Consider the following 72,089-nt stretch of genomic DNA (forward strand, 5'->3'; position numbering starts at 1 on the left):
TCAGCAAGGAAACTTCATTACTTCTAAAAATAACTGAACTCATTCTCTACCTTCTGGTAGTTTATGGCTGTCAATAACTCAAAGGCACAAATACTCCAGAAACACAGAATTCCCTGGCAAAAATAATAATCATTCTTACCTACCTAACATAATCTTTAGTCACAAAGAATTATATGTATATTCTCTTTCTTATTTATCACATTGTTAGGATTTTTAGAAATGCATACTTGAAAATTCACTTGTCTCTGGAACAAGAATAGCAGATTTATGGCACAAGTAGGGCCACTTACCACTCCAGACCCATGGCAGACATAAATAAAAGCTCATGCAACTTCTTCCTACTCACTACAACTCTCTCCAGGCAGTTATCATGGTCAGTTGGTTAGGGTTGGTGCAATAGTTCATTCATTTGACAAATATTTATTAAGCATGTGCTATGTGCCATGTCGTGCTTTATGAGAAAAAAATCAATTTGTTCTTTTGGCCATTGTTTAAATTTATTCTGTGGTTGCCAGGCACCCTGAACCTTTTCTAGTTGATAAATAATTCCATTCCATTTGCAGCCCACAGCTTAAACAATTTCAGGTTTCCATGACGTCTACTATAGTGGAAGATCCTACCTTATGCTGGGGCCTAGGATATGAAGTAAAAGCCAAAGGAATAAAGAATATGGGGCGCCTGGGTGGCTCAGTCGGTTAAGCATCCGACTTTGGCTGAGGGCATGATCTCTCAGTCTGTGAGTTCGAGCCCCCGTTGGGCTCTGTGCTGACAGCTCAGAGCCTGGAGCCTGTTTCAGATTCTGTGTCTCCCTCTCTCTGACTCTCCCCCCCGTTCATGTTCTGTCTCTCTCTGTCTCAAAAATAAATAAACGTTAAAAAAAATTAAAAAAAAAGAATAGATAGACTTAGCAGCACCCAGAACACATTTTTTCTTGACCTGTATGACTTTTATGCCTTCAACTAAGTGCATGGGAATGGTTGACATGAATCAAAGGTATGCATTTCATGAGTAATTTAGCAGTAATGACTCCTATCCTTGAAGATTGGGTGACATCTTTAATCATTAGAAAATTGGTTTGCCCACTATGTTCAATCTTCTTCTTTTAGGCATCCTTGGTTTTCAGCCTCATGCCAGACTGGATATTGGCTTTAGACTTACTAGTGACAGCTCAAATAAAGTGTCAGTATACACATTTCTTTAAAAAACACAGTTGATGCAAAGAGTGGCCTTTTGTCAGAGGGTGTCAGGCAATCAATCTAATTGTTCCACATGGTTGTGCAGGGCTGTGGTTGTGGTGCTAGATGTTTAATATCTGGCCAAAAGCTCTTTGAGGCATGTTGAGAAGAGTCCGGCAAAATTGTTACAGATCCCTGATGAAACTGTCTCCCATTCTACCTCTAATGAAATGGTAGTGCTGGGGGAAATTTCACAGAGCAATTTGATCATCGAGGATAACTTGCAGCTGATATTTTGGAGTGGGGGACCTCCAGATGAGTTTTGTACTAAGATGGCAGCCCAGTCTCCACAGAAAAGAGGAACTAAGTAAATTTGATGCTTTGTAAAAAGCTAGAGTTCCTTGAGTAGTTTCTTTACTCTGTGTTTTCTCTGAATCAAGTGTAAGACATCAGCAAATCTTGATTTTTCCTCATCTATTGTGCAATTTAATCAAGCTGTAAAAACACAACAGGGAAGATTTTTTAAAAAACTTTTTAAAGTGAAGCTTCCAAGCAGAGACAGTTCAAATAAACTTAGATTTCCAATAGGAAGTTGTTTAGGACATCAACTTTGATGCTACACTTCAAGTTTTGAGGATGAATATTTAAAGATGGTGGATGAACAAGGATGGCATTAACAACAGTGTAAGTTTTCATTATAACATGGTTCTTACCTTATAAATAGCTTGGGTACTGTCTATTTACCTTCAATGGATGGGGCACAAAAGTATTATTAATTTTTCTGTCTTTTGATATCATTCCAATCAATGTATAAATATACTCATTTTCCATAAGAAAAACAAATAGACATAGTTTTTCTTTACCTCATCCCTATCAACTTATTTCTCCATTTCTGCATTAGTAGCCAAATTTCTCTGATGAGTTGACTATTTGTACTATATATCTACATCCTCCCTACCATTTATTTAGGATTTTTATGATTTGAAAAAATTATTCATGTGCATAATTTTACAATAACTTAAAATAGGATTATGCTAATGCAAATCATCTTTATTTTGTCTTCCCGCTCTTCTCCTCCTCCACTCTTTTTAACTTATCCTACTTTGAATTATTTTGATGCTTATATTTATATCTGTAAATACTGACTTCCTGGAAGTATAGTTGATGATTTAGCTCATTTATATTATCACCCATCTTGTCTTCTCCCAATATAGTTGTTATTACTACTTTTAGTTACTTTATTACTTCCTTTTGTAACTTTGCATAATAAACATACACATTATATCTTGTTTCAGCAATTTTAAATAATTATAGACTGTCTTTTGACTTTACTTCCTAATAAGGGGTGTGTGGGAGTTAACTTTCTGTATCTTTGCATGTCTGGATATATCATTATTGTGTCTTCATATTTGATTATGCCTTTATTTTATTTCCACATTTGATTGATTTATAATTCTGCTGGAAATCAACTTTCAGGTTTCAAATCCTTTCTCTCAGACCCTTGAAGATATTGGTCTGTTGTCCTCTCTTTTTAAATGCTTATTTATTTTGAGAGACAGGGAGAGAGAGAGAGTGTGTGTATGTGAGAGGGGGAGAGGCAGAAAGAGAGAGGGAGAGAAAGAATCCTAAGCAGGCTCCATACTCTTAGTGCAGAGCTCAACATGGGGCTCAATGCCAGGCTTAAACCCATGAACTTTGAGATCATGACCTAAGCTGAAATCGAGTGGGACACTCAACCAACTGAGCCACCCAGGCGCTCCTAGTCTCTATTTTTAGTTAGAATTATATATTTAGAACTTCTAAATTATTAAATAACTTCACAAATTATAATTTTAATAGTTGCATAATATTCCATTATATCGATATATGATTTGACTCATCCCGTATTATGGGAAATTAGGAAATATCTAGTTTTTTTACTATTAAGATAGTCTTCCAACAAAATTAAATATATATTGGTATTTGAGTACATCCTGATTATATTTTTTAGGATAATTTTTAAGAACTTAATTTAGTTGGCCACGGGCTATGAACCTACATCAGGCCTTTAATGTGTACTGACAAGTTTTTCCAGAAACATTTCACAAAATTATGAGGATTCCTGACTTATTACACTCTTCCCAACTCTAATATTAATTTTTAAAACATTAATAATTTTTGAAACATAAACAGTTTTACATTCCACTTATAAGTATCCTCAATATTATAATGTCTCATAAGTAATTTAAAGTTGGATATTATATTTTTATTTTTAGTGAAGGAGCTAAATCTATTTTTTTAAATTGTAACACAAAAAAATAATAAAAATTGTCATACATTTAGTATTTCCTCATTGTTTTCTTCTGGTTTTTTTTGTTATGTTTTCTTTCTTGGAGATTTGAAAGGTCATCTACTTTTAACTCTATGACCAATTACCTTGAAAGTGTTTAAAATATATTTATCTACATTTTTAGTACTGTAAAAATGAAGGATAAATGTTTGAACTCCTCTGTCACCCTTGGAGGATGAGGAAATTATTGTTTTTTTTTTTTCTTATCCCAACTGGTCCTTATCCTCCACATTCCAGCTTCTGTTAACGTCGTAGAATTTTTTCTTTTCATGTTTATGTATTTTTGAGACAGAGACAGAGTGTGAGTTGGGAGGGCCAGAGAAAGAGGGAGACACAATCCAAGGCAGGCTCCAGGCCCTGAGCTGGACGCAGGGCTTGAACCCACAAAACGTGAGATTATGACCTGAGCTGAAGTCGGTCACCTAACCAACTGAGCCACCCAGACACCCCTAGAATTTTTCTTTAAAATGATAATTCAAAAATTACTGTTTTTATATTATTTATATGCTGTTTCAGGAATTATTTTAAGCTTTGAATTTAGTTTTTGTTGCAACTAACAAAACTAGTTAATTTTGTTAAACTAACAAATGTTATAATAAAATTATTATTTTATTATAGATTTAACTTTATGGTTTCAGTGTTCATTAGAAGGCTTATTAAAAGCATAATTTCATATTGAATTATCATTAAATTAAATGATATCGAATTATATTGTAATTTTCATTCAAGTCTTAGCTGGAGAATAACTTCAATTTTTAAGAACTAAAAACCTATGAGTGGATTATACTCTTATATGTGACCATGCACATATAAGAATGACTTTTTTTTTAATTTCTTTACACATATGAATAACAAATTAATTGTGATTCAGGGCCCCTGGGTGGCTCAGTTGGATAAACTTCCGACTTCAGCCCAGGTCATGATCTCACGGTTTGTGGGTCGGAGCCTGGCGTGGGGCTCTGTGCTGACAGCTCAGAGCCTGGAGCTTGCTTTTTATTCTGTCTCCCTCTCTCTCTGCCCCTTCCACGGTCTCTCTCTCTCAAAAATAAATAAACATTAAAAAGAAAAAGCACAAAGTAGTTGTGATTCAAATTCTTTAGTCAAGAAAACTTTTCTTCCTGAAGCCTCTGTTGATGTTACTTCACAGTTTTCAGATATTTCACAAAAAAGAGGACACTTTCATAGGATTTTTTCATAGGATTTTTTTTTACCAAGTCTTTATAATTCAACAGTACAGGAGATATCTTGTGTAGGTGTTTTATCATTACTTTGCCTGGTACTTTAAATACAAGTCTTTGCATATTATTTTTGTAGTGATTTCTTCTTTAGATATACCTATAATTCTCATGAGCGATTTATCTTCTCTTTTACTTCTTTATTCCCATTATTTGAATATCTTTGTCCTTTTCCTAATATTCTTGGAAAGCTTCTTAGGTTTGTCCTTCATAATCAAAGATTGTGTTTTTAATCACAGTGCTAACCCTCTCTTTTTACTTTCAATGAAGATTTCAATTCTGCTATTGCCATTTGCTTCCTTGCAATCTTTATCTCACATAACGAGTTTCCATCTCATGATACTTTTTAATCTCATTATTTCATTTTTCTCTTTTCATAGAGGCATGTCTGCGCTCATTCATGGTTTCTGATCTCTGATGGATACGGAAGGGGCCCCGGCACCAATGTAATTTCCAGGGACACCTTATTCTCAGGGGGCTAGCAGGGGCTTTCACAGGTGAGTCTTGGTTGCATGTTGTAACACCAAAGGTTTGAATATTTGATAACTTTGAATAGATATTATCTATTTCTCAACCTTGACACTATTGACATTTGGGCCTCATAATTCTTTGTTGGAGGGGTTATACTGTGCATTGTGTGATGTTTAGCAGCACCCCTGACCCAACCCCCAAGATGCCAGTAGCAGGCAGGCTGCATGCCCCACCCCACTCTTTAACCCCCATGTCTCCAGACATTGCCACTCGTTTCTTGGGAGCAAAACTGTACCTGGTTGAGAACTACTGCTCTAAAGGAACTTTGCAAAATTAACTCAATTTAAGAAAGAAAAAAGATTGTTAAATAGGATGGAGATCAAAGGAAGTAAAGAAATCATGAAAAGACATCCTTAAAAAGATTTTAAAGCAGAACTTCTGTTCACAGAAATAGTTTGGTGTTTCTAAGAATGGCAGTAAGCCATAAATGCTCAAAGTGGTAGATAATTTTGTGAATAATGCAATTAGTCACATAATTACATGACAGCTGAGACAGCAAAAGCTGAGAAGTAACAGCCAGGTCGCTGTTCCTATCTTCGGTGTGGAACTGACATGGACCTAAAAACCAAAAGGACAACAGTCCTATAGCTATATCAATATTCTGTCCCACGACATGAGTTCTAAGACCAAGACAGTACAGTACATTTCATTGTTTCCAGATAGTCTGAAATTTAGGGACTGAAAGAAAGAGGTGGGTGGAGGTGATTTTTAATGAGCAATGCAACATAATATGAGTCATTTATATCATTTGATGCAAGTTGGTGTTTTTTCTAATAAGAAGTTTTATGTCTTCATAGCAATGTAATCTGAAGCTCACCCTATTTGAAATAGCTTTCACCATCTAGAAAAATGTTTATTATTTAAATTCAACCAAACAATGTGACAAAACTCCTATAATTACATAATTTTTGGCAAGTATTTTGCATTTTCTTCTTTTAAATTTAAAGGCAGTATTTGGCACAGAATTAATTATACTGTCATTTAAATAAATGTATATCTATATTGGAATAAGTTCAATATGCCACTATGAAATGCATTTTGCCATTGTCTTCTTTACTGTCCTTGTTCAGAAAGAAAATAACTAATGTCTTCTGGTAATAGCAATTTCAGGAAAAGATGGTTCATGTAGCAACAGAATCCTTCATGCACAGCCACTCAACTTTGTCTGGACAACCTTTTTTCCTTCCAAAGTCTGTTTTGCTTGAGTAGCTAATTGTGTGTAAAACGTCCAAATTTTAGATTTGGGACAAATTAATCAAAATACCGCATACTGGTTGTTATGCCCATAATGAGTGCCTACGTATTTGTCATCAGCCAGAATGTACCTGGGAATGCAAAGAAACTATGAATCTTAAAACACTAAAAGGGAATTCAGACAAAATGTTATTTCCTATTTGAAACTGTGTTTTGAATAATGTAAATTGTCAATATTCTTACCATGAACAAAAGCCTTTGAATTTTTGGCAGGCTGTAAGAGTATAAGACAATGAACCTGAGGAAAAATTCTATGGCCTCCTTTATTCCCTCTTTCTCCCATCAAGAAGCAAAGCCAGGTGGTGCAGGAGTCTGGGGCATCAACTGTGGAGGTGCTACTGGCTTCTGCTTGCCTGCGAAGTATTTTGGTCTTTGACCAAAGTGTATATTAAATAGGCCTATTCTCCCCACCCCCATTCCCACCCCATATAGTATAGTTTCTCTTATAGCACCCCTTCCCCATTCCTCTGGGAGAAGTTTGCCAGAAAAAATACACTCTAAGTTTTGGAGTCAGTTTCTAGCCAAGTCCTTATTGAAGAGCCACATAGTCCACTGTGCACCTGCAGAGAGGTGAGGGTTAGAGACCTCTCTATTAATAGCAAATGCAGTCTGTGATGTGTCTTTGGCTTTTCGAAGGCACTGTGATGACTGGACAGAGCCTGCATGATTGAAAAGGCATCTTTTTACCTTAAAATTGAGAGCTTCTTTTCTCAGAATTACTAGATTCTCATTGTAATGAAAGACTTTTCTTCCATCTTGGTTTTGACAATCGCCAAACATAAGAGTTATTCATGAATGAAATACAGTAATTCATGAAACCTCAAGAAGATTCTAGGAGAGAACAGTCCCTGGGAGGAGTGAACTTACATTCTTCCTGAGAGATTCCCACAGGCAGAAGTAAAACCCCAGATTAAAGGGTTTGGCTGAATCATGATGTTTAAGACTTTTCTGATAGTATTACTTATGAAAACACTATACTTATGAAAACTATACTTATGAAAACACTTTTTATTGACTTTAGTCTTTAAATTAAAAAAAATTTAGTGTTTTTATTTATTTATCATGAAAGAGAGACACAGAGAACATGAGTGGAGGAGGGACAGAGAGAGAGACACACAGAATCTGAAGCAGGCTTCAGGCTCTGAGCTGTCAATACAGAGTCCAATGCGGGGCTCGAACTCACCAACTGTGAGGTCATGACCTGAGCCAAAGTCAGACACTTAACCTACTGAGCTACCCAGGAGCCCTGAGTCTTTAAATTTTTTTTTAAATCAAAGAATATACTTTTTACTTTGTCAATCCTTATTATACCTTTTCTCTCTTTTTCATTCATTTCTACTTATCTTTATTAGTTCTTTCTATTTATCTAGGTTTAAATGTCTTTTTATCTCTATGAATAAGCTACACTAATTTTCTAGGGAAAATGTGTAAACTATATGAAGGTCTTATGAAAGGGGTTCTACTAAGTAGAAATGTTCCTATGTTTGGCTCTTCTCTTATACATTTGAGACTCAACATAAAAAGGGATGTTCCAAGAATTAATTATGACTTATGTACTTAATAAGGAAGTTAGAATTAAGGATTATTATTAAACTATTATACATTAACATTTTCAGAAAGAAATATAATTAAATAAGCAGCATTAAAAAACTTTTTTTTTTCCTAAAGAAGAAAAATATGACCTAAGAATCTGTTAGAAGCTGAGAAATGCCTTCAGATGCTTTCAGTTAAGTACAGTTTCATACACATGCACATACTTCTGACTCCTCCATCCAGTTTCTCGTGTGTTAATTTCTAGGTGTGTTCAAAGAAATATATCCAAGTGGATGCATATCTAAACATCTATCTATTATACTTGCTTGTTCTCTTTGGTTTATAACTCAACATTACCCCAGTCTTTAGCTTTCTGACTCTCCCTAGAGTTGTTCTTTGTGCCTCATTTTATTTTTTTTTATTTTTTTTTTATATATGAAATTTATTGACAAATTGGTTTCCATTCAACACCCAGTGCTCATCCCAAAAGGTGCCCTCCTCAATACCCATCACCCACCCTCCCCTCCCTCCCACCCCCCATCAACCCTCAGTTTGTTCTCAGTTTTTAACAGTCTCTTATGCTTTGTCTCTCTCCCACTCTAACGTCCTTTTTTTTTTTTTCCTTCCCCTCCCCCATGGGTTCCTGTTAAGTTTCTCAGGATCCACATAAGAGTGAAACCATATGGTATCTGTCTTTCTCTGTATGGCTTATTTCACTTAGCATCACACTCTCCAGTTCCATCCACGTTGCTACAAAAGGCCATATTTCATTTTTTCTCATTGCCACGTAGTATTCCATTGTGTATATAAACCACAATTTCTTTATCCATTCATCAGTTGATGGACATTTAGGCTCTTTCCATAATTTGGCTATTGTTGAGAGTGCTGCTATGAACATTGGGGTACAAGTGCCCCTATGCATCAGTACTCCTGTATCCCTTGGGTAAATTCCTAGCAGTGCTATTGCTGGGTCATAGGGTAGGTCTATTTTTAATTTTCTGAGGAACCTCCACACTGCTTTCCAGAGCGGCTGCACCAATTTGCATTCCCACCAACAGTGCAAGAGGGTTCCCGTTTCTCCACATCCTCTCCAGCATCTATAGTCTCCTGATTTGTTCATTTTGGCCACTCTGACTGGCGTGAGGTGATACCTGAGTGTGGTTTTAATTTGTATTTCCCTGATAAGGAGCGACGCTGAACATCTTTTCATGTGCCTGTTGGCCATCTGGATGTCTTCTTTAGAGAAGTGTCTATTCATGTTTTCTGCCCATTTCTTCACTGGGTTATTTGTTTTTTGGGTGTGGAGTTTGGTGAGCTCTTTATAGATTTTAGATACTAGCCCTTTGTCCGATATGTCATTTGCAAATATCTTTTCCCATTCCGTTGGTTGCCTTTTAGTTTTGTTGGTTGTTTCCTTTGCTGTGCAGAAGCTTTTTATCTTCATAAGGTCCCAGTAATTCACTTTTGCTTTTAATTCCCTTGCCTTTGGGGATGTGTCGAGGAAGAGATTGCTACGGCTGAGGTCAGAGAGGTCTTTTCCTGCTTTCTCCTCTAAGGTTTTGATGGTTTCCTGTCTCACATTTAGGTCCTTTATCCATTTTGAGTTTATTTTTGTAAATGGTGTGAGAAAGTGGTCTAGTTTCAACCTTCTGCATGTTGCTGTCCAGTTCTCTCAGCACCATTTGTTAAAGAGGCTGTCTTTTTTCCATTGGATGTTCTTTCCTGCTTTGTCAAAGATGAGTTGGCCATACGTTTGTGGGTCTAGTTCTGGGGTTTCTATTCTATTCCATTGGTCTGTGTGTCTGTTTTTGTGCCAATACCATGCTGTCTTGATGATGACAGCTTTGTAGTAGAGGCTAAAGTCTGGGATTGTGATGCCTCCTGCTTTGGTCTTCTTCTTCAAAATTCCTTTGGCTATTCGGGGCCTTTTGTGGTTCCATATGAATTTTAGGATTGCTTGCTCTAGTTTCGAGAAGAATGCTGGTGCAATTTTGATTGGGATTGCATTGAATGTGTAGATAGCTTTGGGTAGTATTGACATTTTGACAATATTTATTCTTCCAATCCATGAGCAGGGAATGTCTTTCCATTTCTTTAAATCTTCTTCAATTACCTTCATAAGCTTTCTATAGTTTTCAGCATACAGATCCTTTACATCTTTGGTTAGATTTATTCCTAGGTATTTTATGCTTCTTGGTGCAATTGTGAATGGGATCAGTTTCTTTATTTGTCTTTCTGTTGCTTCGTTGTTAGTGTATAAGAATGCAACTGATTTCTGTACATTGATTTTGTATCCTGCAACTTTGCTGAATTCATGTATCAGTTCTAGCAGACTTTTGGTGGAGTCTATCGGATTTTCCATGTATAATATCATGTCATCTGCAAAAAGCGAAAGCTTGACTTCATCTTTGCCAATTTGGATGCCTTTGATTTCCTTTTGTTGTCTGATTGCTGATGCTAGAACTTCCAGCACTATGTTAAACAACAGCGGTGAGAGTGGGCATCCCTGTCGTGTTCCTGATCTCAGGGAAAAAGCTCTCAGTTTTTCCCCGTTGAGGATGATGTTAGCTGTGGGCTTTTCATAAATGGCTTTTATGATCTTTAAGTATGTTCCTTCTATCCCGACTTTCTCAAGGGTTTTTATTAAGAAAGGGTGCTGGATTTTGTCAAAGGCCTTTTCTGCATCGATTGACAGGATCATATGGTTCTTCTCTTTTTTTTTGTTAATGTGATGTATCACGTTGATTGATTTGCGAATGTTGAACCAGCCCTGCATCCCAGGAATGAATCCCACTTGATCATGGTGAATAATTCTTTTTATATGCTGTTGAATTCGATTTGCTAGTATCTTCTTGAGAATTTTTGCATCCATATTCATCAGGGATATTGGCCTGTAGTTCTCTTTTTTTACTGGGTCTCTGTCTGGTTTAGGAATCAAAGTAATACTGGCTTCATAGAATGAGTCTGGAAGTTTTCCTTCCCTTTCTATTTCTTGGAATAGCTTGAGAAGGATAGGTATTATCTCTGCTTTAAACGTCTGGTAGAACTCCCCTGGGAAGCCATCTGGTCCTGGACTCTTATTTGTTGGGAGATTTTTGATAACCGATTCAATTTCTTCGCTGGTTATGGGTCTGTTCAAGCTTTCTATTTCCTCCTGATTGAGTTTTGGAAGAGTGTGGGTGTTCAGGAATTTGTCCATTTCTTCCAGGTTGTCCAATTTGTTGGCGTATAATTTTTCATAGTATTCCCTGATAATTGTTTGTATCTCTAAGGGATTGGTTGTAATAATTCCATTTTCATTCATGATTTTATCTATTTGGGTCATCTCCCTTTTCTTTTTGAGAAGCCTGGCTAGCGGTTTGTCAATTTTGTTTATTTTTTCAAAAAACCAACTCTTGGTTTCGTTGATCTGCTCTACAGTTTTTTTAGATTCTATATTGTTTATTTCTGCTCTGATCTTTATTATTTCTCTTCTTCTGCTGGGTTTGGGGTGTCTTTGCTGTTCTGCTTCTATTTCCTTTAGGTGTGCTGTTAGATTTTGTGTTTGGGATTTTTCTTGTTTCTTGAGATAGGCCTGGATTGCAATGTATTTTCCTCTCAGGACTGCCTTCGCTGCATCCCAAAGCGTTTGGATTGTTGTATTTTCATTTTCGTTTGTTTCCATATATTTTTTGATTTCTTCTCTAATTGCCTGGTTGACCCACTCATTCGTTAGTAGGGTGTTCTTTAACCTCCATGCTTTTGGAAGTTTTCCAGACTTTTTCCTGTGGTTGATTTCAAGCTTCATAGCATTGTGGTCTGAAAGTATGCATGGTATGATTTCAATTCTTGTAAACTTATGAAGGGCTGTTTTGTGACCCAGTATATGATCTATCTTGGAGAATGTTCCATGTGCACTTGAGAAGAAAGTATATTCTGTTGCTTTGGGATGCAGAGTTCTAAATATATCTGTCAAGTCCATCTGATCCAGTGTCTCATTCAGGGCCCTTGTTTCTTTATTGACCGTGTGTCTAGATGATCTATCCATTTCTGTAAGTGGGGTGTTAAAGTCCCCAGCAATTACCACATTCTTATCAATAAGGTTGCTTCTGTTTATAAGTAATTGTTTTATATATTTGGGGGCTCCGGTATTCGGTGCATAGACATTTATAATTGTTAGCTCTTCCTGATGGATAGACCCTGTAACTATTATATAATGTCCTTCTTCATCTCTTGTTACAGCCTTTAATTTAAAGTCTAGTTTGTCTGATATAAGTATGGCTACTCCAGCTTTCTTTTGACTTCCAGTAGCATGATAAATAGTTCTCCATCCCCTCACTCTGAATCTAAAGGTGTCCTCAGGTCTAAAATGAGTCTCTTGTAGACAGCAAATAGATGGGTCTTGTTTTTTTATCCATTCTGATACCCTATGTCTTTTGGTTGGCGCATTTAATCCATTTACATTCAGTGTTATTATAGAAAGATACGGGTTTAGAGTCATTGTGATGTCTGTATGTTTTATGCTTGTAGTGATGTCTCTGGTACTTTGTCTCACAGGGTCCCCCTTCGGATCTCTTGTAGGGCTGGTTTAGTGGTGACAAATTCCTTCAGTTTTTGTTTGTTTGGGAAGACCTTTATCTCTCCTTCTATTCTAAATGACAGACTTGCTGGATAAAGGATTCTCGGCTGCATATTTTTGCTGTCTAGCACCTTGAAAATCTCGTGCCAATTCTTTCTGGCCTGCCAAGTTTCAAAAGAGAGATCAGTCACGAGTCTTATAGGTCTCCCTTTATATGTGAGGGCACGTTTACCCCTTGCTGCTTTCAGAATTTTCTCTTTATCCTTGTATTTTGCCAGTTTCACTATGATATGGCGTGCAGAAGATCGATTCAAGTTACGTCTGAAGGGAGTTCTCTGTGCCTCTTGGATTTCAATGCCTTTTTCCTTCCCCAGTTCAGGGAAGTTCTCAGCTATTATTTCTTCAAGTACCCCTTCAGCACCTTTCCCTCTCTCTTCCTCCTCTGGGATACCAATTATGCGTATATTATTTCTTTTTAGTGTATCACTTAGTTCTCTAATTTTCCCCTCATACTCCTGGATTTTTTTATCTCTCTTTTTCTCAGCTTCCTCTTTTTCCATAACTTTATCTTCTAGTTCACCTATTCTCTCCTCTGCCTCTTCCATCCGAGCCGTGGTGGTTTGCATTTTGTTTTGCATTTCCTTTAAAGCGTTTTTCAGCTCCTCGTGACTGTTCCTTAGTCCCTTGATCTCTGTAGCAAGAGATTCTCTGCTGTCCTGTATGCTGTTTTCCAGCCCAGCGATTAATTTTATGACTATTATTCTAAATTCACTTTCTGTTATATTATTTAAATCCTTTTTGATCAGCTCATTAGCTGTTGTTATTTCCTGTAGATTCTTCTGAGGGGAATTCTTCCGCTTGGTCATTTTGGATAGTCCCTGGTGTGGTGAGGGCCTGCAGGGCACTTCCCCTGTGCTGTGGTGTATAACTGGAGTTGGTGGGCGGGACATCAGTCCTGATGTCTGCCCCCAGCCCACCGCTGGGGCCACAGTCAGACTGGTGTGTGCCTTCTCTTCCCCTCTCCTAGGGGGGGGATTCACTATGGGGTGGCGTGGCCCGTCTGGGCTACTTGCACACTGCCAGGCTTGTGATGCTGGGGATCTGGCGTATTAGCTGGGGTGGGTAGGCAAGGTGCACGGCGGGCGGCAGGGGGGGAAGTCTTAGCTCGCTTCTCCTTAGGTGATCCACTTCAGGAGGGGCCCTGTGGCAGCCGGAGGGAGTCAGATCTGCTGCCGGAGGTTTGGCTCCGCAGAAGCACAGAGTTGGGTGTTTGCGCGGAGCGAGCAATTTCCCTGGCCGGAACCGGTTCCCTTTGGGATTTTGGCTGGGGGATGGGCGGGGGAGATGGCGCTGGCGAACGCCTTTGTTTCCCGCCAAACTGAGCTTTGTCGTCCGGGGGCTCCGCAGCTCACCCTCCCTTTGTCCTCCGGCCTTCCCGCTTTCCGAGCAGAGCTGTTAACTTATGACCTCCCAGACGCTAAGTCGCGCTTGCTGTGGGAACACAGTCCGTCAGGCCCCTCCGCTTTTGCCAGCCAGACTCGGGGGCTCTGCTTGGCTGACGAGCCGCCCCTCCGCCCCGGCTCCCTCCCGCCAGTCCGTGGAGCACACACCGCCTCGCCGCCCTTCCTACCCTCTTCCGTGGGCCTCTCGTCTGCACTTGGGTCCGGTGACTCCGTTCTGCTAATCCTCTGGCGGTTTTCTGGGTTATTTAGGCAGGTGTAAGTGGAATCTAAGTGATCAGCAGGACGCGCGGTGAGCCCAGCGTCCTCCTACGCCGCCATCTTCTCAGAATCCTGTGCCTCATTTTAAAGATTAGTAACTTGTCTATCACCTTTTTAAAATGCCACCTTATAGATTCTGAAGGTCATTAGTGATCATGTGGAAGTCTAGTTTTAGTCAAATGTCCAGTATCTATTCTCATTCCTTCCTTTGGTTGTCTCAGTGCAAAAGGATGGGGAGACCAGAGTAGAAGCAGAATACTCCTGCCATTATTGTAATTCCCATCCCTCTTTCACTGGTGATTAAGTTTTCTTGCTTTTCAACCAAAGTCCTTTCCAGAAAACAATGCCAATGTGTAAAAATGAAAAAAAAAATCAAACATTGTACGTCCACAAACATGAAGATATTTTCTCAGACCATTACCACAATAGGGAAAAATGAATACAAGATATGTATTCAATACTTGATATGCAGGCCCAGTTTAACACCTTTAACCACATAATTCAAGTTCTTAATTTACTACTTTATCAATTACTGACTGTTTGAACTCTTCACCTTATGCTCCAAAGACCTCCTGTTAAGGGAGAGCTAGCTATTCTATGAACTACTTTGCCCCTAACTACTGTTTATTTACATGCCATTTCTCTCAGTATGTTGTTATTAACATTAAAAGGGGACACAATTCTGAGGTAACCTAGAGTGTGAATGGTCAGTTTAATCTCAGTGGTACCTTCTGCTGCATTTCGTTAAATTCTAAATGTGTTTTATTTTCATCTCACACCATTCTATGGACACTAATAAGGACATATATACTAGTTGAACTTTATGCTTTTCCTTAAAATTATTATAACCTCATTTTATTTCTATTAACTAGCCAATATATTTTCTCTTACAATAAATATAATACCATACCATACCATACCATACCATACCATACCATACCATACCATACCATACAAATGTCTTTTAATCGATATTGCCCACTTAACAAATTGGGGAAGGTAAAGTTCTAGAAGAAGAAGGTTAAGGAAAAATAGTAATAAGAATAGAGGTATAAGGGTTAATCTTGAAAAGGAAGATGTTTGTCTTTCTCTGAGGCTGGAAGAAAGCTTTCTGTGTTATTTTTGATGCTCTTGTTTGAGATAGCCTCATTAGACTACAACTGAATTGTGACTGTAGGCTCCATTCATTTTAACTGCTACCCAACACAGAGTGGAATCTGACCTGGTTAATTTTAGTAAAAATCTTTCTTTTCATGTTGTATTTCACCCAAATGACCCCACAGAATGCCCTTTGGGATACGTTGTGACTGTTGTCATGCCTTGAGCACAGACTCGCTATGTGATTAATTTAGCAACAACCCCTGACATCTTTGAAGACATCTAAGCTTGTTAATATAAAAGAATCTGCATTTTAGGACTCTTTGGGGGGACTACACCATAAAACAAAGCACTCTTTGGATGTTCAATGGATGTTCAATGACAGTGGTAAAATAATGAGTTTAAAAGCAATAATTCATCAGGAAGGTAATGAAGTTATTAAGCAAGTCAGAAGCATATCCTTTTCAATTGGAACATGATTGCTGTATCATTTTTAATCAGTAAAGAAGTTTTGGGCCACCTCCAAGTACAGTCATTGATTTCTTTCCTTGTGGAATTGTGTAAAGATTCTGTCCTTTTATTTTTTCCAGTTGGGGTAACAGCTACCATTCTTTTAATACTCTCTTTCTTTTCTTTCCTGAAATCTGACACAACCAACTTTTCTAGATTCCTTACTAAAAGGGATTCCATTTACTCAATTTGTCCAACATGAAATTAGCATCAAGAGCTGTCTTAGCAATTACAAGGGTGTGATTTACTTATCAAAGGGTTTTTTCCATTTGGGTTCCTTGAACCAGAAAAAAGGGATAAAACGTTTGCTGATTGGATTGAGATGCAGTGCCTTCTTCGGCATCTGACTGGAATCCTCAAGAGGAAAGGCTGGGAGTTGCAAAACCAGGAAGGTTATAGTGATGCATGAAGGGAGCATGAAAGGCTGTGACATGGCTGACATTCTGAAAAATTTTAGCAACTATTTCATAGACAAAGACAAACTCATCTTTATTCTCTCAAAATCTGCTCATGTTTCCATGACCTCATCTCCCTGTATGACTTCATTTTGCTCCCCATCACTCAGGCGCAATGATGATGCTTACTAAGAGCTGTGGATTCCTCCTCTCTAATTCCTTCACTTCTCCTTTATTTCCATTAGTACTGCTCTAGAATTTCAAGGTTGCATAACCTCATCCTTGAACTATAGCTTCTAACTCTATGTCTCTCCATATTAATCACTCCCAACTGGTGTGTCTTTGGCCTGTCCTCATGCCAATATATCTTCCACACTGTCACCCTATAATTTTTCTTATTGCTTTTGTGCTCTTCTTGAAAACTCCCAGTGTCTCTCTGTTGCCAACAGAATAAAGTATAAATCCCTTAGCAAGTACTCAAAGCCCTTTGTGATCTGACTTCAGTTTAACGGTGTTTTAATTTTTTATCTATCAAACAAACAGTCCACTTTCTTGCACTAAACTATTGTCAATGCTTTAACATTTTTTCTTCCACAAAGAAAAGTCTTGTCTTTCTGTTGAAATTATACACAGCTCATGAGTTTCAGCTCAAATGATATCTTCTCTATGAAACATTGTTTAATTCCCCTGGTTGAACTTGGTCTCCCTCTCCATGGTTCTCTGAGAGCTCTTCAAAGTGCCATTACAGCAGCATTTCTTGGACTTTACTGTGTTAGGTCCCTTGGGATCTTGTTAAAATGCAAATTCAGATTCAGTAGTTCTGGAATGAATCTGAGATTCTGAATTTCTAATAAGCTCCCAGTGGATGCTTTGCTGCTGGTCCTTGGACCTACTTTGAGGAACAGAATTTCAGTGTTTATAGAGGTGCAGTACCTGTCACCATTTTGCCTGTATTGGAGTCTGCTGGAAACAAAGCTTCCTTCCCATTAAGACTGTGCTCTTTCAAAGCAAGCTGTTGGTTTTCCTGTATCTTACACTCTTCCCTGCTGGCATTTCTGGTTTAAGATACAGCCAATGAAGCAATTGAAACAAAATTCCAAATCAAAATCAATATTGTTGTTCATCTGAAAATTTATTTCCCATTATCTTCAATGGCAGGGAACATTCTAATAGTGCAGAAAGCATACACCTTGCTGAGTTGGCACTCTTATTCATCATCTGATTTCTTGCCCTATCATTCATGAGATATGCAAAGCAGCTCTTACAGTAGCATGATTTGATCTTCTGAGGGATATCATTTGCTGGCCTGATGTCCTGTGTTAATGTTTCTGTTTGTCTCAACACTGAATGCCTCAGGTAGGAATCCAATTGAAGGAATCTCTGCTATTTTTTCAATTGTTACCACCTCGCTCTGTACAGTATATTAGCTTTTAGCATCACCTTTCTCCCTATCATCTTTATTCTGTTACCTCTAATAACTTGAACCAAACTTTTCTTGGGAAACCCATCGAAACCTGTAAAATAAGTTAGCATAATTTTTTTAACATTTTTCAAGTTAATTTGGCTTTTTCTATAGGTTTGAGGGCAACTCCATCTGTTTGTCAATAAGGGAAAAGCCTTTGGAACATCTGTTTCCTTTGCTGTTCCTTTTGTAGACCTTAGCTTTTAACACTATATCCCAAATGGCTGAATCTACTGGAATTCCAATGGCTAGATCTGTGTGTGTGTGGTAGGTGGGCTCTATAATGGTTCCTAATGACCCCCACCTTTTGCTTATTTATGTCCTGTATAATCCTCCCCCCTTGAGTATAGCTGGACTTAGTGACTTGCTTCTAACAAATAAAATATGACAAAAGTGAATGGGTGCCACTTCTGAGATTAGAAAAAGATTGTCATTTCTATTTTGCTTGCATACTTTCTCTCTTTGACTTTTCTTACACACTTTGATGAAGTAACTTTCTGTGTTGGGGAAGGCTCATGATAAGGAACTGAGAGTGGTTTCTTGCTGCTATCCAGTCAAACTGAAGCCTTCCATCCAATAACCAGTGAAGTACTGAGTCCTGCCAACTGCAACATGAGTGAGTTTGGAAGTGGATCTGTACCTAGTCAAATTATAAGATGAGGCAGCCCTGTTTGTCACCTTGACTGCAGCCTTGCCAGACACCCTGCATCTGACTAAGATGCATCTGGATTTTTGACCCAAGAAACTGTGAGATAATAAATATTTGTTGTTTTAAGCCACTAAGTTTTGAGGTGATTTGTTATGCAGCAATAATTAGTGAATACAGTGGTCTCATTCCTTACCCATTTGTAATAGATTGATCTCTTTATCAACATAATGTTCACTATGCTATTTTTAATGATATTAAAATTTTTACCTAGGAACCCCATAATAATAATAAAATACATTTAAAAACTTGTCATGCTAAACATGATTGGTTGAAAGGTAAAAGGGACATACATACAGGCATACTTTGGATATATGGTAGTTTCAGTTCCAGACTACTGCAATAAAGTGAATATTGCAAAAAAAAGCAAGCTAAATGAATTTTTTGGTTTCCCAGTGCATATAAAAGTTATGTTAACAGTATAATGTAGTCCATTAAGTGTGCAATACCATTCTGTCTAAAAAACAACGTATATGCCTTAATTAAAAATATTTTATTGATAAAAATGCTATCATTTGAGCTTTCAGTAAGTTGGAATCTTTTTACTGGTACAAGGTCTTGCCTCAGTGTTGATGGCTGCTGACTGATCAAGGTGGTGGTTGCTGAATGGCTGTGGCAATTTCTTAAAATAGGACAACAATAAAGTTTGCCACCTCAATTGACTCTTCCTTTCATGAACAATTTCTCTGATAGCATTTTGCCTACAGTAGAACTTCTTTCAAAATTAGAATCCATTGTCTCAAACCCTGCCACTGCTGTATCAGTTAGGTTTATGTAATATTCTAAGTCCTTTCCTGTCACCTCAACAATTTTTACATCATCTTCACCAGGAGTAGTTTCCTTTTCAAGAAACTACTTTCTTTGCTCATCCATGAGAAAGAAGCAACTCCTCATCTGTTAAAGTTTTATCAAGAGATTGCAGCAATTCAGTCACATCTTCAAGTTCCACTTCTAACTCTAATTCTCTTGCTGTTTCCACCACATCTTAGTTACTTCCTCCACCAAAGTCTTGAACCCCTCAAAGTCATCCATGACTGTTGGTATCAGTGTCTTCAAACTATTATTAGTGTTGCTATTTTGACCTTTCCCCATGAATTGTGAATGTTCTCAATAGTATCTAGAATGGTGAATCCTTTTCTTATAGGTTTTTAATTTACTTTGCCAGATGCATTGGAGGAATCACTAATTATGGAAGCTATAGCCTTATGAAATGTATTTTTTTAAATAAGAACACTTAAAAGTCAAAATGACTCTTTGGTTCATGGGCTTCAGAATGGATGTGCAGGCATGCAAATCATTAATGTCATTGCATATCTCCATCAGAGCTCTTGGGTGACCAGGTGCATTGTCACTGAGTAATAGTTTGAAAGGACTATTTCTTTCTGAGAAGTAGGTCTCCACATTGGGCTTAAAATATTCAGTAAACCATACTGTATACAGATGTGCTGCCATCCATGTTTGCTGTTCCATTTATAGAGCACCAGCAAAATAGCAACATAATTGTAACAAGAGAGTCAGCTTGCACTCTGAAGCCAGGCATTGACTTTTCCTCTATAGCTATGAAAGTCCTAGATGTCCATTTTCTTCCAATAGGAGACTGCTTCATCTACATTGAAAATACGTTGTTTAGTATAGCTAGCTTCATTATTTATCTTCGCTGGATCTTCTGGAGAACTTTCTGCAGTTTCTACATCAGTACTTGCTGCTTCACCTTGCATTTTTATGCTATTAAGACAGCTTCTTTCCTTAAACCTCATGAATCAACCTCTGCTAGCTTCAAACTTTTCTGCTGCAGCTTCCTCACCTCTATCAGCCTTCTTAGATTGAAGGGAGTTAGGGTCTTGTTCTGGATTGGGCTTTGGTTTAAGTGAATGCTGTAGCTAGTTAGATCTTCTATCTAGACCACTAAAGCAATAAGGCTGTTTTCCTTTCTTATCATTCATGGAGTTCACTGGAGTAGCACTTTAAATTTACTTCAAGAACTTTCCCTTTGCATTCACAACTGGGCTCTTTGGTGCAAGAAACCTAGCTTTCTGCTGCTCCTGGCTATCTACATGCTTTCCTCACTAAGCTTAATAATTTTATTTAACATGAGAGACATGTGACTCTTCCTTTCACATGAGTATTTAGAGGCCATTGTAGGGCTAATAATTGGCTTAATTTCAGTACTGTTGTGTCTCAGGGAATAGGGAAGTCCAAGGAGAGGGGGAGAGATGGGGAGAAGATAGATGGTGGAGCAGTCAGAACACATACATTTATTGATTAAGTTTGTTGCCTAAGGGTGCAGTTCATGGCACTCCAAACCAATTACAATAGTAACATCCAAGACCACTGATTGCAGGTCACCATGTAATAATAATACAAATGTAATGATAATGAAAAAATTCAAAATATTGTGAGAATTACCAAAAAGTGACACAGACACAAACTGAGCAAATGCTGTTGGAAAACTGGTGCTGGTAGCTTGATGCAAGATTGCTAAAATCTTCCAATTTGTAAAAAAAAAAAAAAAAAAAGGAATATTTGCAAAGTGCAAAAATGCAAAGCACAATAAAATGTTATGCCAATAAAACGATAGTTATGTGAATTAACTATCCAGAAAAATTCTGCTTTCTAGTCTCTGTTAAATCTGAAAATGCAGAAAAGAAAAATGGATGACTCTGTGGGGTTTTTGAATGGATATTTGTAGTGCACAAATAAAGAGACCCACAGATGTGAGAAGAGGGCTGGGTGCTTAAAGAAGACTAAAGGCTGAGACAAATGGTACTTTTCATGAGACAGATTCATAGCAAGGTTGACATTTGAAATTGACATCTGAATCACTGAGTCTTATTTCCCTACCCAGAGTTATATTTTTTGTTAAATAAACTATTGCCTTTTGGAACACTATGATGCCTCTTCAGTATAAGTGAGACCAAATTTCCTTGAAATTTCTATTAAAATGCAAACTATTGCTAATATAGCCAAGACCTCTAAACAATATTATTCAGCTGAAGTCTTTTCATATCAGATTCCAATCTAGTCAGAATACATTTGACTGCTAGCTATGTCTTATTCAAGTAAATATTAAATAAAAATAGAAGTCACTACCAAATCCGAACTAAATATACAGTAGATGTCAGGAATGCTATATGCTGTCATTTTTGGTATTCTGGAACAATTTAAAAAGGTGACATGGTAGCATTTAAACAAATAATCGTCTTTATGCTGCAGTCCATGAGTCTTAAAACTGCTTAAGTGGTGTTAACCTTCTCTTGGATAGGGAGAAAAAGGCAATTAGAGGTATTCTTAGGGTCACTTAGGTCAACTACAGAGTGATCCACTTGTTGACAAAAATCGGAAATCTGGTTTATGGACTGGTGTCTCAGGTCCTAAAAGTCCATCTTCTCAATTTGGTATAATGGGTCACATATAGGTCCTCAGTGTCTGCCTTTTTTACTTATCTGTTGACCATTCATAGGATTTGTTATTTGATTTGGACTTGCTTACAATATTTCTTGTATGCCTTGATTTAAGTGTCTCAGTTATCACATCTTATAGCAAATTTTTTTTTTGTCTCACATTTTTATTTGGTTGAGAGAGACCATTATCAGATTCTTACAAATGTGGGTTATGTCCAGCACTGATGTGTGCTTCTAATCATGGATTTTTGACATCTCTGACAATGGGAACCAAGCCTTGAAATAATTCAAATGTGTGTGGAAAATAGTACAGTTATGAGGTGTCTCGCCAATCACAAGGCAAGGTCTAACTCTTGAAAGAAATCCAATGTTAGGGGTGGGCACCTGGGTGACTCAGTCAGTTAAGCATCTGACTTCGGCTCAGGTCATGGCTTCACAGTTTGTGAGTTTGAACCCCGCATTGGACTCTGCTGACAGTTCAGAGCTTGGAGCCTGCCTCAGATTCTCAATCTCTCTCTCTCTCTCTCTCTCTCTCTCTCTCTCTCTGCTCCTCTCTGGCTTGTGTATGTTCTCTCAAAAATAAATAAATAAATGTTTTTAAAAATTTTTTTAAAAAATACAGATGCTATAGTGAAATCAAGAGACCTTGCCCTCCCTCCTCTCTTACCCCTTATAAGCTGAGGGATAAACTAAGAACCCAATGCTTGTGTGAGTAAGTGATCTAAAAGCAGTACTAGTTTCACATTCTAATAAACCAATGCTGCGTGCCTTAAACATGGACTCTTTTTTTCCTTCTTTTGGAAGTATGGAAATAGGAGTGCACCATAATAACAGAAGGTCAAATGTTCCACTCTATCTTTGCAATCTATTTTCTCACCACAACCCTGTAAGATAAGATAGTGTACCAACTTAATCCTCAGTCTCACGAAGGACAAAACTAGTTGAAATCATATGAATATAATGACAATTGAAGCAAGCTGCTATCCAGCGCTCCTCACATTGTACCCCAGGCACTTTTAATAGGCTGTTCTCAAAAAATCTGCTATAGCCTTCTATGCATTAAAGTGGGAACTGAAAGATAAGAGGTCCAACCTTGTAAGGCTTCTTGCAGGATACTACAAAATCCAAATATACTTAAAGAATATCGAACTGAGTGTCAAGAGCACTGGATTTGTCCTGGCTTTATTGGAAGTTGCTTGCATGGTCATTCAAATTCCATGGGTCTGTAAAATAATTTGGATGACCTTAAAAGTTTTTCTCAGTTCTAAGGATCTTTAAATCTCCGAGGAGGTTTTAAAGAGTTTGTCTGCATCTTAAACAACATTAGCATTTCTGGAAAGTATTCTGGATAAATCATAAACATTTATCTCAGAGAAGAACTGATGGTTTTATTTTCTGAGAGCACAGGTCCTGGAGGAGACAGCACACATTCAAAATGTCAGCAGATACCTGCGCACAAACCCACTAACATCTGTGACATTCTTGTTGCCTTCTGGCATTGCAGCTGGCAGGGATGTTCCTCTGCACCAGAGAGAAAGGGCCAGTATAGTCACAAAGGATACTCCATGTCAATGCTTCTTTCCAAGAAACAGAATTAAATGAACCCTTATTGAAACCAAATTGGCTTCTGGAATTGATTACAAAATGGAAGTGGTATTTACTGGTTTCTGGTCACATATACAAAATCAAGTGAGAAAAAAATCACTAGGCGTGTAGGAGATACATTTTCAGGCTTTCCTTGGCTATAGAAAGTTGCAGGGAAGAACAAGCTAGTAACTTTTGTTTTTCAGGTTTGGGTACACACAGTGTGATGGCAAAATGCTTCATAGCTCTTCATAATGAAATGTGATTTATAAGTTGCCAATCAGATTCCTTCGTGTCTCAGGGTGGGCATTATTTTACTTTTCTTAGATCTCTCTCCACAATTTAGTGAACTCTTGGCCAGTGGGGCTTAGTCAGGACCATTTAAATAGGAGGAGGCTGAGGGAAATGTAAGGATTAAGTACTAAACAAATTAAAGACCCCAATAAACTGCTTCATGTACCCAGGGGAAGGCACCCTCTAGGGACTTCTAGAGGAATTGGGAGGGCTGGAGTCACAGAAATGATCTTTGGGTTACACTAAACACACCCGAGTTTTTACCCTAACTGCTGAGGTTACATAAGCAAGGAACAGACAACCTTTATGCAAGTTTATGAATTGTTTCCTCTATGCTGCCATAATCCTGTTGCTTTTTTCAGCAAGCTAATAAAACAGTTTTAATGAAACCAATAAAAATGATTCCCCCTGCAAAAGGCTGGTAATTCTTAGCTTGCAACATAAGGCCCTGTGGTTCCGGACTACTGAGCAAGGGAATTAATTGGTGTTATGTTAGATGCAAGGGAGATTCCCTAGTGTTCTGTGATGGTGACAGAAGCATATTAAGAACCACAAATAAAAACAGCAGCATAATTAAAATATAATGTGAAAGCTAAGAAGTTCAAACCTCAGACTGTTCCATTGTCCATCCTCTGGCCCCTTGACAAGGAGAGTGTCAAAATTTTGCTTTTTGAAAAAAATTTCATTTTGATATTTTAAATTAAATGCAGATAATTTTTATGGAATTAGCACCACAACTTTGAGGTAGTAAGAACTATGCTACTTTGATTTGCTCTTCCCTGAAAATTGATCTGCATTATGTTACCGGCACCAGGTCATTTGCCTCGTGCTAGTGGCTTGTGGGGACCCTGAAGTGATTCAAAGGGACACAGAGACCTCAGCGTGTATCATATTAGGTGCTTTTGTGAACAACATGATGGTAGTGTAACTATTTTGTGGAATCCAGTCAGGACCCTGCTAAAACTTGACTTACAAATTTCACAGGATTTATTGGCCTCAATATTAGAATATCGTCTTTGATCTCTTCTCAGTACTTCTTCCCATCAGTGCCACACATACTGGGAAAGAGGAGGTGCCCCGATACTTACCTGGGTTAGGGGTCTTGCCTTGTTGGATGTGTCATGATTTACACCACCAGTAAGTTTAGCATTCTGCATTTCTCCTTATTTTTTTTTAACTGAAGCATAAAATGCATACAGTGAGGTATATAAATGGAAGTGTAGAGCTTAATGATTTTTTATATGTGTATGCACTTGTGTAACTACTACCCAGATTAAGATAAAAAAACATTTCCGGGAAGTTTTCTCATGCCACTTGCCAGTTAACACCACAGTCCCAGAGGTAACCATTATTCCTTGGTATCTGGCTTCTTTATTTCAGAATCACGTTGTGAGATTTAACCAAGTTGTTGCATGTATTAGTCATTTGATCTTTTTGTTGCAATGCTATATTTCACCACATGAATCCACCACATTTTGCTTATTTATTCTCCAGTTGATAGATTGTCTCTAGTTTATGACTTTTATGATAAACCTATTCTGAATGCATATCTTGTTGGTGGACATTCTCTTCTCTTTGGAACCTGGCTAACACTGGGATTGCTAGATCATAGGACAGGTAGGGGTTTAGTTTACTAGCTACTGAAAGTTTCAAAAGTGTTTGAAACTTTTAATTGATCCCTCTAATCAGCAACATTTAGTACTTTCCTTTTTTAATTTTTAATTTTAAAGTCATTATAGATTCACAGGATGTTGAAAAAACCATGCAGAGGAGTCACTTTAACTAGTTTCCCTCAGTGTTTACATAACACATAACCATAGTACAATATTGCATCCAGGAGACTGACATTGATACAATGTGTGATATGGTTCTATATCATCTTATTGCATAGATATATTTGTATAACCAATACTCCAGTTAAGACATAACTATTCTGGGGCACCTGGGTGACTCAGTCAGTTAAGCGTCTGGCTTTGGCTCAAGTCATGATCTCGCAGTTCATGGGTTTGAGCCCCGTGTCAGGCTCTGTGCTGACAGCTCGGAGCCTGGAGCCTGCTTCAGACTCTGTTTCTCTCTCTCTCTCTCTCTCTCTCTCTCTCTCTCTCTCTCTCTCTGTCCCTCCCCCACTCATGCTCTGTCTCTCTCTCTCTCAAGAATAAATAAACATTAATTTTTTTTTAAAGATACAGAGCTATTCCATCACCACATAGTTCTCCCTTCTGCTATCCCTTTATGGTCACACTCAGCCCTTTTTCCTCACCAACCCTAATTCTTGGGATCCACTAATCTGTTCTCCTACTTTATAAGTTTGTCACTTTAAGGATGTAATATAAATGGAATCATACTGTAGTAACCTTTTGAGATTAGCTTTTCTTCACTCAGGATAATGCCCTTGAGATCCACCCAATTTATTGCATATATCAATAGTGGTTCCTTTTTATTGTGGAATAGCATTCCATGACATGACATGACCTCAGGTTCTAGGGCATTTGTCCAGTGGAGGACAGAAGTGGTGATTGCACATGATAAATGTAGTCTGACTGGATAATTTTCATTAGAAACTTAATAGAAGTCATGACAAATGAAAAAAAAGACAATGATGGCAATCAGAATATGCTCACTTGCAGGAAAATCTGTAACAAACTTCAGTTGAGTTGTTGCCATTGTCTTCATCAAGAAACAGGTCTGGGTCTAATTGCCATTCAAATTCCTTTAATAAATGTTTTTGACATTTTCTAGAAATAAAGCTAAAGAATGAGCAATGGAGACAGAACCCTTTACAGGAACTGGAGTTCCTGAGGGATCTTGAGATGTTTGAAGCAGAATTACTAAGAATTGGAACTGATTTTCAAAAACATAGTCAGAACTTAGTCACATAAATAGTACTGTTCCTACATAGATAATTATCTTGAAAGCTATACAATTATTCCAATGATACTGCCTCATTAAAAAAGAATTTCTACAACTATTATTTTAGAATTGTTTTTGGAGTCTGCATCATTTACTTTGAAAATCCTAGACAATTATCTTTTTTATTCTTAAAAAACTTTATTGAGATATAATTCATGCACCATGCAACTCAGTTATGTAAAGTGTACGATTAAATCATTTTTAGTAAATTCACCAATATGTGCAACCATCACCACTGTCAATTTTAGAATATTTTCATTACCTTAAGAAAGCCCCATACACTTTGACTATTACTCCTCTAGGTCCTCTTCTTCCTTCCCCAGTCCTTAGCAATCACTAATCTACTTTATGTCTCTATAATTTCTCTGTTCTGGATTTTGATATGAGTGGAATCATGTAATATGTGGACTTTTGTGTCTGGCTTCTTGCACTTAGCATAATGTTTTCAAGGTCCACCAGTACTGTAGCATTCTTTTTTGTGGCTGAATAATATTCCATTGCTCAAATGTGCATTTAAAAAAAATCTGTCCATCTCTTAATGGACATTTGGGTTGTTTTCACCTTTTTGCTATTTTGAATCATACTTCTATAAACATTCATGCAAAAGTTTTTGTGTGCACATATGTTTTCATTTCTCTTAGGTGTGCATCTAGGATTGGAATTGCTAATTAAACCTTATGTTTAACCATCTGAAGAACTACCAGCCTGTTTTCCAAAACAGATGCACCATTTTACATTCCCACCAGCCATATGAGAATTCCAATTTTGCCACATCCTCAACAACCATTGCTATTATCTATGGCTTTTTATTAAAGCCATCCTGGTGGGTTGAAATGTTACGTCATTGTGATTTTTTTTTAACTTTATTTTTTATTTTTTAAAATTTACATCCAAATTAGTTAGTATATAGTGAAACAATGATTTCAGGAGTAGATTTCTTAATGCCCCTTACCCATTTAGCCCATCCCCCCTCCCACAACCCCTCCAGCAACCCTCAGTTTGTTCTCCATATTTATGTCTCTTTTGTTTTGTCCTGCTCCCTGTTTTTACATTATTTTTGTTTCCCTTCTTTTATGTTCATCTGTTTTGTCTCTTAAAGTCCTCATATGAGTGAAGTCATAGGATTTTTGTCTTTCTATGACTGACTAATTTCACTTAGCATAATTCCCTCCAGTTCCATCCATGTAATTGCAAATGGCAAGATTTCATTCTTTTTGATTGCTGAGTAATACTCCATTGTATATATACACCACATCTTCTTTATCCATTCATCCATTGATGGACATTTGGGCTCTTTCCATACTTTGGCTATTGTTGATAGTGCTGCTATAAACATGGGGGTGCATGTGTCCCTTTGAAACAGCACACCTGTATCCCTTGGATAAATACCTAGTAGTGCAATTGCCAGGTTTATTTTTAGTTTTTTGAGGAACCCCATACTGTTATCCAGAGTGGCTGCACCAGCTTGCATTCCCACCAACAATGCAAAAGAGGACAATTATCTTTTTTGAGTGTGACTGATTTTTTATTTTTATTAAAAAAAATTTTTTAACGTTTATTCATTTTTGAGAGAGAAAAACAGAGAGAGCACTGGTGGGGGAGGAGCAGAGAGAGAGGGAGACAGAATCCAAAGCAGGCTCCAGGTTCTGAGCTGTCAGCACAGAGCCCAACAGAGTTTGAACTCACAAACTGTGAGATCATGACCTGAGCCTAAGTTGGATGCTTAACTGACTGAGCCATCCAGGTGCTCCTAGTGTGACTAATTTTTTAAAGTGACATGAACCAAATAGAAATAAATCTTATGAGTGTGTTTTGGGATCAAACTAGGAATACTGGTTTTGGTGCTAAACAAGATTTAATGACAAATTAATTAGGTTTGATTTTCTTGTTGCTGGTTTCTGATAGCAGTTTAAAGAAAAAAATTCAAACATGTTTTGAGCTGTAGCATCATTTAAATAAGTGCCTCTCAAGGTGTCTACTGTAAAAAAAGGTAGCATATATTTGGATGTAAGTTCTGGTATATTTACTTAAAAAAAACCAGATTGATTACTTTTCATTGCCTTGTATCACTTATAGTCTAATTTCATGGTTTTCTCATGTTTTTCATGTTTATACTATGTATTTAATATTAATATTTTATATATATATGTTATACTTTTAACTTTTAAAGGTATTAAACTCTTATTAACTTTTAAATCTTCACAATAAAGTCACAGACATATTATTTCATAAACATTCAGCTTAGAAATGAGGAAATGAAATGCAGAGAATTTAAGGGACTTTTTTAAAAAAGGAATATTAGGTGGTAAATGATAGACCTGCAATAAAAATCAATGGTTTTTGTTTTGTTTTATTTTTGTTTTTTGGGGTTTTTTTGCTCTGTATTGCAGTGATTGTCTTTTTATGACATGGTATCAGAAATGGTAGAAGGCAGCTATTTTATAAAGATGTTTGGATCTAAAAGATTAAAGTAAAATAGTGTTTTTGTAGAGCAGCATTTTTAAAAAAGTATTTGCATGCTGATCTAAACCATCATTAAAAAAATAATAATCTCATTTGATTTAGTCAATAATTGTACTTCTATCACTTTGGGTTACATGGATTTACCCCTTGTTTCTAACTCTGGTATTTTAAGCAGTATGCTTTTGTGGCACTTTAAACCAGCACTTCTGATTTTTCTAAGCATTACTCACAGAATCAATATAGTATCTGCAACCTATGCCAGCCTGTGAACATGCTGTTGTTCAATAAATGCCTATGGAAAAAGAGATCCACACCCCTGACGTAATCCCCAGGAACAATAAATACGTTCCTTCCTCAGGAGAAGAAAGGGCCTCTCACTGTGACTGGCTTTGCCGCTGTGTCTCACAATCTCTAGGTTTGTCCTAAGTACTTCAGCAGCTCCTTGCTCTCACTTCTCTGCATGTTCTCAGCACAGTAAAGAATACGGAGTTCACTATAAGCCCTAGCCCAGAAGCTGTCCCTGTAGTCACGGGTGTAGCAGCTCTTCTCCTTGCACTGTTTGCAGTGTCTTGCCTTAATTAAAGGATAAGAGTGTCCTATTAACATTAGCCTAGAAGAACTACAGTTAGAGAACTTCAAGTCTCTCTCTGTCTCTCTGTCTCTTTCTCTCTCTTATGTTCAGCTGTATATCCATCTTACAGATAACCCAAGACTGACTTCTTAAAATTCTGCAGGGCTTTGCTTTTCCTTCTGGCATGAATTACCAATTTCTGTCTTCAGTCTTCACCAATATCAGTCTCCGACTTTGTGTTCAGTCCAGCAATGTTGGGGTTTTAGGTGTAGTAAAGTGGGGATGACTGGAGGAGATGATCTTTTATTTCTCAATGAAAATTTTCCAGAGGTGGAAAACTTTTACAGAATCACTGGTTTATTTATTTATTTATTTATTTATTTATTTATTTATTTAAAGAGTATTCATATCCAAGTTAGTTAACATACAGCAGTGTAATAATTATTCAAGAGTAGACTTCTTTTTATTTTTAAACAACGAGCAAAATTCTTATATTATAAATCCGAGTTTTCGGATTTTAAACAGTAGGGGGAGGCTTCTTAGGTTGCTTGACAGCAGAAACATGTATGTGGGCTTCTTCTCTATGAAGAAAAGAGTAGAATGGTTCCCAAAATAAGAAAAATGCTTGTAGACTGTGGCCAGTGTTCCAAATTTATCAGATTTCTTTTCCTAAGCCCCTTGAAAGGCCAGTGCTCTAAAACTTTATTGAGACAAACCCATAATCAGTTAAACCAAGACTCAGAGGAACCAGGATTCTTACAATAGGGTTTGTGATATTATTTTGTGTAGATCAGAGGGTATCTGCTCTCCAAATATGGGAACATATATTTGTTAGTGTGCACCTGCTATGTGTACATAGACAAGGGTTCAGAAAGGAAGGTTATTAAGATGTAAAGATATATTTCTTCTAAGCCTTTAGTTGATCATGTAAAGATTAATGTGTGACTGGAGGCATTGTACAAAATAATCACACAGAGTAAATCCCATAATCCTGAGATTCAAGTGAATAAGGGCTCTTTTCACATGTATCCAGGATTTTTATCAAAATGAAGTGTTGTTTTTAAGGGAAACATTTTTGCTTTTTGAGAAATATAATGAGAACAGTGTGGAAGAAATAAGAGTGGTGACCTAAGGTTCTATGGTTGTATTAACCCTATTTTTCAAATAAATTGAAAGAAGCCAAAAAGAAAAAAAGAGAGAGAGAGAGAAAAGAGAAAATTAGTGGGGACTGGCATATGTAAGTATATTAAGTAGTAGGAAGGTAGAAGATGAAGAAAAGGAGAAGTCAGTGCCTAGGAATAGGTCCTGCTCCTGTCATACATTCAGTAACAATTGGCCAGAGTTCTGGATCAAGACAACAGTCCTTCTGAAACGTGAAGTCATGGGCCTCAGTCATTCCCAAAGCGTCTCTCATTGAGGCTGCTGATAAAAGTTTTTAGCATTCAGAGATTAATAATTCCATTTTGTGTTTTTTAGGAGAGTAGGTAACCAGTTAGGTAGGGCTAACTTTTCTCATTAGTTCTGTTACACCATGCCTACAGAGAGGTGATGGAACCATGATGCTGGTCCTTAAAGGACTCCTATGACACCACACTTTATTTCACTTTTTAAAAAACTAGTTTTAATATTTAGGCATATGTAGGTCAAAATGACAGAGACTAATGAGAAAATATGCAATACTCTCCAAACAGTGTGGGGTCTCTTCTTCCTCTCCTTCATTCTTCTCTTTTCTTACCTTTATTGGTGGGAAGGGGGATTCTTTTAGCATAACACATTGCAGGATTTGCCTGGTAGTTCCTAAAATGACTGTGACCTTGGCACCTGCAGACATTTGGGCAACAAACCTTTGTTCTAGGTCTGAAGTTCTAACCTCAGGGAAGTATGTGAATCAGGCTGTATAGACGTGGAAAGCCTGCAGAGGATCAATGGGGACCAGGTGCATGTCTGAAGCTCTGTGTTCATGTGTACAACCCCAAGACTGATAATGTGTACCTGGTTCAGGTGGGGTTGTTTTTTGCACATATCCAGACTATATTACATGAAGAACTGTTCCAGCCTTATATGTTCATGTTTTGTTGTACATATCTTTGGCCTTGAAGGAAGACAGTTGGGCTTCCACAAGGTCTGATGTGGCACTCTCTCCCTTAGATATTAGCTTCCAGAACTACATACTGACTTCTTTCTCTCTCCTTTTGTAAGTGCACTTTGTATAATTTATCCAAGGCTGTGTGTCTGCTCCTTCAATCAATCCAATCGTACTCCTGATAGTTGTCAATGTGCTAGTTACTCACATATCTGAATTTCTTTAAGAAAGGCAATAAACATTAACCAGAGAGAGGTTGGCTTCTCTTGTTGGTATTCTGTTTTGAAGAATATGAGGATCCACATTCTTTTCCAGGATAAAGTCAGGAATATATCTCCCCAGCCAGGATCATACCAGGAAATGGGTCTTCTGGAATATAAAAATTAAGGGCACTATGGAGTAGAAACTCTGTATGGAAGTTTGAGTTGTGAAAAAGCAGAGGGAAACAAGGTCAAAGGGGAGGGAATTCCAGGTGTCCATGAAAGGCTGACTCTGTGAATACATCTGATGGAAATGGTAAGAGAATATTTTGAATCAACCCCAAATCCCTCTCTATGTTCACATTAAGCTATAGATTATCTTTCCCACAAGTCACTGAGACAGTGATTTCAAGATATTGGAGATCAAAATTAAATTAGAAAATCGTGTTCAGTTCTGTGTACTCTACTGGTTGCCTTTTTTTTTTTCCCAAAATAACTTTTTCAGAATGTGGAAATTTTCAAGGGTTTTGAGGGGCCATCCATATAGTTCAGAATTTAGATCATCATCCAAATATCAACATTAGTTTTTACCTTATAAATAAATGACACTTTATAAACCAGCATCTACACTCATTGTGACAGGCTTAGCCAGCATTTAGCTTCATTCTTTACTTTAGATACTCTCTGTTGGTTGTTTCCCTTTTCATATAATGACTTGTCCAGATATCTGAGGCTCATTCAATTTTTTGGTGCAATTCAGTACCTGGCTTTAATTTGCCACTTGGTCTTTAATATGCTAAGTCTCCAGCCTTTTTGCAGAAACACATATTGCTACTATTTGGAGTTGTTCCCAATTAGTAGATTCCAGAAGACTAGAGTTAGGCTTTTGCTGAGAAATAGTACTACTCAAAATATCATTTTTTTGACAGTGCCCAAAATGTGGAACCCAAAGAGTGTCCTCCCACAGTATCTTAGAATTATTGCTCTGCCCGAAGGAATATTTGGGTGGGCTTTTAAAATGTTGACACTCTGGCAAATCTGGATAATCCCAACAGAAGAGGTAGGGAGTGTTGCTTCTCAGACTAGTCCTTGAGATGATTCTCAGAGGTAGCCAACCTGCTGCTTCCTCTGAATATATATGTATATAAGTGGTGAGCAAATTCTTGATTATTACCATTTTTCTTTTTTTTAAATTTTTTTGTTTACATTTATTTATTTTTGAGAAACAGAGTGAGACAAAGCGTGAGTGGGGGAGGGGCAGAGAGAGAAGAAGACACAGAATCTGAAGCAGGCTCCAGGCTCTGAGCTGTCAATGCAAAGCCTGATGCAGGACTCAAACCCACGAACTGTGAGATCATGACCTGAGCTGAAGTTGGACGCTCAACCGACTGAGCCATCCAGGTGCCCCTATTACCATTTTTCTTATTGTTATTCAGGATAACTACTTTACATCATTCTGGTATAAAACTCTCTCTACACATTTATGAGGGCATGAAAGATAAACTGTATTTGTAAATTTCCAGTTTTCCACAGAGATGGATACCACAGTCAATTCATTTTTTTTTTGTTACTGTGTTCAATGCACACATGCAATGGGGTTGCAAAAGAATAAGTATCTTTACTTATTTAAAAACTCATAGTCTGGTGGGAAGAAGTTACATAGATGATATTAGAAGTGTCGAGGAAGATAAGTAAAGTGCTGGGGGAAAAACTCCATGGATTTTGTGTGTGTGTGTGCATGTGCACAGGCATTTAGATGTACATACATGTACTCCTGTGCTGGGGGCAGGCAGTTGGAGATGATATCGAAGGATGGATGAGATGATGCTTTAACAGATGAAGTTGGAGGAAAAGGGCTTTTCCAATGGAGAGCAGTATGAACTAAAACCAGGAAAGGGAGAAGTACAGTTCTAGAAATTTTATTTTATTTATCTTCATGATGTTGACATAACTGCCTTATAAATTGCAACACAGAGATGAAATGTCCTCATCAAACACACATGAGGAAGCTAATGACATGGAAGTGGAATTAGTTCTTCCAATTATTATACTACCTTCAAATCAAATTTCCAATAGGATCATGTGTGAGTGGTCCCAACAAAAATTTGATGGCAGTAATAAGACACATGCTGTGCTCTCTAGGGCCAGCCCTGGGCCAGTGGAGAAGGAAAGAGAAAAGTGAGGTATATTTATGGAGTATCTTTCCATCAGGTGCCAGATACTTACTGACAAACTTCCATTTAGTGCTCATAACAATTGATTATATAGACTTAAGGGCTATGATTCAAAAGATTATTTTTATGCTGTTCCGTCCCACCACCAAAACCCACCAAATACCTCCAAGTAAGGATAAATGAACTTCATGTATTTATTTGTTCAAGTGAAGGGTAAATAGGATTCCCCTGAGAAAAAGGGTAAATGAATGCTTTGGGCCAAGAGAGTAGGCCATGGCCTCTTAGGCCAAGGGATTGGAAAGACATGATGCGATAAGATAGCTAGGGCCATATCAATGCACAATTGACACTAATTTATCAGTTCAATCATTGCACAAATATTTATTGAGCCTGTACAATGTGTACGATATATTGCCCTGTGGAATCAGTATATAACAATAACAAGATAGACCAGTTCTCACAGAGCTTACATTCTTGTGAGTGGAGGTACACAAATAAAAAACAAATGAACAAAGAGAAGAAAATATCAGATGGTGGTGAAAAGTGCTACCCAGAGAATTATAAAAGTTTAACCAGTTTATATGGATGGCTAGTTTAGATTGGATTAGATGATTGAATGGTCAAGGAAGGTAGTATTTAAGCTGAGATATAAATGACAAAAACAAACCCCATACACCCCCCAAACACCCCATCTTGCCATGTGAAAGCCAGGATAAATAGAATTCTGGGTGCAATGTCCCTGAAGTAAGAATCAGATTGATGTGCTCAAGGAACATAGAGAAGGCCAGGGTAGTTGGAGCATGGTGGAAAAGGGAAGAATGATATGAGCTGAGGCCAGATCATTTATGGCTTTGAGAGAAGTTTGTATTTTATTCTAAGGATAATGGAAGCCATTGAAGAGTTTTAAATAGGAAATGATCTTATATTACATTTTTAAAGATATTTAAAGACCTCTCTGCTGTGTTGAGAACAAGAATGGAATCAAGAACAGCTGGAGAACATTGTAGTATGAGAGACTATTTTCTTGGACATACATGGTTGCTTAGGAGGTTGTGAGAAGAGAATAGTTTAGAAGTGAGTCATTCATGCAATAAAGACAGGCAAAAACCTATAAGACATGATGATATAAAGAGTGACCAGTTGCCAAAAATTTGGAACACAAGCATTTGGGCAATGAGGTATTTCTTGTTTCCTAGCAAAGAGTTTTTTTTTTTCAACTCCCACCTTTTCAAAGACACTGATAACCTTTGAAATTTTGAAAATTGAAAAATTTCCTTTGATGGTATCGATGTAAAAATAATAATTGAAAACGGGACACTATCCTCATAGATGAATAGCAAAGTTTCATCTAGATTCATGCTGAATGGAAAATGTGCAACAGACAGTTTCTCCATGATACAACACAAAATATTAGAAGAAATAACAAAAAATCTGAGTATTTTATGGAATGCATAATGTTACTTGATGTAGGTGTAGCTTCAGTTTTCCTTTGCTGCTATCCCAAAGCCACAGAGCATTTGGACAATTGCAAGACGCATACAGCAATGGAAATAAATCAACAAAAGTCTAGGCCTCATTGGATTTTCTTTCAAATCTTCCATTTTAAGCTAAGGTAAGCTTGATATAAATCAAGACAACTATGATAACAACACACATTTTTATTAATCACTACCAATTCAAAATGATTTTAGACTTTAAAACATGAAGAAGATGATAACTGCATTTTACCTGTGTACAGTAGGATTTGATATCATCTCACAAACTTTTGTAGTGGAATAATACCTAATGCAGACTTTCATAAATTTTTTAAGAAGAAATTTTTTGATGCCTGATTCATATTTGACCCTCTTAGTAGATTGTTGTCAATAATTTACACCCTAGAGGGAGTTGGTAAGAACAAATTCCCTCATAACTATTAGCTTAAAGCCAGGGCACTCAGAAAATAGGAACTTTAGAATCAAGGAGGGAATAATTTGGGGGGAACTTTAAGGAAGATTCTCCAAAAGGATAACCATGGACCTCAGGTAGTTACTGGGTACATGTTGGAAAAATCTTAGAGAGCAGGACCAAAAAGGAAGGGGATGGCATCACTTGGATGGTGAAGATACAGCAAATTAGAGGCAGGAAGTTGTAGCATAACTAATGTGGGTGGTTGAGTCTGAGCTATCTCAATTACTGTTGTGAGGTTTGGGGGAATGTTTTATGTAAGAGAGGTTCTGGTAAAGAATTAATAATGATCATTAGTTTTTATTTTTGAGTAGATGCCAGGAAGAGAAGAGAATGTTTGCACGGATGCCTCACTAGAGTTTAAGGGCTGCTATTCTAGAGAAAGCATAACTACCATCACCTAGTTCAATACAGAGTAGGAGAATCTCTGACATCAATATAGACTCAGGGATACAGCTGGACCACAGTATTAGAGGATAGCATGTGGTAAGAAAGCAAGAAATACAAATGCACCTGGATTCTGGAGAAAGTCTTGTTAGCTTAGGTTTAGCTCCCTATATTTCCCTTCATCACCAGAGTGGCAAGTTCTCAAGGCCTAAGGTGAAACTGTAAACACAGGGCTAAGGTGAATTACAAAACTCACCACTTTAGTCTGGGCATTAACCTAAAAGTTGACCATCTGCCCAACAATTGTGTCCCATTTTTTTACAAAAGGACCCTGATTTTCTTCAGAAACTGGATAGCTAAATACTTCTGGAGAGCTGATCATAACCACATACTCAAAAAATGACTCCCATTTGTTAGTCTAAACCAGTTGCAGTAATTCTGTTTTCCTTGCCAATAATTAGCTTAGAAATGGTAAGTAACCCAATTCTGTTAATAAAAGTAAAAGCTAATGCCAGAGGAATTTGAAGCTGGTGGTATACTGAAGGTAGCCATAGTAACAGTATAAAACAAATCCAGCCCTTAACTAAACTTACTTAAGTTTTTAGGCATCAATATTTATATACGACTAGACATACTATGTCTGAAAAATCACAAAATTATAAAATACATACATAGAGAGAGAGAGAAAGCCCACTCTTAAGAGACAAAAAATTCTAGACTCAGAGATGATCCAAATATTGGAATTAGCAGAGATTTTAAAATAAGTATGAGTAATTTATTAAATGCTCAAATATGGACAAGGTAGAAACATGCTATAGCGATCAGGAATTTTAGCAAAGAGATAGAAAGTATAAGAAAGAGTCAAATGGAAAGGTAGAAATAAACAATATGGAGATGAATAATGCCTTCAGCAGGCCTATCGGTCAGTAGCTTCCATATGGCTGAGACTGAAATTAATAAATTTAAAGAAATTACTCAGGGGCGCCTGGGTGGCGCAGTCGGTTAAGCGTCCGACTTCAGCCAGGTCACGATCTCACGGTCCGTGAGTTCGAGCCCCGCGTCGGGCTCTGGGCTGATGGCTCAGAGCCTGGAGCCTGTTTCCGATTCTGTGTCTCCCTCTCTCTCTGCCCCTCCCCCGTTCATGCTCTGTCTCTCTCTGTCCCAAAAATAAATAAACGTGGAAAAAAAAAAAAAAAGAAATTACTCAAACTGAAATTCAAAGAAAAAAATGAAATAAATAAAAACAGACCATCTAAGAGCTTAGGGTAATATCAAACAGTCTAAAGTAGGTGTAATTGGACTCTCCCAAGGTGAAAAGAGAGAGAGAATGGGCACAATAATATACAAAGATATAATGGTTGATATTTCTCTAAGAATAATGAAATATGTCAAATCGCAGATCCAAGAATATTAGACAAGCACACTCTGGCTGAATATAAAAAAGAATCACTTTGACGCATCATATGCAAACATGGAACAACCAAAGAAAAACTCTTGAAAATAGCCAGAAATTAAAAACAAAAAACAAAAAACAGAGAAACACATTATATATAGAGGAACAATGAAAAACACAGCAGACTTCCTTCAGAAACTCTGCAAGCCAGAAGACAATGAATTAACATCTTTAAAATACTGAACAAAAACAAAACCCTGTAAACCCCAAAGTCTATACTCAGCAAAAATATCTTGTCTTTTTTTAAAAATTTTTTAATGTTTCTTTAATTTTGAGAAAGAGAGACAGAGTGTGAGCAGGGAAAGGACAGAAAGAGAGGGAGACACAGAATCTGAAGCAGGCTCCAGGCTCTGAGCTGTCAGCACAGAGCCTGATGCAGGGCTCGAACTCACAAACTGTGAGATCATGACCTGAGCTGGTCAGACATTTAACTGACTGAGCCACCTAGGTGCCCAGAAAAATTATTTTCAGTCTTGGTCATGATGTCACCACTCCTGCATAGACTGATTTTGAAATCTTTCCTGATTGTCCCAATAAATTCTGACCACTCCCTTCTCCGTATTTCTATAACTCTGATCTTCAAATCACATGTTAGGGTTTGATCTTCCCTGTCATATCTGTCTTCTAGGAATTACATATGTGGGCACCTCCAGAAAGTTGATCACTTTCAGGAGGAGAAAAAATTCTGCCTCACCCTCCTGTCCCTGGCTTAGTGATGGATTTATGGTAGGATGGTGATATGTTTAAATCAAGCTTCTTGATCGGTTCCTTTTGACCAGGAGGTGGTACATTTTTTTCCATGTAATAATCTGAGAGGCAAGGAGTCTATCTGATAAGCAAAACAGAAAAAGAGAGGATAGATAAGGCAGTTACCTTTTTTCTATGGCAGGTGTTGCTCTTCATTTTCTTACAAGCAGAATCTCTCCCTGCTTCTTATCATTCCCTACCCCACTTCTCCCCCTCTACTTCCAAAAGGCCCTCTTTATTTGGTGACATCTTTGATAAATTTTGTGGATAGAAGTACAAGAACCTTCTCTTACCACACCTGCCCCATTAACATTGATAATTCCGGAACTGCTTTCCTTGGAGCAAAGGGATGAGGCAGGTCGGCCGCAGAAAGCTTTGTTCTGTTGAATGGAGAATCCAAGTGGAGGACTGCATATGAGAATAGGGGTGGACTCAAGGAGGGCTGCAGGGGAAGGCAGAGGGGAGACATGAGGGTTCTGGTAGTAGGGGAAGAGCTTTTGCAGAGAAGAGATTAGAGACCTAAGGAGAGAGATTTTGAGGTGCGTTAAGTAAATCTATCCCCTGACATTGCTAACACTTTGGAAGTTGTATTTATTAGGAAGGGAGGGAAGAGGGTTATTTTGTAAAATACTGACTCTGGCCTCAAGGAGCATGCTGGATAGAATGGGTGGCAACCATAGGAAGCCTAACCCTCATGGATTAATTAACATTGCCATGGTAAAAACAAACAAAACTGTGATTCTGATTGTTGTCAAGACCTTTCTGGACTTTACAGAAAAGCAGCACTTAAAAAAAAATCATTTAATTTTTTAATTGGGCAGGTAGAAACCTTATTTTAGCAGCTCAGTAGGAATTACATTTTGAGCCTGGGAACAGATGCTAAATTTTTTGTATCAAAGTAAAACCTACAGGGGCGCCTGGGTGGCTCAGTGGGTTCAGCGGCCAACTTCAGCTCAGGTCATGATCTCACAGTCCGTGAGTTTGAGCCCTGTGTCGGGCTCTGTGCTGACAGCTCAGAGCCTGGAGCCTGTTTCAGATTCTGTGTCTCCTTCTCTCTGACCCTCCCCTGTTCATGCTCTGTCTCTCCCTGTCTCAAAAATAAATAAAACGTTAAAAAAAATTAAAAAAAAAAAACAAAGTAAAACCTACAGATAGACCTGAAATGATTACTTTAGTAGTCAAATTGCTGGGTGTAATAAATCAAGAGGCCTCACAAATACAGATAGTCTCTAAATACAATGTACTTTAAATATAAACAATAAACAACCATACAGAGAGACCACAGCTGCATTTGAATATATTTTACCAAGCCTGTGCTTCCTTTTCCAGCATCTTCCTTTAATGGGCAGTCTCCTTCCATAAGTAACCTGCCTGCACATATTAGGGCTGCTTCTCTCCAGGTGTGAGTCCTTTACTCCTAGCTATCAAAGATAGCCAATAAGCAGATGCTGTACGTTAGCTTTGATTGCTATTAACTAAATGAAGCTGGGGGACCCTGGGTGGCTCAGTCAGTTAAGCATCCCACTCTTGATTTCGGCTCAGGTCATGATCTTATGGTTGTGAGATCGAGCCCCGCATCAGGCTCTGCACTGACAACACAGAGCCTGCTTGGGGTTGTCTCTCTCCCTATCTCTCTGCCTCTCCCTCAGACTTGAACATGTGCGGGCTCTCTCTCTCTCTCTCTCTCTCTCTCTCTCAAAATAAATAATAAACTTAAAAAAAAAAACTAAATGAGGCTGCAATTGTGTTCATTATGAAACGATTCTCAAAGTCCACATCCAGAGCTACTCTTGCCAAGATGCAGCCAGCCCACCTGGACCCTGCTGTAGCACACAGGGAGGCCTTTGCTCAGATACTGCCACATAACTAGTTGAGTCAGTAGCTGATTTAGAAGGTATTTTCCAGATTTTCTTGTACAACGTTAAGATGGTTCTGTGCATAGTTACCTGAAACTATTTCCAAGGGAGTATTTCCTCTGTCCTGCATGCAAATTTAAAGGAAAATGGGTGATGGGCACTGAGGATGGCACTTGTTGGGATGAGCACTGGGTGTTGTATGTAAGTGATGAATAATGGGAATCTACTCCCAAAGCCAAGAGCACACTGTATACATTGTATGTTAGCTAACTTGACAATAAATTATATTTTTTAAACAAAGAAAAATATAAAGGAGACACAAATTGGTCATAATCTCACCATCCAGAAATAAACATTGTTAACAATTTTTTCAAAATGTGGTTTTGCCCTCTTCCATCAAGACATGGAATTTATTTTCTTTCCCTTAAATCTGCCTGGATTTAGTGACTCCCTTTGAATAACAGATGTGGCAGAAATGACATCCTGGGATTTCTAGGCCTAGGCCTTAAGAAACATTGTAGCTTTTGTTCTCCTCTTGGAGAGCAGAACAACCATAGCAGAAGTCTGCCTATCCTCTTAAAGAGGGAAGCCATGTCAAAAAAAAGCCCTGGATGATATGAGATTACAAAGAGGAGCTCAGCCTTGCCCTTGCCATTCCAGCCACCGTAGTGGAGAGCCTACCAGGAAACATGGCCGTGAAGCCATTGTGGGCTCTCCTGCCCATCTGAGCCACTCCAGCAGACAACATGGGAAGCAGAGCCTTGCCCCAGTGTAGAATCATGAGCATATAAATGCTTTTTGTTGTTTCCAGCCACACATTTTTGAAGTGGCTTCTTACATAACAATAAATAACCAATACTTAAGTAAACTAGCATTATAATAATAATGCTAATAACAATGGTGATCACAATGATGATGATGATAGCAGTTAGCATTTATATAGTACCTTATATTGTCACCAGCTAGACTCCAAGACCTGGCCTTTACTGCCCTCCTGCTTGTACTCATCGACCTCTGTCCCACATTTTTCCTTAAGCTCTTCTTTCCAGCTCATCTCTCAACTCAGGCAGACAGAAAGCAAAATTGGCCCTTGAGCAATAGAGCCTCCTCTAACGGCCTCCAGCCAGCCCAGACTACCCAGACCAGTTTGAGCTTAATCGCTGACTCACACTTGTGCAGATGGACCATGGAGTGACCTCTAGAATGACCAACAACTAGCTGTATCTTATTATAATACTAAAATCTCTATCCAAGGAGGAGTACAAGCCTCATTTACATAACATACAATGTATGTATAGACATGTTTCCTTAAGAGCATGTATGACCTTATGCCCACTTCTACATATGATGGTAAGACCTCCCTATCTAAATATTCATCCTCCCTATCTAAAAATGAACCCATCCACCCTTGCTTGGGAGTCCTGGCTTTGGAAGCCATTCCCTGTAATCTCCTTATTTGTTGCAAATAAAAGTTTTCTTTGTTTGACAACTCAACCTGGTGTACTTTCTGACTCACCAAGGAGGGAACTCATATTGGTTTGGTTACAGTATGTGCTAGCTCTCTTCTAAATATTCTGTTTAAATTGCTAATTTAATTAACTCCCCAAACAACCCTATGGAGTGGGTATTATAAATTACATTCATTTTAAAAGAGGAGAAACAAGGCACAGATCAGTTACAAAGTCACAAAGTAAGTGGTAGAAATGGGACTGACTGTATGAACACATCTCGGGTGTTCTTAGGTGCTGGACACTGTCTTAGTTTCTTTTCATACATTATCTCTTTCAAGTTTCATGACAACCTGACTCATGACATAAGTATTAATTCCTGTATTTTACTGATGAGCAAACTAAGACTAGGAATCTGTAAGTGGGAGAAGCCAGCTTTTAAATACAACGTAGTAGCTGACTCCAAAATCCAGTCTCTTTTCACTCTACAGGGTGGAGCCACCTCCACTAACATTCATTTAGTTTTTTAAAATCATGACCAGGATATTTTCTTGAAAACCTTTATGAATGTTAAATGTGTAACAAGGCAAGGATGTCCACTCTTCCCACTCCTATGCAATATTGTATTGTAGGTCCTGACAATAGGCAAGAAAAAGAATAAAAGTCACGCAGATTATAAAGGAAGAAATAAAACTGTCCTAGTATGATTTCCTGTATAAAAAATTCCCAAATAATCTGAAAAATAAGCCAGTAGAATAAATGAACTTAACAAGGCTGTGAGATACAATGTCACTATGCAAAACTCAATCATATTGTCACAAATTATCTATAAATAATTAAAAATTGAAATTAAAAAGTATCAGTTACAATAGCACCAACAAGGTGAAGTATTTAGGTGTAAATCTAACAAAATATGTGAAATATCTGTATGCAAAACTAAAAAAAAAACACTGATGAGAGAAATTAAAGACTTAAGAGATATATCATGTTCATAGATTGGAATATTGTTGGAATATCAACATTGTTATTTGGGTGGCATAGTTGGTTAAGCGTCTGACTTTGGTTCAGGTCATGATCTCACTGCCCATGTGTTAAAATGCTTCGGTGGGCTCTGTGCTGATAGCTTGGCGCCTGGAGCCTGCTTTGGATTCTGTGTCTCCCTCTCTCTCTGCCCCTCCCCTGCTTATACTCTCTCTCTCTTTCTCTCTCTCTCAAGAGTAAACATTACAAAAGTTTTTAAAAACTTGTAATTTATCTTATAATTTTCAAAGCTGTTTCCTACGTATTTTGGCAGATGAAAACATTTTATGCTACCATGGCTTTAGCTAACACCTCTATCATGTCACATAATTTTAATTTCTTTTTCGTGATGAGAACAATTAGGATCCAGTTTTTTAGTGACTTCATAATACAGTATTGTTGCTTATAATCACTATGCTATGCATTAGATGTCCATAACTTATTTATTTACTAGTTACAAGTATTCTTAAGTGACATTTCTCCAGTTCCCCACCATGCAGAACCAGCATTCTATTTTCTGTTTTTACAACTTAGGCATTTTTAGATTTTAATATAAATGGTATCATACAGTATTTGTCTGTCTTTGTCTGACTTATCTCACTTAGCATATTGCCCTCAAGGTCCATCCATGTTGTAGCAAATGGCACGATTTCCTTCTTCCTCCTGGCTGAATAAGATTGCATCCTGTGTGTATGTGTATGTGTGTGTGTGTCTGTGGTGTGTATGTGTGTGTGTGTATTACATCTTTATCAACTTATCTGTTGTCAGACATTTAGGTGGTTTCCATTTTTTGGCTATTGTGAATAATGCTGCAATGCCAGCAGGATTTATTATTTTATTTATTTATTTTTAGAAATCAACAAATTGATTCTAAAATTTGTAGGGAAAGGCAAAGAAAGTAGAATACTCAATGTGATTTTGAAAAAAAGACAACAGACACAGAAGACTCCCATTATCATATTTCAAGACTTACTAAAAAGCTGTGGTAATCAAAATAGTGTGGGATAACTAAAAAATGTACATATAAATTAACAGAAGAGAATAGAATCCAGAAAATGAAACATATGTGGTCAATTGATTTTAAATAAGGGCAATTTGAAGGACATGGTTAGCTGACACTCCACAAAGAGTATATCCACACAGTTAGCAAGCATTTGAAAAAGTGTCCATTTTCATTAGTCGTCGATGAAATGGGCTAGCACTGGTCAACCTTCCGAAAGGCTAAAATTAAAGGCTAAAAATAATGATTGTCAATGAGGATATCAAGCAACTGGAACTCTTTTTTAATGTTTATTTATTTATTTTTGAAAGAGAGAGAGTGCACCCATGAGCAGGGGAGGGGTAAAGAAAGGGGGAGAGAGAATCCCAGGCAGGCTTCGCTCTGTCAGTACAGAGCCTGACCTAGGGCTCAATCTCACGAACTGTAAGATCATGCCCTAAGCCTAAATCAAGAGTTGGACACTCAACTGACTGAGCCACGCAGGCACCCCTGGAACTTCTATATATACTCTTGCTGAGAGCATAAACTGGTGCAACCAGTTTGGAGAACTATTTGTTTCTAATAAAACCAATATTTGCATACAGCGATTCGACTTCTAGAAATATCCCCCCAAAAATGCATGCCTCAGTGCCCTAAAATGCATGTTCAAGAATGTTTAGAGTAGTATTATTAGTTATAGCCCAAAGCAGGAGAGCTCCAAATGGCCATTGGTAGTAGAATGGATAAATAAATTAGAATATTATTACAGGGAATACTATATAGTAATTAAAAAGAGCAAACCACTGCTACATACTATATCATGAATGAATTTCACAAATGTAATGTTGTTGAAAAGAAGAGAGATATAAAAGAATATATACCATATGATTCTATTTACATAATGTTCAAAACAGAGAAATCTATATTTGAAATTATATAGTTGGTTACATCTAGGAAGAGAGAAGAATGACTGATTGGCATGGGGTAAAAGAAAAGACTTCTGAGATGCTAATAATATTTCATTTCTTAGCCTGTGTGCTGGCCGTGTTCACTTTGTGAAAATTCTTCAGATTGTATAGTTTTAATTTGCGTACTTTTCTCTATATAAGCCTTTCTTTAATAATAAGTTTATTTAAAAAGAATATAATATATATGTATATATTTAGTTTTGCCTCTTGATCTTAAAATGGGATCAGACTGCACATATTCTTAAATGATTTGCTATTTTCATTTAATGTTCTTATTTTGGATTTATACATTATTTATATATTTATTTTATATGCTGATATATGCAAGTATAGTTCAGATTCCTGTATGATCATAATTGTGTTCTAGGAAAGTCACTCCTGCTATTATTTAGGGAATGGATTAGAGAGGGAAAAACTGTGGCAAGGAAATAAGTTAGGAAATGACTGCCAAAATTTTGGAGAAATTAGGGTGGCCTGGTCAAAGGCAGTGGAAATAACAATGACAATGGGGCCTGAAGTTTAAAAAATGTTCTTTTAGCATTTCCACAAAAGCCAGTAGCTAATTGGATATTGGAGATAGCAGAAAGTAAAAGCTCTAAGGTAATTTACACATTTTTTGCATGGATGATGGTATTCCAACCCTAAATTAGAATCACTTAGAAGGCTTTTAAAATAATAACAATGTGGTTTCCTGTTCAACAAAAATCAATTAAATTGGAATACCTGAGAGTAAGACCCATGCTTTGGTACTTTTTAAAGATTCCAGGCAATTTCATTCTGTGGCTCTGCTGAGAACTTTTGCACTAGACTTTAAATCTCTTGTGGACTGGGAACATCTAAATTGTTATGGAATCCCCTGAACCTGGCAAATATTTGGTATTCAGTATATGTTTAACAGAATTACTAGATGAATGAAGGAATATAGGAAAGAGGAACAGGTTCTGGTCAGAACAGGTTCTGGACATGTTGAGTTGGAGATGCTATTGATACATCCATGAGGTAATATGTAGTGGACATATAGAGAAGACTTTGGATTGGAATGTAAACTTAGGAAACATGACAAAATGGCTGGTGGTTTAAGCCATGGGTGTAGATAGAAACATGGATCCAGCAGACTGGATAGACTGAGAAACAAGAGAAAGAGTAAATCTAGAGGAACAGATGAATGAATAATTCAGTCGCTTATTTAATGGCCCATAATCTTGGTCCAGGAATTGCATTATGTATGTTTTTTCCTCTTCTCCCCTCCTTCTAAGGGCTGGGACCCCAATTCCTACTAAAAGACATTCTAGATGCAGTTTCCTACTGCCTGACTATAAGTGCTTTGGACTGTCTCTACCTCAGAGTCCCAGTGGCTGCCTTACTCCACAATTGTGTCTAGTTCCAATTCCCTGGCTTTCTAAGTCTTTGGTATGCAACTGCAATTATTTTGTTGTTGTTGACTCATAATATATAACATGATGGTTATAATTGAGAGAAATATTTTTGAGGCTTTTAAAGTTCTACTTTAAAAAAATATGCATATGTCTTCTTTTGGTTAATGAAATAAAAATTTTGGTTGATGAAAACCTTATTTAGATCATTTTAACCTTGCAATAATCATTTAAAACAGTAAATGTGTACATTTTATTATCTTTGAGAATGAAGGGTGAAAACATCCCATTTATACATAAGAATATTACCTATTCTAAGTGTGTTTACTAGTTTTTGTTCCATCACAAATATTTCTTTACAGTTTGAAATAATCACCACTAGCTGGGCGCAAACAGCTTCCTGTTTGTGCCATTAAAAATAACAAATGGGTGCCTGGGTGGCTCAGTTGGTTAAGCATCCAGCTTTGGCTCAGGTCATCTCACAGTTTGTGAGTTTGAGCCCCGCATCCTGCTTCATGCTGACAGCTCAGAGCCTGGAGCCTGCTTTAGATTCTTTGTCTCTCCCCACCGCCCCCTGCCCTCTCTCTGCCCCTCCATTGCTTGTGCTCTCTCTCTCTCAAAAATAAATAAATAACAGCAAATAAAACCCCAAGCCAGCAGAAGACAGGAAACAATAAAGATTAGAGCAGAAATTAATGCTATCAAAACCAAAACCAAAAACAAAACAGTGGAAAGATCAATGAAACCAGAAGCTAGTTCTTTGAAAGAATTAACAAAATTGATAAACCACTAGCCAGGATGGTCAAAAAGAAGAAGGAAAGGACCCAAAATAATAAAATCAAGAATGAAAGAGGAGAGATCACAACCAACACAGCAGAAATAAAAACAACAATAAGAGAATATTATAAGCAATTATATGCCAATAATGGGCGACCTGGAAGAAATGGACAAATTCCTAGAAACATATATACACTACCAAAACTGAAACAGGAAGAAATAGAAAATTTGAACAGACCCATAACCAGTAAGGAAATCGAAAGAGTAATAAAAAATCTGCCAAAAAACAAGAGTCCAGGGCCAGATGGCTTTCTAGGGGAATTCTACCAAATATTTAAGAAAGAATTAACACCTATTCTCTTCAAGCTGTTGCAAAAAAATAGAAATGGAAAGAAAACTTCAAAACGCTTTCTATGAAGCCAGCATTACCTTGATTCCCAAACCAGACAGAGACCACACTAAAAAGGAGAACTATGGACCAATTTCCCTGATGATCATGGATGCAAATATCCTCAACAAGATATTAGCCAACCGGATCCAACAACACATTAAAAAAAATATTCACGATGATCAAGTGAGGTTTATACCTGGTTTGCAGGACTGGTTCAATATCTGCAAAACAACAAATGTGATACATCAATACAAGAAAGGACAAGAACCATAAGATTCTCTCAATAGATGCAGAAAAGGCATTTGACAAAATACGGTATCCCTTTCTTGATAAAAACCCTCAAGAAAGTAGGGATGGAAGGAGCATACCTCGAGATCATAAAAACCATATATGAACGACCCAATGCTAATATCATCCTCAATGGGGAAAAACTGACAGCTTTCCCCCCTTAGGTCAGGAACAACACAGGGATGTCCACTCTCGCCACTGTTATTCAACATAGTATTGGAAGTCTTAGCCACTGCAATCAGACAACACAAAGAAATAAAAGGCATCCCTATCGGCCAGGACAAGGTCAAACTTTCACTCTTTGCAGGTGACATGATACTGTATATGGAAAACCCAAAAGATTCCACCAAAAACTGCTAGAACTGATTCATGAATTCAGCAAAGTTGCAGGATATAAAATCAATGCACAGAAATCGGTTGCATTCCTATTCACCAACAATGAAGTGACAGAAAGAGAAATCAAGGAATCGATCCCATTTACAGTTGCACAAAAACCATAAAATACCTAGCAATAAATCTAACCAAAGAGGTGAAAAATCTATACACTGAAAACTATAGAAAGCTGATGAAAGAAATTGAAGAAGACACAAAAAAATGGAAAAATATTCCATGCTCCTGGATAGGAAGAACAAATATTGTTAAAATGTCGATACTACCCAAAGCAATCTACATATTCCATGCAATCCCTATCAAAATAACACCAACATTCTTTACAGAGCTATAACAAATAATCCTAAAATTTGTTTGGAACCAGAAAACACCCCGAATAGCCAAAGCAATCTTGAAAAAGAAAACCAAAGTAGGAGGCATCACAATCCCGGACTTCAAGCTATACTACAAATCTGTAATCATCAAGACAGTATGGTACTGGCACAAGAACAGACACTCAGATCAATGGAACACAATAGAGAACCTAGAAATGGACCCACAAATGTATGACCAACTCATCTTTGACAAAGCAGGAAAGAATATCCAATGGAATAAAGACAGTCTCTTCAGCAAATGGTGCTGGGAAAACTGGACAGCGACATGCAGAAGAATGAACCTGGACCACTTTCTTACACCAGACACAAAAATGAACTCAAAATGGATGAAAGACCTCAATGTAAGACAGGAAGCCATCAAAATCCTCAAGGAGAAAGCAGGCAAAAACCTCTCTGACCTTGGCCGCAGCAACTTCTTACTCAACATGTCTCCAGAGACAAGGGAAACAAAAGCAAAAATGAACTACTGGGACCTCTCAAAATAAAAAGCTTCTGCACAGTGAAGGAAACAATCAGCAAAACTAAAAGGCAACCGACAGAATGAGAGAAGATATTTGCAAACAACATATCAGATAAAGGGTTAGTATCCAAAATCTATAAAGAACCTATCAAACTCAGCACCCAAAAAACAAGTAATCCAGTGAAGAAATGGGCAAAAGACATGAATAGACACTTCTCCAAGGAAGAATCCAGATGGCCAACCGACACATGAAAAAATGCTCAACATCACTCATCATCAGGGAAATACAAATCAAAACCACAATGAGATACCACCTTATACCTGTCAGAATGGCTAACATTAACAATTCAGGCAACAACAGATGTTGGTGAGGATGCAGAGAAAGAGGATCTCTTTTGAACTGTTGGTGGGAATGCAAGCTGGTGCAGCTACTCTGGAAAACAGTATGGAGGCTCCTCAAAAAACTAAAAATAGAACTACCCTATGACCCAGCAATTGCACTACTACGTATTTATCCAAGGGTTATAGGTGTGCTGTTTCAAAGGGGCACATGCACCACAATGTTTATAGCAGCACTATCAACAATGGCCAAAATATGGAAAGAGCCCAAATGTCCATCGATGGATGAATGGATAAAGAAGATGTGGTATATATATACAATGGAGTATTACTCGGCAATCAAAAAGAATGAAATCTTGCCATTTGCAACGACGTGGATGGAACTGGAGGGTATTATGCTAAGTGAAATTAGTCTGTCAGAGAAAGACAAATATCATGTAATTTCACTCATATGAGGACTTTAAGAGACAAAACAGATGAACATAAGGGAAGGGAAACAAAAATAATATAAAAATGGAGCGGGACAAAACATAAGAGACTCATAAATATGGAGAACAAACAGGGTTACTGGAGGGGTTGTGGGAGGGGGGATGGGCTAAATGGGTAAGGGACACCAAGGAATCTACTGCTGAAATCATTGTTGCACTATATGCTAACTAATTTGGAGGTAAATTAAAAGAAATAAAATTAAAAAATAATTTTAAAAAGGTGATACTGCTAATAGTTTTGAGTGGCAATAAAATATTTAACATATATATCTTTAGCATGTTCAATGGAAATTATCAGGTGAAGGAGAAGTGATGTTAATAAATAGAGTAATCCTCTAATAAATAAATAAATAATATAAACATGAAAATAACAGTGAATGAAAATGTTTCAAATTTAAATTTTATGAAGTTTAGTTGTAAGTTCATGTCAAGGGTCCAGACATGCAGAAATCTTACATATATATTGGTCTAATTGTATCAGAAAATATTTCTAGACAGCAATTCTTCTTAATATTTAATCAAAAAACACCATACATTAGATACTTGATATTTTGTTTTGGTGATCACTGTATTAAAAAAAATACCTTATTTTTGTTTAATCTTGGAAGTTTGCCAAATAAATACTTTTAATATCATAATTTGTTGAGCACTTCCTATGTTGGGAATATTGAGTTAAAGAGCCCATGTTTTTAAGAATAGTATGTTGAATCAGTCAGTGTTCCCCTAGAGAAGCAGAATCAATAGGACACACACAAATCTGTCTCTATATCCATCTATCTCTATCTCTATCTCTATCTCTATCTCTATCTCTATCTCTATCCCTATCCCTATCCCTATCCCTATCCATTCCTATCCCTATCTACCTATACATCTATACCTATCATCTATCTACTTCTATTCATATAGTAAGGGATATATTACAGATATTTCACCTTATGCAGTTACAGGAGCCAAACAGTCCTTGGAGGCTATTTCTTCTGTATCTAAAGCTACATCCTGGAATCAGCAACCAGGATAGTCATTTGGGAAGGGAAGATGATGTGCAGGGGGGGAACCAAGGAACAGATGAACTGTAACCCCCAGGGATGAACTGGAACTCATCAGTGTCTCCCTGTCTCTAGGCCTAGATGGCAGGGTGCCTTGAAAGTGAAGTTGGGGCTCTATCATGAAGCTTACCAAGCTCCTGGCCCAGGAGTCAGAGAAGCTGAAGGAGCCAGCAGAAGCTGTGGCAGCTGGTGGCCTCATCACTGCCTTGCACTGCCCAAGGGAGCCTGCAGGGAACTAGCGCTGAGTGTGAGATGCAACAGTGTCTCATTCCCACACTGAGCTTCTATGTGTAAAAAGCAAAGGTGGTTGCTGTTTTGTTTCCATGTTTCAAATCTTGCCTAATGCCTCTTGCAGCTCAGACTAACCCAGAACTATGCAGGAAAGGGAATTCTGGAAAATGTAGTTCCAGTCCAGCTAAGTTGACACACTTGTAGATACATAGGCTTGTCCATTTTTCAGTCATTAGACACTGACAGTGACCTTGTGAAGAAGTTAGGAAAAATATATTCGTATTACTGATAAGAAAGAACATTGAGGCTCTGAAAAGTCATGTGACTGCCAAGGCCCCAGGTAATGAGAGGAGGGTGGAGCCAAGGCCAGCATGTACATCTTCTGATTCTCAGCTTTGTGCTCTTCAAACTCTCCCACTGCCTGTAGAGACTGGTGCCACCTTCAAAGCTGATATTGCTCTCTAGTGGTATTTATGTGGATTTGATGCATTATTTTTCCAGTCTTACTTATATGAAATTCATATTGAAATCATTGAGCCCTTTGAGTAAATCTGAGAGGACTAGATAAGTTAGTTATACTCGATGAGGAAAACACTAACAAAACTTCAGAAGAACTTATTTAAATTTTAAAAATGGATTTGGGGGCGCCTGGGTGGCTCAGTCGGTTGAGTGTCTGACTTTGGCCCAGGTGATGATCTCAGAGTTTAGGAGTTTGAGCCCCACGTCTGGCTCTTTGCTGACAGCTCAGAGCCTGGAGCTTTGCTTCAGATTCTGTCTCTCTCTCTCTCTCTCTCTCTCTCTCTCTCTCTCTTTCTCTCTCTGCCCCTCCCCCACTCATGCCCCTTCTCTCTCTCTCTCTCTCTCTCTCTCTCTCAAAAACATGAATAAATGTTTACAAAAATTTAAACAAATGGATTTTGCTTTCCTTGATTCTCTTTTTCTCCTCTCTTAGATTTTTCTTCTTTAATAGTTACAAGGACACCAGTTTCAGGAATGATTTGTATTACCTGAGTGGACTGCTTTCTAGATGGCATTATGTGACTTGGTGCCTTTGGTGCTAACTCATTCCACTGCAGCTGGATAATGTGCTATTACTTCAAAAGGTCAAGTCTGAAATTTCTCTAAAGATTACGTTGCGGGTAGAAGCAAAAAAGGAGGGATTGTGGGTGCATTTAACAAGTTAATCCTTGGTAATTGAGAACTAAAGACGTACAGATAGTCTAGTAAGAATTCATTTTCATGGTTGAAAATGGTAACATCCCAAAGCATAAATTCTTGTACCTTTAAGTCAGATTTAATTTGGTTATCAGCTACTGATCTTCTGTGGAAAGTTAAATAAAAATCATTTGGCCTCTTTTTATCTCTGCTTCTTTTTATATAAGTCGGCTCCATGCCCAGTGTGGGGCTTGAACTCACAACCTTGAGATCAAGAGGTGGTCTACTGACTGAGCCAGCCAGGTGCTCCTATCTGCTTCTTTTTATATAAAATGGGACTAATTTTTTCCCACCACTTCCTACACAGACATAAGCTGAAAATTAATAGTTAGCAATATAACCATTTGGATGAGACAACAGGCTACAGCTCTGTAAATGCAATCTTATATTCATTCTTGGCTTCCCATCAAGATTTCTGATTCTGATGAAGATAAGTCCTCAATGCATTGAAAATCAACTGCTATCTCATCTCCAGCAGTTTTTCATACTGCAACCACTTCAAATCACTTTCTATTTCTTTTTAGCTTTATAATCAATAACTCATGGGAAAGAAAACATTATGTTAAATGATACTCTTTTTCAAGTTTCTAAAAATATATTAGCATTTTGGCTTGTCATATGTCTCATTCATCTTACTTGAACTCTGCTTTGTAGGAAATTTCTAGCTCAGTGCCTAAAACATAGAATATTAGATAAATATTAGTTTCCTTTTCTCTTCATCAGTCTAGGAAATATTACTGTCTAGCACAGCTTTTCAGTAGAATCTTCATTTATTCCAGGTAGAATCATAGGCTTTTTTTGGTGGGGGGTGGGGGTGGGGTTGGAAGCATCATATTGTCAAAACTAAACTTTGTCCTTATTTCATAATTAAAGGGTAATCAACATTTATTTTATTTTTATTTTTATTTTTATTTTTATTTTTGGGATAGATTTGGGGAACGAATATATTTAGTGCTGGGCAAGAGAAACCAAGGAAGAGAAGTACTCTATTTACACTGCACTCCTTGTGGATGTATTTTTAAAGAGTTGGGTTCTCTTATTCTAATGCCACTGAAAATATGTTGGGGATTTTGTTCTGGATCCAAGTTTTTAGGGACAGAGTATCCATGCTTGCTGTTTCCCTAGTTTATTAGATACATCTAGCCCTGAGTGTCACGGGTACAGAAGTTTCATTAAAGGTGCTAAAAATGTGCTTATATATTCCTTCTCAGTATGCAGATGGTAGGCTAGACACTTCACTAGCTACTTAACGACCAATTATACTGTCTGGAGAAACAACCCAACTTTTCCACACATTTGCTTCTCATCTGGACAAAAAAAAAAAATTCTTCTTAAGGAAAGGAAAAAAGAAAGCTAGGGAATCAGCAGTCTGAATGTGTTGGGGGCTTGTAGCATTAAAATGAATAGAAAATCCATGTCAGGGTTGGGGGAAAGACAATGACAAGTTAATTCGTAGACATGTTAGTTCCTGGCTTGGTGATCAATTAGTAGTGGAAAGACATTGAAATCAAACAGTTCTATCAATATCCTCTTCCACATCTGGTAGAAATTGCAGAACTAAAGACAATTTAAGAAGTCAACAAAAGGGGTTAAGGGTGGAGTGACACCAAGGGAGGGGGGTGTGGCCAGGCAGAGGAAAGTTTTGTTTTCCAGATATCACTGTATTTGAGCTGGAAGTTGTAACCTTTGAGAGATACACGTTGAGGGGCAATTAAAAGGCCAACTATATAGGAATGAGCAAGGATTTCAGAGCAGAAAGAAATGGCTTCCTAGTTTTGCATCATGGTTGAACAAAAAAGGTTGGAAGAGACATTTGCCCAGAGGAAATTGAGCTAGGGTTCATGAGTATGACAAACAAGGATCTTTTAGTTTTCTTCTACCTCTAGGTTTCTCCAATTCTTTTATTTTCCAACTGAACACTTGCCTGACTCCAACATTCAAAACAGTATTTATTGTCTTCCCTTTCCTATCATTTAATCAGCTCTTCTCTCCTCAATTTTTTTTTTTTCATGAACACTATGAGGTTAGGGCTTTGTTTCTCTTGTTTTCAGTAATACCCCTGCATCCAGTGGAATGACACATATGAAGCACTTCACATATATCTACTGAATTTACTTCATGGCATCAGCAACCTCACTTCCACAAAACTAAGAGGTAGTCTTTGATATATGTCATGGATTCACACCTTCCTATATGTTCCTACTTCTTTCCCACTTCCCTACCCTGGATTCAGATACCTTGACTCTCTCCCGCTTGGATTATTATAATTGCCTTTAAGCTATTTTTCTTCCTTCTGGTGTTCTCTAGCCAACTGATGTTTTATTGCCCTGTTAACTTTTTTCTTCTTCTTTTTTTTCTTAGCTTCAATTTATTTATTTATTTATTTATTTATTTATTTATTTATTTATTTAACATATAGTGTAATATTAGTTTCAGGAGTAGAATTTAGTGATTCATCACTTACATACAACACCCAGTACTCATTACAAGTACCCTCCCTAATTCCCATCACCAATTTAATCCATCCCCCTGCCCACCTCCCCTCCAGCAACCCTCAGTTTGTTCTCTATAGTTAAAAGTCTATTTTATAGTTTCCCTCTCTTTTTTCCCCCTGTGTTCATCTGTTTAATTTCTTAAATTGTACATATGAGTCAAATCATATGGTATTTGCCTTTCTCTGACTGACTTATTTCTCTTAGCATAATACATTCTAAGTCCATCCACATTCTTGCAAATGGCAAGATTAACATTTCTAAAGCACAATTTTAATTATAATACTTTCCTGAACAAAGAATGACTCTTTGTCAGTTGTCTTTTATCATTTACAGTGCCCTAAATACTAAATTGGCCTTACTTCCTTCATTTATAAAACTGGGGGATTGAGCAAGATAATCTACAAAAATCCCATTCTGCATTCATACCCACATAGTTCTATTTCACTTTATAATTTTTCGGAAGAAGGTGGTTTGGGACCCTTGAAAGTGTCTGGTTGATCATCTTGAAGAATAAGAGAACAGATACACAGACATCTATGTCTTTGACTTGATAGTCCCTGCTGAAGAACACAGGAGACAGCCCAGGGCAGGTGGTGGTCCTATGGAGGTAGTAGCAGATGGCACTAATAGGCATGGGTGTCCTAACAAGTGTCTGAGAAAAACCAGCCTGCTTTAGTCAATAGCTGGGAAAGCCAACAAGTTGCAGTTGGTCACCATATAATTAATAAAGGGGGCACCTGGGTGGCTCAGTCTGTTAGCGTCCAACTTTGGCTCAGGTCATGATCTCATGGTTCATGGGTTTGAGCCCTGCATCGGGCTCTGTGCTGACAGCTCAGAGTCTGGAGCCTGCTTCGGATTCTGTGTGTCCCTCCCCTGCTTGCACATGCATTCTCTCTCTCAAAAATAAATAAACATTAAAAAAAAATTAAAAAAACAAAGCACATAATTTGAGTGTTGTGTTATAATTTTGAATAGTTACCTTTTACATATATTATAAACAGGGAGTGAGTAGTCGTTTTCACTCATCTCTGTGGTATTATTTTTAAGTTAAAGAAAAGCACACGACAGTATGTGAAGTGGCCAAAGTTTTCTGTAACGCATATTTGAAGTAAATCTGATAGAGCTGTCCTGAGGTACCACATAACTTCCAGCGAAGGACAGGAGCACAGAGAAATTTAGAATCAAAAGGGCATTTTGTAGTTCATCCTGAAATATTACCCACTCCAGTTTGAGAAATATGAATGGCTACTCTTTAAGTTTCTACATTATGTTGATCCTCAAATCCTTTTGGCTCATCTTCAGGCTCCTAGAACTAACTATATCTAGGGAACTGGGGTTCAGGGACCATACATGACTGACCTCCATGTGGCAGCACTTTATTTCCACAAATTTCTTTCCCTGGAATCCCTAGAATGAAGCATATATTCCAAGCCCATTGGACTTCTGACTAGACCCTTGGTTTCTCTAAACCTAGATGGCAGACTGAATGTAAAGATGGCTTAGTGAGAGAACCATGGGACAAAGAATCAGATAGAAATCTCACAGGTCTATCAAGGAATCCAAACATAAACTATTAACTAGCATTATGGTTTTGAACAAGTAGTATCAAGTTCCTTATTTATCAAATGTGGACATTAAAAAGCCACAGATCTTAAGGGTTAAATGATACAGTATATAGACAAGTTCTTTACACTTTAAAGTAGTAGATTGCTCTGAGGTGTTATCCTATCTTGTGTTGTTCTCCAAGTTCATGTATTTCTCCAGGGAAGAGACTGTATCTTCTCAATTTGTCCTCCCTGACACCTCTTTCATTCTCTAGATGCTATGGGACAGAGAGCAGAAATGAACAACTAAAATGTCATGTGCGTCCAGATTGGTGTCTAAAATTCAGGTTATGTGTCCCTTCCTCTTTTCAATTCACATATGCTTCCTGAAGCCATTTGGCAAATCTGACCTCTGGAAAATCTTATTTTGATAGCACATAGCTAATTAGAAATTGTTTGAAGGTAGGACCCTTAGGCTGTAAGGAAACTTAGAAAAGACAGACTTTCTAATGTGGAACTTAGAGTAGATTCACTGCAGATACACTCTTTTTGATGGGAAGCTTAGATTTTGTGGTTTTTTGGTCACTTGTATACAGCTGCTCAGGATATATTTTTCTTTAGGGGAAAACACAGCTGAAGGATGTACAATCTTCAGAAAACAGCTGGGACTCAAAATCTCATGAGATTATGTCACTCTGCCTCTTAATATTTAAATTACATTATATAATTTGCTGTTTGTACAGTACAGGTTTCTTAACTCTTTTACATTTTTAAGTGTGCAAAACATTGTTGACTATAGGTTCAATATTGTATAACATATCTCTGGAGCTTATTCTTCTTGCTTAACTGAAATTCTCCTCTTATTGATAGGTAACTCCTCATTTCCCATCCCTCGCCTCAGTCTCTGGCAACCACCATTCTACTCTTTGATTTTATGAATTTAACTATTTTATAAACCTAATGTAAGTGAAATCACGCAGTATTTGTCTTTCTGTGACTGGCTTATTTCACTAGCATAATGTCCTCTGGCTTAATCCATGTTGTCACATATTGCAAACTTTCCCTTCTTTTTAAAGGCAGAATAATATTACATTGTGTGTAGGTACCACTTTTTGTCTATCCATTTATCCATCAGTGGATACTTAGGTTGTTTGCTTATCTTGGCTGTTGTGAATAATGCTACAATTGAATATAGAACTGCTAATAACTCTTCAAAATCTTGATTTCAATTCTTTTAGATAAATAGGTAGAAGTAGCATTGTTCAATTGTATGGTGTTTCTATTTTTAACATCTTAAGGAACTTTCATACTGTTTTTCATAAAGGCTACACCATTTTGAATTCTTAGCAACAGTTGTGCACTGTATTTTAATGGCTGTTATATTCCCATAGTTCAGAGGTGCTTTGCCCTTGACTAATCACCTTCCAGAAGGAGGCACTGGAAGGTGCCTCTAAATGTGTTCATAACTTCATGCTTATAAGTTTTTTCTTTTCATTTTTCAGTTATAGACTCAGCTAGAAGCACCAAATACAAAGAAAAAGCCTTAGAAAGAATGAAATAATACTTTTTTCAGAGTCTCTGACCAAATCTGCTTAATATTAATTAAGATTGGGTGATCATACAATGTTAAAAGACAAAGTTATTAAGAGCTCTGAATGTAGGAAATCTGATTTTACTCTTTCTTAAACACCATGGTAGATGGGCAATTTTAGCAGAAGAAGAAACACTTATAATGATAACTATCTAGAACTTACCCTTTACAAGGTACAGGTAGTTCTATATCCTCTATGTCCATTAACTCAACTCATTAATCCTCTCAACATCGTTCAAGGTAGGTATAATTATGATCTATATTTTATAGAAGTTGATTAATGGTGAAGTGAAGAAGCATGTCTTTGTCACACAGTAAATGGCAAAACTAGACTTTTCACCTAGGCCTGTCTCCATAGACAGTTTCCAGAACCACTGCTCCCTCTCATTTGTAATATGTAAGCAGATCTGCGGTAAAGGCTCTCAGCTCCCACTAGTTACGGTAACTAAAGATTCCTTTGCAGACTCATACCTATGTGACAACTGGGTCAATCCTGAGGAGGCAAGAAGCCCATTAGCAATTCAGCTGCAGAAGGTAGATCTGGAATTATTTGTGTTGACACAGACCCAGTATACCTGGAGTGAGTCCTTAGTGTCCCCTGCCATCAATTACAATCTTAGGTTTCCCCAATCTTTGTTCTGCTGGCCCTGGCTATTGTATGAAGCTTCAACTCATTCTCCAACCCGCATCTTATATCGCTGAAACTGGGACTGCTTTGAATTCCAGCCAGCTTCTCTGCAGCTCTGGGTTTGGCCTGGCTTTTGCAAGTCATCTCAAGAGAGAAGAAGAGAAAGCCAGATCTTCCTCTCATTGCCCTCAGCCACTGACTGGGATTCTGTTATGAACACCTTAGAACTTTGGCCTTAGTGTTTGCTCACAACTCACCATCTTCATTTGGCCCTATGGATTGATCAATTAACTCTTACACTCTGACAATACATAACAGATTAATGCTATTATAGGAGCCCCTTCTATAAGTGAGGTTAGATTTTCCAGCCCACTTCCTGTTCCCAGTCCCTCTCTTTCTTATCTGCTTTTGTCATAGCATGCCTCATGCCCTGGCCTGCTTGAATTAGGATATAATTCCCTTTATGCTGATCTCTGTGGCACAGCCATTATCAGTTCTGTGCAGCTAGTCAAGTTTCATTGTCTCCACTATCAGAACCAACCTGGGGATACTGTGAAGCCAGTGGTCTTTGATGCCTCCTGGGCTATTTTAGAAGCTTACCTTGCCCTGAATCCTGATGCTCTCACTCTTTCTTTACCTATTCTTCCTCATATTTTAGGGCCTAGCTGGTGACATTAGTGAGAATGGATTATTCAGATAAACCATTCAGAGACATGGCATTTAACAGGTTATGAAGGACTCTCAGTGGCTAATGCAGCAGTGAAAGTATTTTTAAAGTTGGAAAAAAATCAAAAAATCAAAAAAATCGAATATTTGCAAGTGTACCAAATGTTAACAGTATTTCTTTAAAACAGTATTTCTTTAAACAGTTGTAATATACCTTACAACTTTCAGAGCTGTTTCCTATGTACTTTGGTAGATTGCAAAAATAGACACATATTCTTTGATGTTTTTCTTATCGAGCTCTTTCCTTGAGTTTGTTCTCAACCATGTGACTTGCTTTAGTCAACGGGACATTTTCAAACATGATGAAGAGGCTTAAAAGGCACATGTGCATTGGGGCTCCCTATTGCTTTTTGGAACCCTGAGATCACCCAGTGAAGAAGCCCAGGTTTGCCTCCAGGAGAATGAGAGACATGTGGAACAGAGATGAAGAGCCTCAGCTCAAGCCCCTAGATAAGTAGCCTGCCATCTCCCAGACATGTGAGTAAAGCCATCTTGGACCACCTAGCCCGAGCCAAGCCACCAACCAGCAGATTTTAGAGAGCAACTCTACTAACCCAGATTGGAAGAACCGTCCAATAGAATCCAACCTATAGAATCATGGAGAGAATTATAATTGTTATTTAAGCCACTAGGCTTTGGCATGGTCTGTTATACACCCAAAGCTGATTGATGGATGCATGTTATCTCATTTGATCCTCATGATTGCCCCACCATGAGGACAGCTTAAGTGACTTGACTAAGATGCTTAACTTGTAAGTGGCAGAGCCAGGACTAGGTCCTGGGTGGGCCCTGAACTCCCATTCCAATGCTCTGTCCACTGTATCCACCTGCCTCTCCATCTGCCAGAGGCATATCTAATGAGCTCATATAGAATAATGAAACATGAGAGTGGAAAAGAGCCTTAGACATAACCTTGTACTACTCTCTTAATGCACACTTGAGGAATCTGAGGCTCAGGAGGGTTTGCCTTAATTTTCAAAGCTCAGAAGGTACATAGCAGGTAACTTTCTCACTCACCTTCTCATGCTCTCTCCACATGGAGCTCTCTGCTCTGGCTGCAGGCCCCATAAAATTCAATGCCTTAAGGCAAGATGGTGACAGTAAGGTAGTGTGGTAGTGGGGACAGCATTTCAGGCCTTTGGTAAGCACATGTATGTGTTTGTATGTTTGGTTCAGGATGCTGATTTTAGAGCTCTCAAATAACAATAGGTGGCTAGGTGTCTCTCCACCTGCTTAAAGTTAACCATTAGTGATTCCTCTTCTCAGAGAGACCAGATGGCTTCCAGAAGGACATTACTGGTAGTTTTCTGCTGCTGTTTAGCAGCGGCTCTGGTAAAAGTCTGGTGTGAAGGAACCACTGGCAAAGAGGTGCTTCTACCTAGAAAAGGAAGGGGAAATAGATCCTGATTTTAGACAAGTCCAACATAGGTACACATAGAAGAACAGAACTTAATTCTGTTCTGGCTTCCTTAGCAGAGAGCTGCCACTTCTACATCTCGATTTCTTCTCATCCTCATAAAGCCCTTTCTTGGCCAATCTGTATGTATTCAAAGAGCCATCCACCAAATTTTGGGGTGCAAGTAAAGCACCTTAATCTTGCCCCAAGCCTAAACAGAGGCCTGAAAATGAGGTCAAGGATCAGGGGCAGGGCTTAGTGGGAGTACCGTTAAAAACCAGCATTAAAAAAAAAAGCATTTTCTTCTAGTGTTGATTTGCAGACCTTCCCTCTCGATGTAATATTTTAGGTATATTGTTTCTATTCTGTAAAACATCTTCCTTTAGAGAATTGTTCATAAGAAAGTAGTTAGATATACAGACATATAGGAGGTGTAGTAATGAGAGCTTACTGTACAATCCATGAAGATTTTTCATGCTTGTAATGGAGAGAAGGCAGGAGTCAGATTGCTTGTATTCAAGGGAAGTGAGAGGCACACTTGCTTCTTTTCTCTTATCTAATTACACCTCCCTTGTTATTCCATCTCCTGCCCTTGAGTTCTTTTATAAAGTTATGCTAACTGAAGAAATATCTTATCATTGCTACTTTTATGTGTAATATATATATTTAAATTTCTACTATATACATAAGGGGAAAATGTACTTGAATATTTGTGGTTTTTTTCTAGGGGGTTTCTTTTGTGGTAACTCTTTCTGAGTCCTAGATGCCTTATCTGTGTATCAGAAGCACAGCATGAGGGAGAAGGACAAAGAACATTCCTATGGGCATGGCCCTAGGGATACAAGCAGCAGAGAAATTCCTGCTGCCACAGAGGTGGAAACAGGAGGTGATGGTGATGGCCTGACTGTTTAGCTCCAAAGCAGCCTTTAAATCATTTGTTTGTACAAGGTGAATTCATTTAAATAATATAATTTGTTTAAATAATTTAAAAAGAATAATAACAAAAAGCAGCACTATACCCACTTCTTAAACAACACACTACTAATTTGGCTAAATATTAAATGAAGTGACCTGATAGCCCCAAGGAAAATTCAGATGCCTGCTTTCATCCAAATTGCCTATAAGTGCACAATAGTTCTCATTGTCATATTAGGAAAATTGGGGAGAAAAAAATAGATCTAATTTTCTATTCTTGTCACCATATTGCTCAGAATCCCTGAGTAGCTTCTCAGTTTTACTCTAGATACCAGATGAAAACTTCTAGCCAAGGCCTTCAAAACTGCATATCTGACTTGCCTTTCTTGTCTTCTCTGAGCAACTTCAGCACCCCAGCGGGGGCCTGCCTCTTCTACAGCACAAACAACTTCCCTATAGCATCCTAAGGTCAGATTTTCCAATCTGTGCACTGGGTGCACACTCTGGCCAGGTACTCAAACAAGCCCAGAGTTTTGCCAAGGTGACATGCACACACTGGAGTCTCTTGATTTGTCTGCATGTCTGCTCCTTTCCTACCCAGGATTAGGTTAGTATTTGGGAAGATCATCCTGACAAGGGTTTTGTTAATGGAAGGCTGGGTAGGAGGTGACAGAGTAGAGGTTATTGGTAGGGGGAAATACAGGCAGTTGGGATGGAAAGGAGTGCCAGAAGTTGTTTCTCTACATCTTGGGAAATTAGAGGAAAGATAATTTAGATCTCAATTCAATATGAAAAGTGAAGGTGAAAGGCGATGTGTTTATTGGATTCCATGCATTTTCATGTACTCATATCAACTCTTGATTATCCAGATGTATTAATAGAAACAGTTCATCTTTTTTACTCTGGTCATCTTTTATAATAACTTAAAGAGTGTGTGTGTGTGTGTGTGTGTGTGTGTGTGTGTAGTCATATATATATTCATCTGTGTGTGTGTGTATATATATACATATATATATATATATATATGTATATATATGAAGGTTATCTATAGTTACCAGAATTTCATTTTTAGAAGCACACGTATTATCATTGGATCATGTTTAACTACTGAAGTGGTCTTACCATAAAAATGAAAATTACTTGCAGATTATAATTTTCTTCTCTTTAAGGAATAAAAACCTATGTTACTGGGGTTAAGGACAGGAAATACTGTTACCCCCAAGGCACAGATGAAGATCCACTGTAGTGAAGAAAAAGGGAGAAAGCTTTCTGCTCATGGAGAAGAGCAGGAAATCTTCCTGGGCTCAGACCTGGAGGATAGGACCACTGAGAAAGCACCCCCTTGCCCCAAGATCAGGGTCACAGGGTTTGTTTAAGTCTGAGGTTGACCCAGGATAGCAGAATTCCCAGCTTCCACCCCTTACCCCTCCAGGCCAACAAGCACCAAGAAGTAACAAACAACTGCAGACTATTTTAGAGAAGTGACAAGAATATGGAGAGAGACCCTCTCAGAGGTGTAGGTGTGCAAGCAATGCCTAAAGCTGAGAGTGGAGCAGAATCATTGAAAAAACCTTCTGGCACCCCCACCCTAAACATATGGTCACACAAGAAGAATTTGAAGCAGTGCGGTAGAAGTAACCTTAGTGACAGCAATATTAAGTTCAACTCCTGGCTAGGTTGACTCAACCACACATGCTAATGGGCTGGTGGAAGAATAGGCATGACCATTTCTCAGCATGAATTTGATTAACCTAAGTCTCATGAAGTGCCTTGTTAGCTACTGTAGGATTTGGCTTTTACTTTCACTCTGATGGGAAGCCATTGGAGGGCTTTCAGCATCATGAGTTTAAGGGGATATGTCTGGATTCTGAATTGGAAGCAGACAGAGGAAGGAAGGGTGAAAAAGCAGGAAATGAGTTAGGAGGCTTTTGCAGTCATCCAGGTGAGAGATGCTTTATGATTTCTGATACTAGCAATGGAGGTGGTGAGACAAGCTCAGTCTCAGATCTGTTTTGAAGGTAGAGCCAATAGGCTTTGATAATGGGTTGAGAGGTAGAGGAGAACGAGAAATAGGAACAATAACTCCAAGATTTGTAGCCTAAACAGCCAGAAGAATAAGTTGACCATTAATACACGAGGGACTATGGAAGGAGGGACAGATGGGGAAAGTATAAGCAGGCATTTGGGTTGGGCCATGTTGAACATGAGAAGCCTATTCAACATCACAATGAAGCTAATGAGTAGACAGTTGAAGATAGGAACCTGAGTTCAGGGGAGACAGTAGGCGGGGGATTAAATTTGGACAGTATCAGCAATTAGATGCTGTTTGAAGCAATGAGACTAGATGACATCGTCTAGGAAGTGTCAGTGGAGAAAAGAAAAAGCTTAAGGACCAAGCTCTGGGCTCTCCAACATTCAGAGGTAGCAGAAATGAGGAGAAGTCAGGAAAGAAAATAGAGAACAAGTAGACAGTGAGGTAGGAAGAAAACCAAGGGAACAATGTCCTTCTAGGCAGGTGAATAATGCTTCAAAAAGGGAGTGGTCATCTATATTAAACGCTGCCAAAAGATAGAGATGAGGACTGAAATTATATTTTATGGCTTTAGTTCTCTGTGATATTAGGGTAAATTTTTTTTCCAGTTTGTTGGTTTAAAATAAACTTTTTAGGGGTATCTGGGTGGCTCAGTTGGTTGAGCATCCTACTTTGGCTCAGGTCGTGATCTCACAGTTCATGAGTTCACACCCCACATTGGGCTCAGAGCCTACTTTGGATCCTCTTTTCCCCTCTCTGCTCCTACCCCGTTTTCTCTTTCTCTCAAAAATAACCATTAAAAATTCTTTAATAAGATAAATATATAATATTTTCAAAGATATTTTGACATAGGAAAGGTATCAATTTTATCTAATAAATTCCATTGAAAATTTTCTAATCTCTTTTGATTTTTAACTTGGGACAAACTTTTTCATACAGAAATTAGAAATTATGTTTTATTCTAGTTTTTATAGATTACTATATTTCAATATTTGTAAGTAGCTTAAATTCCAACATCAGAGAGATACATCATGATTTAGTTAACAATTTGCTTAATGTTAAAAATTTATATTTCAAATTTTTGTTGATACAAAAAATACCATAAAGATATTTTTGTATGTCATTATACTTCTCTCCATCTTCCAGAGCATTATTTTTTAAAGGTTTATTTATTTATTTTTTGAGAGAGAGAAAGAGAGAGAGAGAAGTGGAGGAGGGGCAGAGAGAGAGGGAGAGAGAGAGAGATCCCAAGCAGGCTCTGCACTGTCAGCGTCAAGCCTGACGTGGGGCTTGAGCTCATAAACTGTGAGATCATTACCTGAGCCAAAACCAAGAGTCAGATGTTTAACTGACTGAGCCATCCAGGCACCCCAAAGAGCGTAATTTTTTTTAACATGACTCATCAGTACATAGATAAATAAAATTTTTCATTGTATATTATATCTAGAAAGTCACAGGTACTAAAATTTGAATATATGTCACAAGTATAGAATAATTTTGTCTTAATTTTTCTTGCATTAATGCCAAAGGAAACTATGCAGACAAAAAATCAAAAACAGCCTTCCCTCCATATAAATGCACCCCACGTATGTGATAACAATGCTTTTAACAATCAAAAATAGCACAACTTCATAACCAGTGATAAAAAATACCATAAACATTTAAAGGCAAGGAATATACTACCTACATTTTTAAAGATATCTTTTAGGAATATGCTTACATGCAAAAACTAGTAAACTATAAAATTAAACACTATAACATTCTGAGGTTGCATTCACATTCTGTGGAAAGGAAAAAAAAGAAAAAAAAAGCATAACATTTAAAATACTTTCTTAATCCTTCAGACCTGAAGTTTAAGAAATTTATTCACTAATTCAAAAATTTTTGAGTACCTCTTTGTTCACCTATACATTCCAGGAAGTGTTCTAGGTGCTAGTGCTACAGTAAACAAACAGGGGGAAAAATCCCTGCCCTGGTGGAATTTACATTTTATCTGGGGGAGACAGAGCAATAAACAAATATCATAATACATAAGTAAATTATATAGTATAATATATAGTCATAATTTAAAAAGTAGGTTTTATAGTATTTTAAAGGGGGATATATATTATGGAAGGAAATAGAGCAGGATAAGGGAGATTGAGTGATGGTGGAAAGGCAGTGGTGATAATCTGAATGAGACACTCAAGGTAATCCCCATTGAGGTGCCATTGTTGAACAACTAGAAGGAGGCAAACAGGTGAAGGAGTGTGCCAAGTGGAGGAAGAGGGCTCCAGATAGAGTGAATAGCTAGTGCAAAGGTCCCTGGGGATACCATGTGTGATATGTGCGATGATATGAAGGAGGCCCATTTACTTGGATCAGAGTGAATGAAAGGGAGAGTAGTAGATTTGGCTGGAGAGATAATAGGAGACCAGATCATCTAGGGCTTTATAGGCTACTGTAGAGATTTTGCTTTTATTCTGAGTGACACTGGGAGCTACTGCAAAGTTTTTAACAGAGGGGAGACATCATCTGGCTTACATTTTAACAAGATCCTCACTCTCTGTGGAGAATAGACCATAAAGGGCAAAAGTAGAATAAGAGAGGTCAACAAGGATGCTTCAGTATTAATCCCATTGAGAGATAATAGCAAATTAGATTGATTTGGACTGAATTGCAGTAGATAAGAAGCAGATTCTGGCTATATTCCAGAGAAAGAAAAGACTGGTTTGTTTATGTACCAAACATAGGATATGAGAGAAAGTAAGAAGAAAAGGATGACTCCAAGTTTTGAAGCCTGAGCAACCAGAAGGCTGGAGTTGCTATGAACTGCCACAACATGAGAAGGCTGTGGGTAGAAGAGATTTGGGTGAAAAATCAGTTCAGTTTTGAACATATTAAGATTAAAATATCTATTAGATATCCAAGGGAGTTATTGAATAGGCAAGTGGACAATTGAACCTTTAAGTCTTGGACAGAAGACAGGTCCAGATTGGAGAGACATGCTTGTGAGTTGGTAACACAAGAAGATGGATCATAGCATTAAGAAAGTAAGTTTAAGTAGAGAAGAGTTCCCAGAACTGAGCACTGGGGCCACTCTGATGTTAGGAGGTTAAGGAGAAGAGCAGGAACCAGCAAAGGAGACTGAGAACGAGCAGCCAGAGAAGTAGGAGGAAATCCAGGTCAGAGTTTGCCTTGGTAATTAAGTGAGGAAAATACTTTTAAGAGGGAGAAAGAGATTTAACAGTGTTAAATTGTTTTTCCTCAAGCTTTACAGAAACATGTTCTCATACAATCAGAATTTACAAATCTGTTTAAAACAAAGCACTATTTGTTCATAGGGTTTTTTTTAATGTTCAGTTAAGTTAAAGACATTATTTTCTAGGGAGACTGTCAATTATATAATCTGTTGTCCAAGCATTATATTAATTTATGGCTGTGCTGTCATCATTACTCAACCATTTTCTCCAAAATAAACATTTATAAATTGGGCCTCTACACATTATTTCGATAGTAATATATGTCAAAGCAACCATCCCTTAAAATGATTGTTGGGAGGCAGTTATCATGGACCTTTTATGTTTCTGTGTATCTTTGAGTAAGACTGCCTTTGTTCCAGATTATTTTTTCAAGGATGTCTATATACCACACAATCTTGGAAGATTGAGATGGTGTCTGCCTCCAGAAGAGAGGGCAGGTTTTTTTACTGTCCAAAATAGTGAAGATAATGTCTTCTTGTGGAAGAAAGATCCTAGCAGTTCAGAGTAAGAAATGGAGGTTTTCCAAGTGTAGGTTCCTCAACTGTGATGTAAATCCACTGTGTAAATAGCCTCACATATGTTTAACTCCCTTGAAATTTTGGGGGCAAAGGAAACCATTGTGAATATAAAGTTTATCCTTCCTGCTGTGTTAATGAGTAACAAGGCTCTTTGTCTCTGACCCAACAGTCTCATGTCTTTTGCCAACATCTCTGAAACTAAGCAAGCTAACTTTTTAGCTTGCAAGAGGAATAAAATCTCAGCTCTTTCACAATGATTACAGATAAATGAGTTTCAAATCTGTCAAATTTATTTAAACCTTTTTAGCCACCAGCAAGTTGACATGTAACACATTTTAAGGAGAAAATCTTGCAATTAGATCAAGTTATATATGTCAAATATTTACATGTCTCTCTATATATATTTATACATACACACACACATATAGACATGTCTATGTTTATATATCACCCAATAAGGGTTTATTATGATAAATAATTGAAGTGTTGAGTCTATTGAAAAGAGACAAAGAAGGTGAATTCATTTCTAGGGCTGCCATGACAGCCTATAAATATCACAGACAGGGTGGCTTAAATAACAGAAGTTTATTTTCTCATAGTTCTGGAGGCTAGAAGTTCAAGATCAAGGTGTCAGCAGATTTGAATTCTTCAGAGGCCTTTCTCCTCAGTTTGCAGATAGCTGACTTCTTGTGTCTTCACATGGTCACTCCATAGTCTGTGTGTTTTTTGTCCTAATCTTTTCTTATAAGGACACCAGTCATATTGGATTGGCCCATCCATATGATCTCATTTTACCTTGATTATCTCTTTAAAGCCCTAATTCACTTCCAGTTTCCAGTCTGGTGTGTAAGAAGCTTAGATGTTTCCATTCCACCCTAGCAACAAATAAAAAGCTGAATATTCTAAAAAATCAGCCACTCTTATATCAGTAAGGGCAGTGAGGTCACAGGGCAAGCCACTGCCACTAAGACTGAAGAACTGACAGGCCAATACCGAGAATTGAATTTACCAGAGCTGAAACTGCTGTGAGAAGCAGTGCTGGGATAGGGAAATCTGAACTGTAATGGACAAATTGTTGGAGGCTTATTGTGGACAAGTCAGAGATGAAAACTCCAGGGGAGGCAAGGCATTGTGTCCCCCACCTTGCCTCACACACACACTTTTGTGAATTTTACCTTTCAGAGCTCTACCAATTTTCACACTTACTACCAGAGATAATTCCTCTCATTCTTCCAACAGAAGAGGAAATTGAATCATTTTGAAATACACCAGAGCATTCTGTTCTCCCTAACAAGATCTACCCTTGGGGGAAGGTATTTAACCAGAGCCTAAACTCCAGGGGTTTTATCAGAGCCTAATTCACACAGGGAAGAGGAAATATCCAACCACATCTGACTCTAGCCTTCCATTGGAGAGGAGAAATACCCAACTCCAGCTCACTCTAGCCATCCTGGTCCACTTAGGGGAGAGGGTATGAGAAACATATGTGAAGCTCAAGTCTGAGTAGGACTTGTTCACTAAGACTGAGACCTAATCAAATGACTAATCCCTCTCCCCACACCTCACCACTGTAGCACTTCCTTTTATCCAGTACATCATGCCAGGCTATCGAGAGAAAATTATAAGGCCTAATTCTAAATACAGTCACATTCTGAAGTATGAGGAATTAGGACTTCAATATATGAATTTTAGGGGTAGGAGATACAATTCAGGCTATAAAAGAAAAGAAGTATCTGATTTAGTTTATGCTAATAAATAGACTTTTCATAAATTCTTTCATTAGAAAGATACTTATGGCTGGTGGACTCTTATTATTTACTAGAGACATCTTTAGTGTCCTTTCAATTGCACACTACAGACATGCTAATTAAATACATAATAGAAATATTAGTCACCATAATAATGGTGTGGGGGTGAGCAGAAACTGGAAAATGTGATCATGTTCTTTATTTAAGTTTACTTTGGTATATAAGCACATAGGAAATACAAATTTCTCTCTTCCAATCTTTCTGCTTCATTAACTTTTCAAATGTCATATGTCATTGCCAATAATTGGATACAGGATATAAGTCTTTCAAACTAGCAGATTAAAAGTGGCAAGTGCAAAGTACTTCATTGTATTTTAATTCTCTTCTTCCTGAGGTCACACACTTTGGAAGAGGACTGTGAGAATCTGTTATGGTTTGAGGTTTTGGTAATTGGCTTGAACTGTTGGCTACTGGCAGGCTCTTTGCTTATTGGGGAGAAACTTTAACCTAACTTTAATTGGCCAACAGAAGCTTGCCCTTTTATTTGTAAATAGTGGCTTATGCTAGGAAAGATGGTAATTCAATAGGGTTCAGAACCTTCTCTTGCCTCAAGACAGGCTTGCTTGCAATTAGAAACTTAATTTTAAGTTGGACAGTACTAATAGTCCAGCCTTTCTGCAGAGCTCTCCAGTGGCAAGCTGAGCGCCATACAGCTCTTTAAAAAAGTGGTTCTTAATAAGAAACTGACCCTACTCCTAGGTGGCTTTGTTAAGAAATGAGTTCTTGTAGATGAGAAGAATCCAGAAACACTCCTGCTAGGAGGAAGGAAGGCTGCATTCTGGAGGTTTTCAGTCTCTTCTGGCAGAACTGAACTCAGGTGTTTAAACAACTTGAAAACAGTCCCAAATTTCTTTACTTATTCTCTAAGACTCTCTCACCACCATTTCTTTCTTTTTAATGTTTTATTTATTTTTGAGAGACAGAGACAGAGTGTGAGCAGGGGAGGGGCAGAGAGAGGGAGACACAGAATCCAAAGCAGGCTCCAGGCTCTGAGCTGTCAGCACAGAGCCCAACGTGGGGCTCAAACCCACAAACCGTGAGATCATGACCTGAGCCAAAGTTGGATGCTTAACTGACTGAATCACTTAGGTGCCCCTACAATACCACCATTTCTACCCAAAACACAGGAATACAGATGTGACTCTGTGCCCTAAATTAGTCTTGGACATATTGGAGCCAGCTCTCCAAGTTAGATTTATAAATTAAATGCCAAGGGTGACCATGGGCTGCAACAATAAAACACTAATCAAGTTGATGAGGGAGCATAAGGCAAGCTGAGGGCAAAGCACAAACTAATAACAATCCCTGACTCCAACTGGAATATGTGTGATATTCCTCAGGCACTCCTGGATGCCCAAGAACAAAACAGATGGTTAATTGATAGAAATCACAGCCATGCAAGATATGAGTCTCCATCAGTTTACAAATATCTTAGTTATCAAAAGCCTAATCTCCAGAAACCAATAGACTCAGTTTCCTGAAGCCCCAACATCATTCCCCCCCACAATAGTGATGTGGGGAACAAAGGCAAGAAGGAAATAGCAGATAAAGTTGAATTTCCTCATATCCTGCCACCCATTGACAAATAATTGAGACAAATACAGAGTATAACATTTCTCAAGGAACCCCCTACTATCCTAATGTTAATGCCTCACTAGAGGGGAAAATAACCTTAGCTTGACAATAGCAAGGCCCCTGACTTCTTAAGATTCCTCTTTAGCATATCAAAGTCCTTCTGGAGGCCATAAAAGTCCTTATGGAAGCCTCCCTTTTGCCTTTACCTCCCCCAACTCCATAGTATATAACCAGTCACTCTTCACAACCCCAGTGCAGCTCTTTCTGCCCATGGGTCCTGCCCCCATGCTTTAGTAAAATTACTTTTTTTAAAGCACCAAAGATATTAGCTCTGAAACCCTAACACTCCAAAACCCCATCAAAGTGCATATCTAAACATACTACTAGACTAAAATAATTAAATACAGTGAAATCTTGGATTGTGAGTCACTTGTTCTCAATAAATTTTAACTTGATAAAAAGTGATGTCTTGCAATACGAGTAGTATGTGATGCCAAATGTCACGTGATCACAACTGAGCCAATGGTTCTTGAAATTTGCTTTGATATATAAGTGCTATGGATTACAAGCAGGTTTCTGGAATGAATCATGCTCGCAAACCAAAGTTCTATTGTATATCATCTCACTTCCCTTTGGAAACAATGAGAATATACGTGTCTGCTCAATTATAGGTACAATAGCAACCTAAGAGGGTATATAAGGCAGCCTTTTTAGGGAGTCTTGTAAGGAAAGTGATAAGTGTTGGTTTTGAGAACTTTCAGCAAGTGGTAGAATTGATAAATCAAATAGAGGAAAAACCCAGCTTGGTTGAGAGATGGGATTGGGATGAGTAAATATACATTAATAAATACCTACAGAATCAATTTGAAAAAAATTTAGTTTTCTTTTTGTTCTCTTCAACATTTTGAGTTATCATCTCTTCATGGAGGCAGATGATCTACAGCTGAGTTCTGCAAGTTCACTGAGCTGCAGGGTCTTAGGTGAGGCACGTCCCTGTTTGTGTTCCTTTCCTTTATTGTTTGGCCTCCTTTATTTGGAGGCCAAGCTCCAGTACTCATGTCCACAGTACCTCACTGAGTGTCTTCTCAGGTATTTCACATGCACGATTTCTTAAGCATATCATTAATTCTTAACCCATAAGGTGATAGAAAAGATTTTATTATTGCACCCTGCAGATGATGTGGAGAATATTGGGGTATGGAGCTGATGGCCAAGAAAGAATTCTTGAGACAGCTTAGGTGCAAAAAGAGAGTTT

This window comes from Lynx canadensis, chromosome B2 (genome assembly GCF_007474595.2).
Source record: "Lynx canadensis isolate LIC74 chromosome B2, mLynCan4.pri.v2, whole genome shotgun sequence".
Classification (NCBI taxonomy): Eukaryota; Metazoa; Chordata; class Mammalia; order Carnivora; family Felidae; genus Lynx; species Lynx canadensis.